General features: G+C 39.4%; 1 protein-coding gene across 1 annotated transcript; it reads right to left on the reverse strand.

The window, feature by feature from the left end:
• Positions 1-1519: 1519 nt before the first annotated feature.
• On the reverse strand, positions 1520-41154 carry LOC309963810 (FRAS1-related extracellular matrix protein 1-like; the record flags this gene model as incomplete). The annotated part of the gene is made up of 8 exons (XM_082842346.1): positions 1520-1524; positions 5296-5640; positions 26307-26415; positions 26814-27137; positions 31456-31652; positions 33023-33324; positions 36017-36111; positions 40915-41154. The coding sequence occupies 8 exons, from the start codon at positions 41152-41154 to the stop codon at positions 1520-1522; spliced, it is 1617 nt and encodes a 538-aa protein (XP_082698472.1).
• Between the last annotated feature and the right edge of the window lie 30935 nt (positions 41155-72089).

Raw genomic sequence — 72089 nt, forward strand, 5'->3', positions numbered from 1 at the left:
TCATGGGCACACCAAAATCACAACTATCTGCAGAACAGCCATCAGTGAAAAAGGCCAGAACCTACCAGAGGAGAGCTTCTACAACTAAAGATATAAGGAAGGAACAATAACAAGATGGGTAGGAAGGGCAAAGTCACAAAATAGTCAAGTCCCATACCACAGGGTGGGCAATCCACAAACAAGAAAATAATTACAACTGCAGAGTCTCTCAAAGGACTAAGAGGTCCAAGCCCCAGCCCAGGGGTCCTGCACTTGGGAAGGTGAGCCTCCAGGGCATATGGCTTTGAAGGCCAGTGGGGTGACTTTTGGGAGTCCCAGAGGGCTGGGGGAAATAGAGACTTCACTCTTAAAGGGTACATAAAGAATCTCTCATGCTCCAGGACCCAGGGAAGAAGCAGTAATTTGATAGAAGCCTGGGTGAGAATCACTTGCTGATCTAGGAGAATCTTCTGGAGAGACAGGAGGCAACTTCAGCTCACCCTAGGGACATAGACACTGGCAACAGCCATTTTGGGAACTTGTTCTACCACATGGATACTGGCACTGGCAAACGCCATTGTGGAATCTTCTCTTTAGCTTATTAGGGTGAAGACCCAGCCCCGACACAGCCCACAGGCCTGTAGACTCCAGTGCTGGGATGCCTCAGGCCAAGCAACTAACTGGGTGGGGACACAGCTTTACCCACCAGCAGACAGGCTGTCATAAGACCTCCTGCATGAACAGCTGCTTCTGGACGTTGCCCTGTCCACCAGAGAGCTCAGGATCCAGCTGCACCCACCACTGGGCAGGTACCAGCTCCAGAATAGCCTAGGCCCCAGCCCCACTCTCCAGGGAGCCTGCGCTAGCCTCCAGACTAGTTTCATCCACCAAGGGGCAGACACTAGCTGAAAGAAAGCCACAGATAAGCAGCCTGCAGACACGACCTGCCCACTAATAGGCCAGGACCTGCATGGGGACCAACTGGACCATGGTCCCGCCTACTAGTAGACCAACAGAAGCTTTAGGACTCCCTGGACCCTGCACCCAACTGTGTCAGGAAGTAGTCCCACCCACCAGTGATCCAAAACCAGCTCTAGGACCCCTGGGTCCTGCAAGCAGACTTCAGGACCTGGCTCTGCCCACCAGTAGGCCAGCATTAGCCCCAGGACCTGGTTCAACACACCAGTGGGTGGGTAACAGCCCTGGAGTCTCCTGGACCTTGACTCAACCCAACAATGAGCCAGCACTAGCCCCAGTGCCCCCTGGGGTTCTGCAGTCAGCACCACCTTGTGACCCGGTCCCACCAACCAGCAGTCAGCAACCTCCACACAAGGCAGGGCCTGGCAACCAACTGGACAGGGGGCAAATCAACCCTACAAGACTGCCTACATAGTCAGCCCACCACAAGAGAAGGACACAGTCAGTCCTCATTGGGGGAACCCCTAGAGCATATAGCTCAGGTGATGAGAGGGGGATGTGCTGCTGGGACACATAGGATGTCTCCTTCAAAAGGCTACTTCTCCAAGATTGGGAAATGTAACTAACCTACCAGATACATAAAAATAAAAACAGTAACCTAGGCAAAAGAAGGCAACAAAGGAACAAACGTGTTTCTAACAAACAAGATAAAACCCCAGAAGAAGAACTAAGTGAAGCGGAGATAGGCAATCTACCTGAGAAAGAGATAAGGGTAGTGTGATGATAAAGATGATCAAAGAACCCAAGAAAAGAACGGATGCATAGAACAATAAGTTAGAAGCTTTTTAACAAAGAGTTAGAAAATATGAAGAACAACCAAACAGAAATGAAGAATACAATAACTGAAATGAAAAATACAGTACAAGGACTCAACAGTAGACTAAATGATACAGAGGAAATGACCAGGAAGCTGGAAGACAGAGTAGTGGAAATCACTGATGCTGAACAGACAAAAGAAAAAAGAATGAAAAGAAATGAGGACAGCTTAAGAGACTTCTGGGACAACCTCAAGCACACTAATATTCACATTATAAGGGTCCCAGAAGGAAAAGAAACAGAGAACCTATCAACATATTTGCAGACATAATAGATGAAAACTTCCCTAACCTGGTAAAGGAAACAGATACCTAAGTGTAGGGAGTACAGAGAGTCCTATACAGGATTAATTCAAAGAGGAACACACCAAGATATACTATAATTAAAATGGCAAAATTGGGACTTCCCTGGTGGTCCAGTGGTAAAGAATCAGCCTTCCAATGCGGGGCATGCGGGTTCGATCCCTGGTCGGGGAACTAACATCCCACACGCCACGGGGCAACCAAGCCCACACACAACAAATACAGAGCCCACGTACCCTCTAGCCCACTCACCACAACTAGAGAGAGAAAACCCACATGCCACAACTAGAGGGAAGCCCGAGCACTACAATGAAGAGACCGCGCGCCATAATGAAAAGATCCAGAGTGCCTCAACAAGGATCCCGTGCGCAGCAACTAAGACCTGACGCAGCCAAAAAAAATAATAATGATAAGGAAAATAAGTAAATAAAATAAATATTTTTTAAAAAATAAAATAAAATAAAATGGCATAATTAAAGATAGAGAGAGAATATTAAAAATGGCAAGGGAAAAGCAACAAGTAACATACAAGGGAACACCCATAAGGCTATCGCCTGAATTTCAACAGAAATTCTACAGGCCAGAGGGAGTGGCACAATATATTTAAAGTGATGCAAAGGAAAAACCTACAACTAAGAATATTCTACCCAGCAAGGCTCATGTTCAGATCTGATGGAGAGATCAATAGCTTTACAGACAAGCAAAAGCTAAAAGAGTTCAGCTTAACAAGAAATGTTGAAGGACTTCTCTAAGAGAAAAAGAAAATACCACAACTAGAAACGTGAAAACTGCAAAAGCAAAATGCTCATCTGTAAAGGCAAACACACAGTATAAAGGTAGTAAATCATCCACACACACAGATAGGAGGAAGATTAAAAGACAAAAGTAGTAAAATCATCTACATCCACAACAAGCAGTTAAGGGATATACAAAAAATTAGATGTAATATATGACATCAAAAACAGTAGCTGTGAGGGGAGGAGAGTACAAGTGCAGGGTTGTTAAAATGTATCTGAAATTAAGAAACTGATGAAAGAAATTGAAAACAACACAAACAGATGGAAAGACATACACTGTTCATGTACTGGAAGAATTAAAATTGTTATAATGACCATACTACCCAAGACAACCTACAGATTCAATGCAATCCCTATTAAAACATCAAGGGCACTTTTCACATAACTAGAACAAATAATTTTAAAATTTGTATGGAAACACAAAAGGCCCTGAAGTGCCAAAGCAATCTTGAGAAAGAAGAACAGAGCTGGGAGGAACTGCACTCCCTGACTTCAGACTGTACCACAAAACTACAATAATCAAAACAGTATGATACTGGCATACAGCAGACACATAGATCAACAGAACAAAATAGAGAACCAGAGATAAACCCATGCATTTATGTTCAATTAATCTATGACAAAGGAGACAAGAACATACAATGGAGAAAAGACAGTCTCTTCAATAAATGGTGCTGGGAAAACTGGACAGCTACATGTAAAAGAATGAAATTAGAACGTTCTCTAACACCATATAAACAAAATAAACTCAAAGTGGATTAAAGACCTAAATGTAAGATCTGAAACCATAAAACTCCTAGAAGAAAACAAAGGCAGAACACACTTTGACATAATTTATAGCGATTTTTTTGGATGTCTCCTAAAGCAAAAGAAACAAAAGCACAAATAAACAAATGGGACCTAGTAAAACTTAAAAGCTTTTGCACATCAACAAAACAAAAAGACAACCTGTTGAATGGGAGAAAATATTGCAAACGATATGACCAATAAGGGGTTAATATCCAAAATATACAAACAGCTCATACAACTCAACAGCAAAAAAACAAACAACCTGATTAAAAAATGGCAGAAGAACTGAGTAACCATTTTTCTAAAGACATACAGATTGCCAACAAGCACATGAAAAGATGCTCAACATCACTAATCATCAGAGAATTGCAAATGAGATATCACTTCACACCTGTCAGAATGGCTATCATTGAAAAGAACATAAATAACAAATATTGGCAAGGATGTGGAGAAAAAGGAACCTTGTACACTGTTGGTGGGAATGTAAATTGGTGAGCCATTGTGGAAAACAGTATGGAGGTTTCTTAAAAGACTAAACATAGAACTACCATATGTCCCAGCAATTCCACTCCTAGATATATGACTGAAAAAAATGAAAACACTAATTTGAAAAGATATATGCACCCCAATGTTCATTGCAGCACTATTTACGATAGCCAATACATGGAAGCAACCCAAGTGTCCATCAACAAATGAATGGACAAAGAAGATGTGGTGTGTATACACACACACACACACACACACACACACACACACACATATATACATACAATGGAATACTACTCAGCCATTAAAAAGAATGAAATTTTGCAACAATGTGGATGGACTTAGAGGGTATTATGCTAAATGAAACGTCAGAGAAAGACAAATAATGTATGATATCACTAACACATGGAATCTAAAAAATACAACAAACTAGTGAATATAACAAAAAAGAAACAGACTCACAGATATAGAGAACAAACTAGTGTCTACCCATGGGGAGAGTGAAGGGGGAGGAGCGATACAGGCATATAGGATTAAGAGGTTCCAACTACTATGTATAAAATAAATAAGCTTCAAGATATGTTGTACAACATGGGGAACATAGCTAATATTTTATAATAACAATAAATGGATTATAACGTTTAAAAATTGTGAATCACTATGTTATACACCTGAAACATAAAATATTGTATATCAACTATATCTCAATTTTTTAATAATTAATTAAAAATAAAATTAAATATGTTTAAAAAAAGAAACAGTCTTAAGTAAAACTGCTTGATACCTATTTTGTCAAGCTCCTGACCTACCTACTTCAAAAAGTAGTTATGAAATTATTCTAACAAAATGTAAATAAATGTTATTCATGAAATTTCTTTACCAATAATGTAGAATAGGTCAAACATATCTCTTCAACCTTATTTGTTCTCTTACCTTGCATAGCAGACTTAATTTTTCATGATGTAATGGTTATCTTGAGGCCCAGCTCTGGAACTTTCTAGATTCCATATGGATAGATCAACTTAACCTAAATCTCAGGCTTCCCATCTACGAAATGGTAATAATAATAACAGAATCTTACCTCATAAACTGGATGTCCCCCTTAGCACAAATTCTGACACAAATGATCTTAACTGCCCAGAACTTACCTATCAGTCCTGGTGCTGGCTTCTTCATGATCTCTCCAGCCTGCGGGGGTTTCGTGATATTAAAGAAGATGTAGTCATCACTGGAGTCCATGTCTGAAGCTCTCAGCTTGGAACCCTGGATCAGTACGGTCTGCCCCTCCTCCAGTTCAATCACAACATTGGTTATGAGGAATGGTGGACTATCATCTTTGGGCAAGATGTTGATGGGAAACTTATGTCGGATGCTGTGTTGGCCGTCGAATATCCTGAAGACCACAAAGTCTTTGGTGGAGTCACTGTCGTCATGATGATATTGAACGACTCCAGCCTGAAGGTCAGCCACGGTGAAGAGAAACCCCTTCCCCCCTGATGGAAAGAACAGAGGTGGAGCAGAATGAAAAAGGTGTGGAGGCAGCAGGTTAGTGAAAGCAGCACTGCAGGAGAGGGTGTGAAAGGGAAAGTGGTGCAGCCAATGCTTCCCTCGCCTGGAAAAACCATAGATTGTTTAGTGGGTTCTGGGGCTCCAAAGACCTGGTTTTGAATACTGGCTGTAATACTTATTAGCTGAGTGGACTTGGGCAGGGTATTTAATTTATTTCAGACTCATCTATAAAACAGAGATAATAATACCTACCTAACATTCCCTCTTAAGGATGAGAGAACTCAAACAACAGTGTACCTACAATAAGTATTCATTGTTCTTCGACTCATTATCATCATCTGACAGCACTTCTTAGAGTCGTGGTCTCGAACTAGCAACATCAGCACCGTCTGGGAAGTCATTATAAATGCAAGTTCTCAGGTCCTACCCCAGACCTACTGAATTAGAAATTCTGCTGGTGGGTCCCAGCAATTTATGTTTTACCAAGCCCTTCAGGAGTCTAATGCATGCTAAAGTTTGAGAATCACTAGCTTAATGAGCAAGAGCTAGAGCTCTGATAGCAAATGGCCTGGGTTCGAATCCCAGCTCGGCCATTTTCCAGACAGACAAGTCAACTTCTCTAAGTCTCAGGTTCCCATTTGTAAAGTGAATGTAATAACAGTTCCTTGCTTCATAAAGCTGATGCGAGATAAAGTATGTAGAATGCTTTGTACGATCTGGCACAAAGTAAATGCTTAATAAATGTTTACACTATTTTCTTCCTCTGAGCCAGAACATCATTGCATTATGGGCTATGACTCTCCACTTCATTTCTATAGTACTGATAAACATTGCTTCACTCTGCACAAACTATTACAATTCTTGATGGCAGGTGTCCTATTTCTTTCCCCACTCCATATGGTTTTATGGATTAAACATGAGTATAATGAACACTATGAGTTACTTGCCCAACAGGAACTTTCTGTTTCTTCCTCAGTACAAGAATCCTAGTTTTATTTAGAATGGTAACATGACTATTTAAAAATACTCAGGTTCCCAGACTCTGTTGCACCTAGGGGGATAGTATGTAACTTGATGAGAGATATAATCAGACTTCATTGTATCAGGCTCCTAGGAAAAGTGTAAAATAGAGCAAACTTAGATGGCCTTATTTTTTTTATTGTTCCTTCTCTTTCTTCCTTCCCCTAACACTGATTAAAAGCCTAGAGGTGTAGGCACCATCCTGTGACCACTGACAGAGCAGAAAAGAGCCGCTGGCATCATGGATACAGAATACCTACCTCTGTGCAACTTGTCACAAGGAGAGAGTGACTCCTGAATTTTTAAGCTGCTGTAGTTGTGTTTTCCTTACATGCAGCTGAACATCCATCCTAACTAATACATCCAGCTTAAGCTAAACTCCCATTGTCTTGGGATTAGGCAAGAGAATTTATCATTTTATTTTTGATTTTATTTTTTTCAGAATTTCCTAATCACAAACAATGATAAATAAGAGCTCTCTTTCTACTTTACAGTTTGGCAAACTAAGAGGATAATAGAATTAAATCCTCTGAGCTCATTACAAGAAATGGACTATATTATCATTAAGTATGGATATTTTTATTAGGGCCATTACCTTGTTAACTACCATCCGTATAACTATAAATTCATTTCTTTTAAACCACAGCAACTGCTACTAATAACATAATAGCATCATTATTACTAACTAATTAAAAAACATAAGTTTTTCTGTTTTTCACTGCATTTCTCTGAAGCAGAGAAATGAAAAATTGTGTCTTTGAACTGGGATAAGATAATCAGTTAAGGAGTATATTTAGAAGGAGCCCTACATGGCTCCAGAAAGCAAATCTGAGATTTAAACAATGACTCAAGTACAAAAGTCCATTCATAAAATGTCATCCATTGATTTGGGCATCCTAATACAAAAGCCAATGGTTTCAAGATCTCTGGATCTGGGGATTATGATAATTCATTTAGAAATGAAGCCCAAGAGATACTACACATATCCTGTTAAATATGATTTGCTTTTGGAGAAAATACCTCTGGGGTTTTTTTCTAAGTTACAAAGTTTGTTCATTCACCTCTCAGAGTAAGCTGTCCATGCTGCAGGCCATCCACAATGACTACCTGGACAGCATGAATGTCATCACTGTCAACAATCTGAAACTGTTCCCAAGTGATGGCCCGAGACTGTCCCTCTAGGAGATTCAGACCTACAAGAGAAAGCACAAAAAGTGTCCTGGAAAGTTCTATGACATGCCAAGATGCCTACTTTAAGACAAGATTAAAGAATTTTCACTCACAAAACTAGGTAAAAACTGTATCTTCAAAAGCTTCTCGAGAAACTGGAATTTAGTGTTTATTTTAAGCAATATTTTTACTATTAGTATTATTGACTCCAACCTGACAACTGGTTCCTTATGACATATCCTTTAGGGGCATGATGGTGCCAAAAATAAATATTAGAAGGAAATAACAGATGTTATGCTCACAGTGGTCTCTAGTTCAAAAAGGTCCACAAGGAATTTTTCAAAGGCTGCATTCACATATTTTAAGTGGGCAAGAGTCAGAAGTGCTTTTACACATAAATTATTAAGAGCATAAGTGTCCCATGGGATAGAGAATTCAAGTGGTTAAATACACAAATACAGAGTTACTGTGCTAGGGAATATTTAATGATGTCAGACAGGAAAGGTCTGACACTTTATAATGAGGGCTGTGTTTTAATCTAGACTCTAATAAGGAAGGAACTTCTGTAACTAAAGAAATTAAAAATAAAACTTTCTCCTTGGACCCAGCACGCTGGAGGGAATATGGGGAGAGAATGCGTGCTGCTCAGAGCAAGAATACAGATTCCAGACTGAACACTGCCGTTAGAGACAGGCAGCATCGTCAACCATTCCCATTACCCAGTAGAGCTGGGGGCCAACAGACTGAAGAGACTCTCGAAAAGGAGCAAAGCCTTTTAAAGAAGCAGGGTGATGAAATTTAAAGACAGTGCACTGGTGGACCCAGTTAATGCTTCCCCTCAAATCTACCCAGCTCCCCTTCCTCCTGATGCTGACCACGTGCCTGCTTTCTAGCTGCAGCAGCTCCAATAGGCTTCCCACAGTCCCCACATTGTAAAGCCCTGGCTGCCACCACTGCCTCATCTTCTGATGTTGTTGCCCTCAACTGCCCACCAGACGAGGTTTTGGCGTGAACTTCCCTGTGACCATGGCCAGGTCCCACACCATGGGACTCAAGGAGTTTGTACAGTGGCTGTTAAGAAGAGCCAGGTAACACAACCTAGGCATGTGGGGAGTTAACATCCAGTGAGGCAAACTGACCAGGGTGAGAGAGGAGATGGAAGGAGCTGACATGTGTTTGTTCACACTTTCTCAACCCCACCCCTGACTCTTCCCACACAGAGTGGGTTCATCTCCTACTGGAGATACCAGCACTATCGATCACATCAGCTTTATTTTCTTGTAAACCTATGACCATCTCAGTCACACCACCTTTTTATTTATGCCCCCAAACCCCCAACTTCCCTTCCCCTTACTCTAGTTTTCAGTAAAGCGTTAGTGCATGTAATCTGCCTAAGGGGCTGTTTGCTATAGTACCTGGGCTAAGACATATGGCATATTGAAAGAAGGAGAGAAAGAAAGAAAGGAAGGAAGGAAAGAAGGAAGGAAGGGAGGGAGGGAGGGAGGGAGGGAGGGAGGGAGGAGGTAGTGGGGGAGAGAGAAATAAGGATGGGTAGAAGGAAGGGAAGCAGGGAAAGAGGGAGAGAGGGAGGACAAGCACATATAAAGAACCTCTGCGACTGGTAATGAGGGTTTTGAAGCCCAAAGTGCACAGTACAGCACAGGACAAGGCATCATGGGATGCAGGAGAGGAGCAAGTGAGAACACTAGAAATTTATATAGCAAGATAGTAATGGTGGTTATGTCTTCGTGGTGAAGTAATGAGTGATTTTATTCACTCATTATTATTATCATTATTTCATTCATTTATTATCAATATTATCATTATTTATTATCAATAATATCAATATTGATAATATCAATATTGATAATTATCAATATTATCATTATTTATTATCATTATTTCATTCATTTATTCATTACTATTAACTCATTATTATTTATCCTACTTATTGTGCTTTCCAAGTTTTCAATGATGAACTTAAGTTCATAATAAATAAAATTTCATTTAAAAAAGAATTCTGGGGGCTTCCCTGGTGGCGCAGTGGTTGAGAGTCCGCCTGTCGATGCAGGGGACGCAGGTTCGTGCCTCAGTCCGGGAGGGTCCCGCATGCCACGGAGCGTCTGGGCCCGTGAGCCATGGCCACTGAGCCTGCGCATCCGGAGCCTGTGCTCCGTAGTGGGAGAGGCCACAGCAGTGAGAGGCCCGCGTACCACAAAAAAAAAAAAAAAAAAAAAGAATTCTGGTGTCCAAACTAGTCAAAACCAGATTTGGAGCTCTTAACAAGCCTGGTTTCACAGATCACACATACACATGCAGACCATTAAGTCTCTACACTCAAGCAATAACGTAATTAATATTTGATTATTACTAAACTTTAGCTCACTAATTCATTCTTTTCTCTCATTATCCCTCAAACAGAGGTAGAGTAGTACGGAGAGGCAGATTATAAATCAAGGATGCCCAACCAATGTTGTCCATCTCTACTGAAACTCACAGACATACAAATATACACACATGGTATGTTACCCATGTGCAAGCACACACACAAGCACAAGAGGTAATCAGTTTAAGCTGCCACCTGAGTATTCAAATCACACAGATATTTTCTGTGTTAACTGAACCTACCAACACTGTTTATAAGTATGTTTTGAATGCTCTTGATGGTATTAAGGGGAAAGGAAAAAAAATCTTCATTTACATTTCACATTTACATTTTATCTAAATATATACATTGCATTTTAAATCTACTCAGGAATGAGAGGCAGTGCAAAGCCTTCTTTTAAAAGAAATAAAGCAGGAGGAGGTCAAGATGGCAGAGTAGGAAGATGCAGAATTCACCTCCTGTCCTCCTCCCACCCCTGTGAATGCATCAAAAATACATCTACATGTGGAGCAATTCTCACTGGAAATGGACTGGAGACTGACAGAAAGACCCTTATGCAACCAAGGCTATAAGAAAGATCCGCATGGAGTTGGGTAGGAAAGGAAGAGAATCAATCAGATTGGGACCTGCATCCCTAGGAGGGGACACAGAAGAGGAGGGGGATTACCAGGGTGGAGATATCCCTGGGGAGTGGCTTGAACCACATACTGGGTCCCCCAGCCCTGGGGTCCAACAGTGGGAGGACGAGTGCCCTTAGAAGGTTTGAAAACCAATAGGACTGACAACAGGGCTGTAAGAAATCTAGACTCTGCTCATGAAGAACACACACATTCTCGCTCACTCCCATGACAAGAGAGAGAAAGCAGATTGAAACTGCCCAGGACTCTGGCTGGTTTCCCACAACTGCCTCAGTGCGTGCCCTGGCCCATGCCAGGCACCCTTTCCAACCCCTCTTGCTCTGAGGCACAGTTCCCCACTAGAATCAGGGCTGCCACAGCTGAGGAGAGTGCACAGTTGCGGGGGAGGGAGCTGGCTTGAGCCCAACCCAGGGTTTCTGCTCCAGTTCCAGGGTGGTGTTGGCCACTGAGCAGAGGAGAAGCTCCCACTCACACCTGGCTCTGGCTCTAGCTCCTCCATCTCCAGCCCCAACCCCTACAAAGTTGATAGCTGCCAGCATGCTCTGGGGAAAGACATGACTTATGTTCACACCAGATCAAGCTCTCCTGTGAAATCCACTGGGAACACACAGACTGTATAGGGATGCTCTCACACAAGGACACACATTCAAGACCAGGATAGGTAACTTTTACCTAATTTTATAGAGACAGAGAAAGTTAACCAAAACAAGAAGACAGGATTTTATTTCAAACGAAAGAAGGAAAAAAACCTGAAAAACCAACCAGTGAAACAGAGGTGAATTAATTACCAGAAAAAGAGTTTAAAGATTAATAATAAGAATGTTAACTGGACTAGGGAATAGATGAACTAGAAAATATGGGAAAAAACAGTCAAAACTGAATATACAATAACTGAAACGAAAAACATACTAGAAATAATTAATGACAGACTACGTGATACAGAGGAACACATAGTGTTCTGGAAGATAGAATAATGGAAAACATCCAATCAGATAAGCAGAAAGAGAAACAAATTTTTAAAAATGAAAACAGTTTAAGGGACGGTTGGAACAACATCAAACATAATAACATTCACATTACATGGGTCCTAGAAGGAGAAGAGAGAAAAAAAAGGGGTCAAAATTTATTTGATGGAATTATAGCTGAAAACTTCCCAAACCTGAAGAAGAAAACAGATATCCAGGTACAGGAAGCACAGAGCATCCCAAACAAGATGAAATCAGAGAACCACACCAAAACATATCATAATTAAAATGGCAAAAGTTAAAGATAAAAGAGAATTCTAAAGGTAGCAAAAGAAAAACAAAGAATCACATACAAGGGAACCCCCATAAGGCTACCAATGGATTTTTCTGAAGAAATTTTGCAGGCCAAAAGGAAGTGGCATGATATATTTAAATTTAAAGTGCTGAAAGGGGAAAAACCTACAACCTAGGATATTCTATCCAGCAAGATTATCATTCAGAATTGAAGGAGGGATAAAGAACTTCTCAGATAAGCAAAAACTAAGAGTACATCAACACTAAACCAATTCTAAAAGAAATGTTAACGGTTCTTCTCTAAGTGGAAAAGAACAGGCTACAACAAGAAGTAAGAATCTGTAGGAAAGGAAAAATCCCACTAGTAAAAGCAAATATATAGTAAAGGAACACAAGCATACCACTAAAGAAAATCATCAAACACAAGGGAAGCAACTAAAAGAAGAACAGAGAGGAACAACAAAAAGTATCAGAAAACAAGTAACGAAGTGGCAATAAGTACATACCTATCAATAATCACTGTAAATGCCAGTGGACTTAATGTTTCAATGAAAAGACACAGGATGGCTGATTGGATTAAAAAAAAAACACACACAGTAAAACCCAAGATCCATCCATGTGCTGCTTACAAGCGGTCCACTTCAGAGCTAAAAACACACAGACTGAAAGTGAGGTGATGGAAAAAAGATCTTCATGGAAATGACAAGAAAGCAGGGGGTAGGCATACCCATATCAGACAAAATAGACTTTGAAACAAAGTCTTACCAAAAGACAAAATGGGCATTATATAATGATAAAGGGATAAACAGAAGAAAAGGATATAACATTTGCTAACAAATATGCCTAATATAGGGGCAACTAAGTATATAAAGCAAATATTAACAGACATCAAGAGAGAAATTGACAATGATACAATAATATTAGGGGAATTTAACACCTCACTTACATCAATGGACAGATCATCCAGACATAAAGTCAACAAGGAAATAATAGTCTTAAAAGACACTTTAGACCAGTTGGACTTAACAGATACCTACAGGATATTTCATCCAAAAACAGCAGGATAGATCACATGGTAGGCTACAAAACAAGTCTCAGAACATTTAAGAGGATAGAAATGATATCAAGCATTTTTCCAACTACAATGGTATGACCAGAAATCAATTGCAGGAAGAAAAATGAGAAAAACACAAACACGTGGAGACTAAAAAACATGCTACTAAAAAAACCAATGGGTCAATGAAGAAATCAAAGAGGAAATCAGGAAATACTTTGAGAGAAATGAAAAAAACAATAAACCCACAACTTTCCAAAATCTGTGTAACACAGAAAAAGCAGTTCTAAGAGGGAAGTTTATAGCAATACAGGCCTACCCTAAGAAACAAGAAAAATCTTAAAAAACGACCTACCCTACTACCTAAAGGAATCAGAAAGAGAAGAACAAAGGAAGCCCAAAGTCAGCAGAAGGAAGAAAATTATAAAGATCAAAGAGGAAATAAATAAAAATAGAGACAAAAAAAAAATAGAAAAAAAATCAATGGAACCAAAATCTGTTTTTTTGAAAGGTTAAACAGAAACAATAATCCTGTGTCCAGGTTCATCAAGAAAAATAGAGAGGACTCAAATAAACAAAGTAAGAAATGAAAGAGGAGAAATAATTGATTTCACAGAGAAAAAAATCATAAGAGAATAATACAAACAGTTATATGCGAACAAATTACACAACCTAGAGAAAAAGGATAAATTTCTAGAAACATACACTCTTCCAAGACTGGATCAGGAAGAAATAGACAATCTGAACAGATTGTACACCAGTAGTGAAACTGAATTAGTAATAAAAAAAATTTTTTTTAAACAATTAAAAAAAACTGCCAGGAAACAAAAGCCCAGGATTGACAGCTTCACTGGGTAATTCTCCCAAATATATATAAAAAAACAGCTAATACCTATCTTTCTCAAACTATTTCTAAAAAATTGAAACAGAGAGAACTCTCCCAAATTAACTCTACAAGGCCACCATGAATCTGATACCAAAACTAGACAAAATTACCAGCCAATATCTCTGATGAATATAGAGGCAAAATTCCTCAACAAAATATTAGCAAACGCAAATCAACAATATATTAAAAGGATCATACAACATTATCAAGTAGAATTTATTTCAGGTAAGCGAGGATGGTTCGAGATCCACAAATCAATCAATACGATACACCACATTAACAAAAGGAAGGTAAAAATCCCATGATCATCCCAATAAGTGCAAAAAAAGGATCTGATAAAATTCAACACCTTTTCATGACGAAAATTCTTATCAAAGTTGGCATAGAGGGAACATATGTCAACATAATAAAGGCCATTTATGACACATCCACAGCTAACATCATACTAAACAGCAAAAAGCTGAAAGGCTTCTTGCTAAACTCAGGAACAAAACAAGGATGACCACTCTCTCTACTTCTATTTAACACAGTAATGAAAGTCCTAGCCACAGCATCCAGACAAGAAAAAGAAATAAAAGGCATCCAACTGGAAGGGAAGAAGTAAAATTGTCACTATGGGGCTTCCCTGGTGGTGCAGTGGTTGAGAGTGTGCCTGCCGATGCAGGGGACACGGGTTCGTGCCCCGGTCCTGGAAGATCCCACATGCCGTGGAGCGGCTGGGCCCGTGAGCCATGGCCGATGAGCCTGCGCCTCTGGAGCCTGTGCTCCGAAACGGGAGAGGCCACGACAGTGAGAGGCCCACGTACCACAAAAAAACAAACAAAAAAACTGTCACTATTTGCAGATGACATGATACTATATATAGAAAACCTTAAAGCCTCCACCAAAAAACTATTAGAACTAATAAGTGAACTCGGTAAAGTTGCAGGATACAAGATTAATATACAGAAATCTGTTGCTTTTCTATAAGCTAATAATAACAATCATAAAGAGAAAACAATCCTTTTTAAAACTGCATCAAAAAGAATAAGATACCTAGGAATAAACGTAACGAAGAAGGTGAAAGACCTGTACTCTGAAAACTATAGAAAGCTGAAAGAAATTGAAGATGATACAAAGAAATGGAAAGATAGCCCATGTTCATGAATTTGAAAAATGAATATTGTTAAAATGTCCATACTACTCAAAGCAATCTACAGATTTAACATAACCCCTATCAAAACACCCATGACATTTTTCACACTAGAACAAATTATCCTAAAATTAACATAAAACCATAAAAGACCCAGAATTGCCAAAGCAATCTTGAGAAAAAAGAACAAAGCTGGAGGTATCATGCTCCCTGACTTCAGACTATACTACAAAGCTATAGTAATCAAAACAGTATGACACTGGCACATAAACAGACACATAGATCAATGGAACAGAATAGGAAGTCCAGAAATAAACCCACACACTTATGGTCAATTAATCCATGACAAAGGAGGTAAGAATATACAATGGAAAAAAGAAGTGGTGCTGGGAAAACTGGACAGCTATATGTAAAAGAATGAAATTAGGACATTCTCTAACACCATACACAAAAATAAACTCAAAATGGATCAAAGACCTAAATTTAAGGCTGGACAATATAAAACTGTTGGAGGAAAACACAGGCAGAATACTCTTTGACATAAATCACAGCAATATCTTCTTTGATCCACCTCCTAGAGTAATGAGAATAAAAACAAAAACAAATGGGACCTAATTAAACTCAAAAGCTTAGGCACAGCAAAGGAAGCCATCAACAAAATGAAAAGACAGCCCATAGAATGGGATAAAATATTTGCAAATGATGCGACTGACAAGGGATTAATCTACAAAATATACAAATAGCTCACATAGCTCTATGTCAAAAAACAAACAACCCAATCAAAAACTGGGCATTAGATCTAAATAGACACCTCTCCAAAGAAGACATAAAGATGGTCAATAGGCACATGAAAATCATCACTAATTATCAGAGAAATGCAAATCAGAACTACAATGATGTATCACTTCACATTGGTCAGAATGGCCGTTATCAAAAAGTTTACAAACAATAAAGGCTAGAGGGGGTGTGGAGAAAAGGGAACCCTCTTGCACTGTTGGTGGGAATGTAAATTGGTACAACCACTATGGAGAACAGTATGGAGGTTCCTTAAACAACTATAAATGGAACTACCATATGATCCAGCAATCCCACACCTGGGCATATATCGAGAGAAAACCATAATCTGAAAAGATACATGCACCCCAATGTTCACTGCAACACTACTTATAATAGCCAAGACATGGAAGTAACCTAAATGTCCACTGACAGAGGAATGGATAAGAAGATGTGGTACGTATATACACTGGATATTACTCAGCCAGAAAAAAGAATGAAATGATGCCATTTGCAGCAACATGGATGGACCTAGATATTACCATACTAAGTGAAGTAAGTCAGACAAAGACAAATATCATGTGATATCACTCATGTGGAATCTAATTTTTAAAAATGATACGAATGAACTTATTTACAAAACAGAAACAGACTTATAGATATTGAAAACAAACTTATGGTTACCAAAGGAGAAAGAAGGGGGGAAAGATTAAATCAGGAACTTGGGATTAACATACACACACTACTATATATAAGATAGATAACCAACAAGGACCTACTATACAGCACAGGGAACTCTTCTCAATATTATGTGTTAACCTATATGAGAAAAGAACCTGAAAAAGAATGAATATATGTATAACTGAGTCATATTGCTGTACACCTGAAACTAACACAACATTGTAAATCAACTATACTGTAATAAATTTTTCTGAAAAAAGAAATGTAAGTAAATAAATAAATAAATAATGAGGATGTGGTAAGACTGCACCACTCTTTTCACATATTTGGTGGTGGTTCTAATACCTGAGGTTCCCCCAAGGAATGTAGTATTGCTTTTGATTTATTATTTTTTTTGGCAAGTGAAATACCACATGCTTCCTTTGGTCTTTTAGACCATAATAGCCTTTATTGTAAGAGTCTGGGAGCTAAAGTGAGGATTCTACTATCTGCTGAGGGTCGCTATTTAAACTACCACACAGAAACTACAAAATAAACCATGAGTGACAATCAGGGTTCCACTGAGACCGCTGAGAGATATCCTGGTTAAAAATCCATTTATCTCCTAAATGCAGACTCTGTGAACTCCCACTACAATGGCATCCTGTGTCCCCAGGTACCAGTGTTGTTGCAAAGTCACTGTTCAATAATTCCTACAGGTTTGAGGTAGTTGCCTAGTCTCAGTGTGCAGTGACCATGAAAAATGTCTACAGGTCCCACTGGGGAAGGGGAGTCCCCTTATATGTTTGTGATATTACTGAAGTGTCTTCCTCAGGTGTGCCTGCCTCCTTTTCAAAGGGCTCTGGGTCTATAAAGTAAGTCAGTCTAGAGAGTGAAGGAACAGTAACAGTTCCCTATACCACTGCCTCAATTCAGGCAAAGTCCTACAGTAAACCAGGACCCTACACGTAAGAGAATGAAATTATAACAATATCTCATGTCATATACAAAAATTAACTCAGAATGGATTAAAGACCTAAATGTAAGACTGGAAACCATAAAGCTCCTAGAAGGAAACATAGCAGAACACTCTTTGACATAAATCATAGCAATATTTTTTTGGATCTTTCTCCTAAGGCAACAGATACAAAAGCAAAAATAAACAAATGATATCTAATCAAACGTAAAAGCTTTTGCACAGCAAAGGAAACCATCAACAAAATGAAAAGACAACTTATTGAATATCCAAATATATAAACAGCTCACACAACTCAACAGCAGAAAACCAAACAATCTGATTTTAAAATGGTCAGAAGGAGGAGCTTCAAGATGGAGGAAGAGTAAGACGTGGAGATCACCTTCCTCCCCACAGATACATCAGAAATACATCTACATGTGGAACAACTCCACAGCACACCTGCTGAAGGCTGGCAGAAGACCTCGGACCTCTCAAAAGGCAGAAACTCCCCACGTACCTGGGTAGGGCAAAAGGAAAACCAGAGACAAAAGAATAGGGACGGGACCCGCACCAGTGGGAGGGAGCTGTGAAGGAGGAAATGTTTCCACACACTAGGAAGCCCCTTCGCGGGTGAAGACTGCGGGTGGCGGAGGGGGGAAGCTTTGGAGCCACGGAGGAGAGCACAGCAACAGGGGTGCGGAGGGCAAAGCGGTGAGATTCCCGCACAGAGGATCGGTGCCGACCAGAACTCACCAGAGAGGCTTGTCTGCTCACCCGCCGGGGCGGGCGGGGCTGGGAACTGAGGCTCGGGCTTCAGTCAGATCCCAGGGAGAGGACTGGAGTTGGCGGCATGAACACAGCCTGAAGGGGCTAGTGCACCACAGCTGGCCGGGAGGGAGTCCGGGAGAAAGTCTGAACCTGCTGAAGAGGCAAGAGACTTTTTCTTGCCTCTTTGTTTCCTGGTGTGCGAGAAGAGGGGATTCAGAGCGCCGCTTAAAAGAGTCCCAGAGACGGGCGCGAGCTGCGGCTAAAAGCGCGGACCCCAGAGACGGGGATGAGACGCTAAGGCTGCTGCTGCCGCCACCAAGAAGCCTGTGTGCCAGCACAGGTCACCCTCCACACCTCTCCTCCTGGGAGCCTGTGCAGCCCGCCACTGCCAGGGTCCCGTGATCCAGGGACAACTTCTCCTGGGAGAACGCACGGCGCACTTCCGGGTGGTGCAACGTCACACCGGCCTCTGCCGCCGCAGGCTCTCCCTGCATCCGTGCCCCTCCCTCCCCGCCGGCCTGAGTGAGCCAGAGCCCCCGAGTCAGCAGCTCCTTTAACCCCTTCCTGTCTGAGCGAAGAACAGGCACCCTCAGGCGACCTACACGCAGAGGCGGGGCCAAATCCAAAGCTGAACCCCAGGAGCTGTGCGAACAAAGAAAAGAAAGGGAAATTTCTCCCAGCAGCCTCAGAAGCAGCAGATGAAATCTCCACAGTCAACTTCATGTACGCTGCATCTGTGGCATACCTGAATAGACAACGAATCATCCCAAATTGAGGAGGTGGACTTTGGGAGCAACAATATATATATATATTTTCCCTTTTTCTATTTTTGTGAGTTTGTGTGTGTATGTTTCTGCGTGTGATTTTGTCTGCATAGCTTTGCTTTTACCATTTGTCCTAGAGTTCTGTTGGTCCTTTTTTTCCCCTTTTTTTTAGTATAGTTTTCAGCGCTTGTTATCATTGGTGGATTTGTTTTTTGGTTTGGTTGCAATCTACCTTCCCTTTTAATACTTAAAAAAATTTTTTTAATAATAACTTTATTTTATTTTTTCTTTCTTTTTTTTATTTTCTTCCCTTTTATTCTGAACCGTGTGGATGACAGGCTCTTGGTGCTCCAGCCAGGCGTCAGGGCTGTGCCTCAGAGAAGGGAGAGCCAAGTTCAGGATATTGGTCCACAAGAGACCTCCTAGCTCCACATAATATCAAACGGCGAAAATCTCCCAGAGATCTCCATCTCAACGCAAAGACCCAGCTCCACTCAACGACCAGCAACCTACAGTGCTGGACACCCTACGCCCAACAACTAGCAAGACAGGAACACAACACACCCCATTAGCAGAGAGGCTGCCTAAAATCATAAAAAGGCCACAGACACCCCAAAACAAACCACCAGACAAGGACCTGCCCACCAGAAAGACAAGATCCAGCCTCATCCACCAGAACACAGGCACTAGTCCCCTCCACCAGGAAGCCTACACAACCCACTAAACCAACCTTAGCTACTGTGGGCAGACACCAAAAACAACAGGAACTACGAACCTGCAGCCTGTGAACAGGAGACCCCAAACACAGTAAGTTAAGCAAAATGAGAAGACAGAGAAACACACAGCAGATGAAGGAGCAAGGTGAAAACCCACCAGACCAAACAAATGAAGAGGAAATAGGCAGTCTACCTGAAAAAGAATTCAGAGTAATGATAGTAAAGATGATCCAAAATACTGGAAATAGAATGGAGAAAATAAAAGAAACGTTTAACAAGGACCTAGAAGAACTAAAGAGCAAACAAATGGTGATGAACAACACAATAAGTGAAATTAAAATTCTCTAGAAGGGATCAATAGCAGAATAACTGAGGCAGAAGAACAGATACGTGACCTAGAAGATAAAATAGTGGAAATAACTACTGCAGAGCACAATAAAAGAATGGAAAGAAGAATGGAAAGAATTGAGGACAGTCTCAAGAGACCTCTGCAACAACATTTAACACACGAACATTTGAATTATAGGGGTTCCAGAGAAGAAGAGAAAAAGAAAGGGACTGAGAAAATATTTGAAGAGATTACAGTTGAAAACTTCCCTAATATGGGAAAGGAAATAGTTAATCAAGCCCAGGAAGCATGGAGAGTCCCATACAGGATAAATCCAAAGAGAAACACACCAAGACTTAAACTAATCAAACTATCAAAAATTAAATACAAAGAAAAAATATTAAAAGCAGCAAGGGAAAAACAACAAATAACACACAAGGGAATCCCCATAAGGTTAACAGCTGATCTTTCAGCAGAAATTCTGCAAGCCAGAAGGGAGTGGCAGGACATATTTAAAGTGATGAAGGGGAAAAACCTAAAACCAAGATTACTCTACCCAACAAGGATCTCTTTACAGACAAGCAAAAGCTAAGAGAATTCAGCACCACCAAACCAGCTTTACAACAAATGCTAAAGGAACTTCTCTAGGCAGGAAACACAAGAGAAGGAAAAGACCTACAATACCAATCCCAAAAAATTAAGAAAATTGTAATAGGAACATACATATCGATAATTACCTTAAATGTAAATGGATTAAATGCTCCAACTAAAGACATTGACTGGCTGAATGGATACACAAACAAGACCCATATATATGCTATCTACAAAAGACCCACTTCAGACCTAGGGACACATACAGGCTGAAAGTAAGGGGATGGAAAAAGATATTCCATGCAAATGGAAATCAAAAGCTGGAGTAGCAATTCTCATATCAGACAAAATAGACTTTAAAACAACGACTATTACAAGAAGTAAAGAAGGACACTACATAATGATCAAGGGATCAATCCAAGAAGAAGAAATAATAATTGTACATATTGATGCACCCAACACAGGAGCACCTCAATACATAAGGCAAATACTAACAGCCATAAAAGGGGAAATGGACAGTAACACAATCATAATACGGGACTTTAACTGCCCACTTTCAGCAATGGACAGATCATTGCTGAAAATAAATAAGGAAACACAAGCTTTAAATGATACATTAAACAAGATGGACTTAGTTGATATTTATAGGACATTCCATCCCAAAACAACAGAATACACTTTCTTCTCAAGTGCTCATGGAACACTCCCCAGGATAGATCATATCTTGGGTCACTAATCAAGCCTTGGTAAATTTAAGAAAACTGAAATGAGACTAGATATCAATTATAGGAAAAACTCTGTAAAAAAAATACAAACACATGGAGGCTAAACAATACACTGCTTAATAACCAGGAGATCACTGAAGAAATCAAAGAGGAAATCCAAAAATACCTAAAAACTAATGACAATGAAAACACGATGACCCAAAACCTATGGGATGCAGCAAAAGCAGTTCTAACAGGGAAGATCATAGCAATACAATCCTACCTTAAGAAACAAGAGACATCTCAAATAAACAATCTAAACTTACACCTAAACCAATTAGAGAAAGAAGAACAAAAAAACCCAAAGTTAGCAGAAGGAAAGAAATCATAAAGATCAGATCAGAAATAAATGAAAAAGAAATGAAGGAAACGATAGCAAAGATCAACAAAACTAAAAGCTGGTTCTTTGAGAAGATAAACAAAATTGATAAACTGTTAGCCAGACTCATCAAGAAAAAAAGGGAGAAGACTCAAAATCAACAAATTAGAAATGAAAAAGGAGAAGTAACAACTGACACTGCAGAAATACAAAGGATCATGAGAGATTACTCCAAGCAACTATATGCCAATAAAATGGACAACCTGGAAAAAATGGACAAATGCTTAGAAGTGTACAACCTTCAGAGACTGAACCAGGAAGAAACAGAAAATATAAACAGACCAATCACAAGTGCTGAAATAGAAACTGTGATTCAAAATCTTCCAACAAACAAAGCCCAGGACCAGATGGCTTCACAGGCGAATTCTATCAAATATTTAGAGAAGAGCTAACAACTATCCTTCTCAAACTCTTCCACAATATAGCAGAGGGAGGAACACTCCCAAACTCATTCTACAAGGCCACCATCACCCTGATACCAAAACCAGACAAAGATGTCACAAAGAAAGAAAAGTACAGGCCAATATCACTGATGAACATAGATGCAAAAATCCTCAACAAAATACTAGCAAATAAAATCCAATAGCACATTAAAAGGATCATACACCATGATCAAGTGGGGTTTATCCCAGGAATGCAAGGATTCTTCAATATACCCCTATCAATCAATGTGATACACCATATTAGCAAATTGACAGAGAAAAAACATCTGATCATCTCAATAGATGCAGAGAAAGCTTTTGACAAAATTCAACACCCATTTATGATAAAAACCCTGCAGAAACTAGGCATAGAGGGAACTTACCTCAACATAATAAAGGCCATATATGACAAACCCACAGCCAACATCATCCTCAATGGTGAAAAACTGAAATCATTTCCACTAAGATCAGGAGCAAGACAAGGTCGCCCACTCTCACCATTATTATTCAAAATAGTTTTGGAAGTTTCAGCCACAGCAATCAGAGAAGAAAAAGAAATAAAAGGAATCCAAATCGGAAAAGAAGAAGTTAAGCTCTCACTGCAGATGACACAATACTATACATAGAGAATCATAAAGATGCTACCAGAAAACTACTAATGCTAATCAATGAATTTGGTAAAGTAGCAGGATACAAAATTAATGCACAGAAATCTCTTGCATTCTTATACACTAATGATGAAAAATCTGAAAGGGAAATTAAGAAAACACTCCCATTTACCATTGCAACAAAAAGAATAAAATATCTAGGAATAAACCTACCTAAGGAGACAACAGACCTGTATGCAGAAAAGTATAAGACACTGATGAAAGAAATTAAAGATGATACCAACAGATGGAGAGATATACCATGTTCTTAGATTGGAAGAATCAACATTGTGAAAATGACTATACTACCCAAAGCAATCTACAGATGCAATGCAATCCCTATCAAACTACCACTGGCATTTTTCACAGAACTAGAACAAAAAATTTCACAATTTGTAATGGAAACACAAAAGACCCCGAATAGCCAAAGCAATCTTGAGAAAGAAAAACTGAGCTGGAGGAATCAGTCTTCCTGACTTCAGACTATACTACAACCCTACCCTAATCAAGACAGTATGGTACTGGCACAAAAACAGAAATATACATCAATGGAACAGGATAGAAAGCCCAGAGATAAACCCACGCACATATGGTCATCTTGTCTTTGATAAAAGAGGCAAGAATATACAGTGGAGAAAAGACAGCCTCTTCAATAAGTGGTGCTGGGAAAACTGGACAGCTACATGAAAAAGAATGAAATTAGAACATTCACTAACACCATACACAAAAATAAGCTCAAAATGGATTAAAGACCTAAATGTAAGGCCAGACAATATGAAACTCTTAGAGGAAAATATAGGCAGAACACTCTGTGACATAAATCACAGCAAGATCCATTTTGACCCACCTCCTAGAGAAATGGAAATAAAAACAAAAATAAACAAATGGGACCTAATGAAACTTAAAACCTTTCCACAGCAAAGGAAACCATAAAAAAGACAATCCTCAGAATGGGAGAAAATATTTGCAAATGAAGCAACTGACAAGGATTAATCTCCAAAATTTACAAGCAGCTCATGCAGCTCAATATCACAAAAACAAACAACCCAATCCAAAAATGGGCAGAAGACCTAAATAGACATTTTTCCAAAGAAGATATACAGATTGCCAACAAACACATGAAAGAATGCTCAACATCATTAATCATTAGAGAAATGCAAATCAAAACTACAATGAGATATCATCTCACACCAGTCAGAATGGCCATCATCCAAAAATTTACAAACAATAAATGGTGGAGAGGGTGTGGAGAAAAGGGAATCCTCCTGCAGTGTTGGTGGGAATGTAAACTGATACAGCCACTATGGAGAACAGTATGGAGGTTCCTTAAAAAACTAAAAACAGAACTACCATACGACCCAGCAATCCCACTACTGGGCATATACCCTGAGAAAACCATAATTCAGAAAGAGTCATGTACCACAATGTTCATTGCAGCTCTATTTACAATAGCCAGGACATGGAAGCAACCTATGTGTCCATCAACAGATGAATGGATAAAGAATATGTGGCACATATATACAATGGAATATTACTCAGCCATCGTACAGAGCGAAGTAAGAAAGAGAAAAACAAATACCATATGCTAACACATATATATGGAATCTAAAAAAAAAAAAAAAAAAAAGGTCATGAAGAACCTAGGGGCAAGATAGGAATAAAGAGGCAGACCTACTAGAGAACGGACTTGAGGATACGGGGTGGGGGAAGGGTAAGCTGGGAGAAAGTGAGAGAGTGGCATGGACATATATACACTACCAAATGTAAAATAGATAGCTAGTGGGAAGCAGCCGCATAGCACAGGGAAATCAGCTCACTGCTTTGTGACCTCCTAGAGGGGTGGGATTGGGAGGGAGGGAGACGCAAGAGGGAAGAGATATGGGGATATATGTATACGTATAACTGATTCACTTTGTTATAAAGCAGAAACTAACACACTATTGTAAAGCAATTATATTCCAATAAAGATGTTAAAAAAAAATGGTCAGAAGACTTGAATTAACATTTTTCCCAAGAAGACATACAGATGGCAATCAGGCACATGAAAAGATGCTCAACATTGCTAGCCATCAGAGAAATGCACATCAAAACCCCAATGATATATCACTTCACACCTGTCAGAATGACTATCATTCAAAAACAATGCAAATAACAAATGTTGGCAAGGATGTGGCGAAAAGAGAACACTCGTACACTGTTGGTGGGAATGTAAATTGGTGCAGCCACTGAGGAAAACAGTATGGTGGTTTCTCAAAACACTAAAAAATAAAACTGCCACATGACCCAGTAATCACACTACTTGGGTATACCTGAATAAAACAAAAATGCTAATTGGAAGAGATACATGTGCCCCAATGTTCATAGCAACATTATTTACAATAGCCACTATATGAAAGCAACCCTAGTGTCCATTAACAGATGAATGGGTAAAGAAGATGTGGTTTATGTATACAATGGAATATTACTCAGCCATAATAAAGAATGAGATTCTGACATTTGCCACAACGTGGTTGGACTTAGAGCATATTGTGCTTAGTGAAATAAGTCACAGAGAGACAAATACTCAATGTTATCACTTATATGTGGAGTCTAAAAAATAAATGAATATGAAAAAAACAGAAACAGACTCACAGATATACAGAACTACGGGTTACCAGTGGGGAAAGGGAAGCAGGGAGGGGCAAGATAGGGAGAGGGGATTAAGAGGTACAAACCACTATGTGTAAAATAAATAAGGTACAAGAATATATTGTACAGCCTAGGGAATACAGCCAATACTTTATAATAACTTTAAATGGAGTATAATATATAAAAATATTGAATCACTATGTTGTACACCTGAAACTAATATAAAATTGTAAGTCAGTTACACAATATAAAAAAATAAAAAATAAAACGAAGAAGTTTAAACTCTTATTTATGCATTTTCATTTCCATGCAACCCAAGTTAACAATAAGACAATGGATTACAGTCTACGCCTTCCTTCGATGCTTCTGAACAATTTTGAGTTGGAGACCTTTTCTCTCCCAGTCCAACTATGCTCAATATCACAAATCGTCACTTTTTTGCCTCAATCAGAGGAAAGGGATCTTTGGCTTATCTCCTCTAAAGGAAAGAACTTAGTTTCAGGACACAAGAATCCTGGATTTAAATTTCTCACCCTGACAGCAGGAAAAACAAAACCAAAAAGATAACTATCTGATACCCTTAACCTGTCTGGTTTCAGTTGCCTCATGTGTAAAATGGGAATAAAGCTACCTTTTTTTCCTGACCCATACACTTTCTTGTCTTCCCTTCAAGGCTATGTTGCTTGACTCCTATATTGCACTTTACCTGTGTTCCAGGACACTCTCGGGGCATTTGTGTCTGCTGTTCTGATGGAGATGTGAACGGTAATAGGTGCACTCCTTTCAAAGAAGAAGTCATATACTTCCAGCTCCACCTGTAAACAAACAATTGCATATGAATCACACATTGACCATTTATAATATAAAATACCATTATTTCTGGGCTATACACCACAGATGGAGGCAAAACTGATTCAGGTTTCTGCTGTTGCCTGATCTCATTTTTGACAACCTAATCTCACTTTTTCAGGCTGTAGGTCTTGTTCCTTAGTTTATCAGTGTTTTTAACTTTTCCTCTCTGTGAAAGAAGTTCTTAACCCCAAATAAGCAAATATGCTAGACATGTTTCCCTGCATTTGCTCAGAAGACTATGTCAGTCCAGCATCAGACCACTAGAGCCTCTCTCAAAGCAGTGGTTCTCCACTGGCGGAGCCTCTTCAATGACTCTATGAATACCAAATAGGCTAGCAGCTTTGTCTCTCTTCCTTCTTACCTCATAATGTCTCCTCTCAGAATGGCTGCTTTTTGGTGGCTGATAGGCAATTTGCATGTCACTTAGGTCTTTCCAGGTGAAGGAAGACACTGGTCTGGTGTGATCCCACAGGTGAGTCACATAGCCTTGGCGCGGGGCTTTAGTAATGTTGAACACCAGCAAGGGTTTGGGGGTCTCATCCTCTTCACAGTCCAGAACTGATGTAGTCAAAGAGGTCAGGATGAACTGATCCACTTCCAGAATAAACATGGCCATGAATGCAGCCCTTGGAATCTGATTAGGGATGCCAGCTCTGATATAGACGGGTAACCACACACTCTCTGACTTTTGAAGGAGAAAGAAAAGATGAAGGGGGAAACAATATAAATGATGCTATAAAATCAGGGTAAATAGTATGATATTTAACACATTCCTATTTCCTTCACGCCAGCCTAAGTATGTGTCTTTTACTGGTGGGGCACACAGAGAACTAATGCTGGGCTCATACCTGAGGAAGCTCAGGGCCAGAGGCAGAAGAATAATGGTATCTGTGCTGGGATCAGTCTCTAGTCCTTGTTTGCGGCAGGAAGGAATAAACAAGTGTTCTCAGGTGTGGAGCAAGTGGGACAGAGTGTTGGTCTAGGGTCATCCTGGACCCTGACCTTTAGGGTGCATCTGTGAGAAGCCAAAGAATCTGAGCAGAAAGAACCTGGAAGTGGAAATCATATCCTAGGAGTGTCGAAAGGAACTGCAATTGACCAATAAGGCTAGAAATGTACTCTCCCAAGATGAGAGGCCTTCGCAATGGGGGATCTCCAGAGGAACCATGAAATTGCCCCGAGACTAAGAAGCAGCTTGAAACATCTGCCAGACTGAGAGAACATGAAGTCATATTCCATCAGTGCCTGGTCCAATAAGACCTCTCTCTCCAAACTTCTCCAAACCACCCACCCCCCAGCCTGGAAATTCAGAAACTAGTCAGCAAGCCTCAAAGAAAGAGAGAAATAGAAGAAGACAACCCCACCCCCTTCTCACTGCGTGATTTATAAAGACAAAGGAGTGATATGCTGAGACAGCACAGAGTTTACACTATTTAGTCTTCACGAGCCATTGAAAAACATTTGAAGATTTATAATTTAAACAAGAATGGGGAAATTACAATATGAAAGGACTGGTGCCGAACAATAAGACCAATTAAACCTAGAGTTAAGCCTAAATAAATGTTATTTGAAACATACTAACAAAATGGATACAAATGTCAAAAGAGTGTACTTGAAATAAAAGATGATGCAAGCAATCGTAAGGTATAAAAACGATAAACTGGAACTAAAGTTGCAGATTATATTAACCAAGCCTGCTGGTGAGTAACTGCAGTGAGAAAGGATCAATCCTCATATAGGAAGGATGCAAAAGACTTCATTTTTTACTTTAAATGTTAAAAATATAGGTTAAAGAATTTTTTAAATTTAGAAATAAATTTTAAAGTGGGATAAAGATTTTTCAAATAAGTAAAGATAAAGTCTGAGAAAATATAAACTAGAATGCAAGATAATTTCTTTTAACTAGCAAGAAAGCAGAAAACAAGATGATAGAAAAAACCCCACAGATATCCATTATTACAGAAATATGGCCTATATTCTCTTGTTCAAGACAAATATTCTGAAATTTAAATATCCAATTATATCTGCCTTACCAGAGAGGCACTTAAAATTATATACAAAGATTAAAAGTAAAAGGATGATCCTAACTTATCATGTAAAGTTTGCAGTTGTAACCAAAAGAATTTCAAAGAGATGATGAATTCAAGGCAAGAAACATTAAAAAGGACAGTGTGGGCAGTTGACAGTGATGAAATGTACAAGACAAAGATTCTTATAAGCATCACTATTTTTAATACTATTCTGGCCAAACCAGTGGAGAAAAGAGTAGAAAAAAGAGGAATAATTATTGAAAAAGAAAGGAAAAAATTATCATCATTAGTGAAAGATGTAATTATGGTCTTTAAATGCCCAAAGAATTGAAAAATTTTTAGAATAATTGAATTCAAGAAAGAAGGCAGACAAAAGAAGATTAGTCTAAGAAATAGCTCTCCTATCTATCATCGGTAACCAATGAGAAGAAATAGTGGAGGAAAAGAAGACTAGTCATAATAATTTTACAAAAACAAACTGTCTAGGACTGGACTTAAGTGTGCACAACTGACATGAAGAAAACTACAAACTTTACAGAAACATATAAAATATCATTTGCCTCGATGAAGTTAGATAACTTTTGTCTGGATGAGACAACTCAATATGGAAATGTTCCAATACTCCAATTCTTCCCAAAATAATTTATAGTTTTAATCCAATCCTGATAAAGATATTTAGGGGCTTTTTTAAAAAACTTACATAAATATTTAATTACTTGCCTAGAACTAAGAATAGGTGAGAATGGATAAGAAAATTTTAAGAGGAAGGACTCATGGCTATGAGGAAGGACTTGCCTGTAAAGTGTTAAAGTCTATAATAGACCTTTTATATTTAGAATAATATGGCACTGGCACAAGAATAGGTGGGCAAATCTAAGGAACAAAAGAGCTAGCCTTGAAATAGACACATAATATCTTTCTATACAATAGAAGACTCATCTCAAAACATGTCCATTATTCAACAAATAGTGTTGAAAATTTTGGCTACCTGGAAAAAACTGTTCTGTGTTTCACAATATGATAAAATTCATTTCAGGCAGAATAAAAAGGCAAATATAAACAGGAAAATGTTTTTAAATCTGTAAGAAATTACGGGTGAACAGTCATTTAGTCACTTGATGAGGAAGGACCATACCAGCATAAAAATTAAAAAATAGCAAGATACAAAACTTCAAATACAGTATAAATTCAGTTCCATAAACTAACTCTGGTGTGCATGCCTCCCCACTCACTCTGTGTGTGTGTTTGTGTATGTGTGTGTAAGGGTGTATATATATAAAAATGGTGGAAATACCCCTAGTTTTGTTTTCTTATTTTTCTTTCTGTGCTTTTAAAAAAAAATCCTCTGCTGTTGAGCATATTACTTTTATATCTGTTTGTGACATGCCAAATTGACTATGGAATAGGTTAATTCTAAATAATACAGGAAGGTTATTTTAAAGGGGAAACTCCTAATAAAACTGATCTGAAAACATAAAACCCTTTATCAATATACAGAGGAAAAAGAAGAAAAATCAATTAGGAAGAAAAATGGCTCTAATTTTTTTTTACAGATACAAAAAAGCATTAAAAGGGAAAGGAGTTTGACCTCAAAACAAACAGAAGACACAGACTAGTCGTTAAGAGACGTAGGGTTTAGTCTTGACTCAGCCAAGCATGTAGAGTCAAGGTTCGCGAGGTTCACGATTTCTCTGGCTACCACTATAAAACAAGGGGCTTGGGCTAAGCCAATCATTTCCAAACCTGGCTGATGATCAGTTTTTTCACTAGCAAAATATGTATAGAGGTTATTACGTGTCCAACTTTGTGCCAAGTGCTTTGTAAGCATTATCTCATTTAATCCTCTCAATAAGAAGTAAGTACGACTATGCCCATTTTAAGATTTTTTAAATGAGGCATAAAGTACAAAGTCACACAGCTAGTTAACATTTGAACCCAGGCAACCTGGGCCGAAAGTCATGCTCTTAACTGTTAATGTTAGACTCAAATCTATTCTTTCAAAGCTCCCCAAGTGATTCACCTGATCAGTTTGACCAGACTACCTCACGGTTTTTCCAAATCTCAATTATAAAATTCTATAATCCTGTTTACTCATTTCCTTATCATTCCGTGTTTTATTAATTCCTGTGGTAATAATGTTCAATATTTGACTGGGTCTGTTAGGAGAAATCCTAGTGAGAAGTCAGCCTGTGAAAGACGGAGGTCTTCCACAAATGTCATCTCAGATCACCTTAAATCAGCACAAAATCTGAGCTGTTTCAGCAGGTACACAGTCACCCCAGCTTCCCAAATAAACAAGTTACAGCATACATGAATTAAGAGAATAGCATGTCAAATCTCTTATACAGGCTGATTTCACTTTCTGTCATCGTTTCCATGGGAAGAGATCAAAGGAAAGAAAGGGCAGGAGAATGTAAAAGAGATTGGAAGATGCAGGAGGTCCTTGGGGGGCTGTCTCCTTGACAACCCAGTCCTCCAACTCAAAGTCTGAAAGAGTGAAAATGATATCATCTGCTACAGCCATAGAAGTAGGACTGAGCTCCCCCTCTCTCCCAGATTCCTGCGGCCTTGCAGAGTGGGTGGGTGGACCCTCTGATTTCCTCTAACAGATGAAAGGAGGTTCTAATAAAGGAGTAAATGAAGCATCAAAGAGTAGGAGTTACAAGCGCAGAAATGGGAATCTGAAGAACACTGAAGGGAACGGGAGAAGAAAGTTAGCATGTAACCTGACCCAGGTCCTTTCTAAGCTGCTTCAGTGATGATAGAGCTACAAGAGAGGCAGAGAAGGGAAACTATGTACTGATATTATATACAAAAGCTACTGTTTCAAGCACGTACTGGCAGAACAAGTCTGCAGTTCGCTGAGCTGTTCTACCCACAACCATACAGGAACCAGCACAAGCGCCCCCGTGGAACTGGCTTTCTTGCTGTGGATCAGCTGGGGACACAGACACATAACCCCACGGACTCTACCTTGTATATGATTTTACTCCTGCTATCTGTGAGGTCCAGTCGGATGGAGATGTAATCAATGTGCGGAGAAGGGGGACTCAGATGTTGATATCGAAGCCCCGACAACAAGAACTCCTCACAGCTCATTTTGAGACTTCCTATTTTCTTCAGTCCCAGGGGACATCTGCCACCAGGACACTTCAGTTCTGTTCCCAGTTCTAGAATGTACAGCAGTGAATTAAGAGAGTCACTTGTACATTAATGATTGTAAAAATTTAAAAACCCATCCTCCCTCCCATGGGTACTCATTCCCTCTCACTACCCAAAGACTACTCACATGTACCCTCCAATCATTCACTGAGTAGGTTGTCATTTTCTTGAAAACCTGTCATTGCCTTTACTGAAAAGAACAGTTGACCAATTATCCAATCAGGTTCTTAACCACCAAAAGTGACCAAGAGAAAAAATATATAAAATGCATTTTCTGGTGCTGGACCATCTTTGACTAATAGGCTCACTGTAGGTCTTCCACTGTCCTGCTCTGGTCTTCCTTTACAGCATCCACTTCCATGGTACCATCATGCCATCTCTGCTAGAATATTCTACTCACTGAAATTCACTCCCCTTAGTGCTTGTCACACACTCAAATCCTGAAAACCTTTTCAGGTCGACTTAATCTTTTTTCTAAACCTTTCTTCAAATATTCATTGACCACCTGAGCCAACCTGCTGTCTCCCACCGAAAACCACAGTCATCTCTCCAAGACATAGTCTTTTGTCTCTGTCCAACTGCCTTTTTCACTCCTGCACAGTATATGATACTCACAGGTCACTTATTTTTCTAGTGGCCTTTTGCACATTTCCCTGATGTACAAAATAGGTATCCTACTTCCTACCCTGTGAAGGCTGTGAAGACCAAATGAGATGACTTATTGTGCATGTTTTCAGCTATAAATTTCTGTCCAAATTCAAGGTATTACTGTGATCATGATTTTCCCTTATATTTTTTGCTCTTCCCACAGTGCCTAGAACACTATTATGCATCTAGGAGGTGCCCAAAATGTGATAATTAAATGAATAACAGAAAGAACGTTATCCATTAACTCTTCCTGATTTAAACCATGGCTGCTGCCCACCAGCTCTACCTCAAACCTGCTCCAAGTCTAGTAATACTTAGTAAATTCACCAGCTACTTTTGCTACCACTGCCATTGCTACCTACTATTAATAATAACAGCTGACAGCTACCGAGCACTTGCTATGAGCCAGACACTGTGTTAAGCACTTTGTATGTGTGTGATCTCATCCCATCTTTATACAATCCTATGGAACAGCCACTATCCTTGTCCGTTTTACAGAGACTTAGACAGGTTAAATAATTCCCCTAAAAGCACACAGGGAATAAATAGCAGAGGCAGTTTTCAAGCCCGGGTTTTTCCAATTCCAAAGTCTACACTCTTAACCACTAACTTACATTTTTCAGCCAGCTACAAATTATATTAAGTAAAAATCTTTGTCATGGTAGAAGATGACCATTTACAGATCTGTCAGCTTTAGTAACATCCAGATAAGTATTAAAACATATCATACGAGACTCAGGGAAAAAACTGTGTGGTTGATCTCCACGAGGTTCTTCCGGCCAGGGCTCCACCACAACCAGCTGGCCATGGGCTGGCAGCCGAGTTCCCACAGGGTCCAGCCTGACTGTACACTCCAGACTAGCCGTCCTCTCATAATCAAATCTGAGCAGGTTTTTATCAATGGCTCGGGACAGGCCATAGAATTCAGACACCTCCAGTACATTGTCACTCATACGGATGATGTTACAGTCTGGTTCCAGGAGATAGACCCGCAGGATAAAGGTTTCCGTGAAGGTGTCTGTCTCAGTCAATCTGTGGACAGAACAGAGCAAAGGCAATATTATTGGTGCCCAGGTACTTCTGATATTGTGTACTAACTTGGCTGGAAGCTTAAAGACTGGCTTTCACACAATCAGTGTGTCACGTAGTGTGGATTTTATTTTATACTCTACTCCCAACCTCTCTCTTCTTTTCCCTTCTTCTCCTTACCTTGGTGACAACTCCTTTTCCTGTTTCTTCCCTTTCCAATGACCCTTCTTTTAACACCTTCTCTCAAATCCATCATCGATACTGGTATTTAAAGACTGCTATGAGCTCAGAGTCCCTTCTCTAGCATGTGTGCAACTTAAGAGTATCCAGCATGTATAATTTATGGATTGACTTTTAATTCAGGGGTGAGGGGGTGAGGGGTTTCTGAAGCACCAAGGCCCTTTTGCTCTTCAGAAATGCCACTACATGAATAGTCATCTACAGTCTAGTTGGGGTGCTCTGCTCAGCGCTTGGCATATAAAGGGTATTCAGTGATTGTTACCTCCATTCCCTTAGTGACTCTGTTTTCTGGATACTTACAGAGACCAGCAGATAGGGGTTGTCACTCTTTACTGAAGGGAGAAAATTAATGGGTGATGGGTGTGTATCAATAATGCAGCTCCTAACTGACGTGTTTTCACGATGGCCCGGGCAGATACTAAACTCTATGAAGAGTATATCATTCAGTCTTCACAGGAATCTAACATAAGTGTGGTTAATCCCATTTTACAGATAAGGAAACAGGCACAGGGAGGTCAAGTAGCTTGCCAAAAGAGCTAGAGACGAGGTAAGAGGGTAATAAACATGCTCCCTGGTTTTCTGCCTCCAACTCCTCTGAATATTCTATTTTAAATCCTCAAGACCAGGGAACCTGACAGGTCCTCTAACTCTGCCCTTCATGTGTGCTCCTCTACCCTCCCCATCCCTCAGAAACTCAAGGAAGAAAGAAATAGGAACAGCTAGAATTCATTAGCTTTTCCAGCCCTTCCCAGCAAGCTCTTTGAAGCTAATTTGTTTTTTAACTTTAAAGTCTTAGGAAACTCAAACAGCCTTGTATGCTGATTGCATAGCTTCCTAAGGTACCCTTTGGTGCCATCGCATTTCCTGAGCACAGCATTCGGTTCACCCCTCTCTTACGGCGCTTGTCATTCTGAATCACAGTTAGCGACCCATCTTTTGCATGAGACCATGAGAACCAGTCTATGTCTCCTCATGTTTTTGTTTCCTATGTCTAGCATGGGCCTAACCTATAGCAGATGATCATAAGTGTTTATAGGATGATTCACTGTGCTACAAAACTCTAGACCCATATTAGTCTAGTACTTAAGGGAAATTCATGCTGCCATATTTTACTCTTAAATACTCTTAAAAGCAACAAAAACCAAGTAAAATCTGTATAAGGCCTACTCCACCTACACTGAATTCTCAGTTGCTTCTATAAAGTGAGCAATACCATAACCATGAGCTTATATTTTTTTAACATCTTTATTAGAGTATAATTGCTTTACAATGGTGTGTTAGTTTCTGCTGTATAACAAAGTGAATCAGCTATACGTTTACATATAGCCCCATATCCCCTCCCTCTTGAGTCTCCCTCCCACCCTCCCTACCCCACCCCTCTAGGTGGTCACAAAGCACCAAGCTGATCTCCCTGTGCTATGTAATTTTAAATTAACTTTTTATTTAGATATAATACACAGACCCTAAAATTTACCTTTTTAAAGTTTATAATTCAGTGGTTTCTAGTATATTCATAAGGTTATGCAACCGTCATGCTCCCTAATTCCAGAACATTTTTATGACCCCCCCCCACCATAAAAATCCACACCCATGAGCATTCACTCCCCATTCACCCCTTCCTCAACAGCTGGCAACCACTAATCCACTTTGTCTTTATGGATTTGCCTTTTCTAGGCATATCATATAAATGAAATTACACAATATGTGACCTTTTGTGTCAGACTTCTTTCACTTAGCGTAATGTTTTCAAGGTTCATCCATGTTGTAGCATGTATCAGTACTTCATTCCTTTTTATGGCTGAATAATATTCCATTGTATGGATATACCACATCACGTTTACACATGCATCAGTTAGATTGTTTCAACTTTTTGGCATTTATGAGACATGCTGCAGTGAACATTTGTGTATAAATTTTTGTGTAAATATATCTTTTATTTCTCTTATGTATATTTAGAAGTAGAATTGCTGGGTCATATGGTCACTTTGTCCAACTCTATAATTGATTTTTTGAACCTTTTTAAAATATAACATGTTGAAAAATAGAAGATATTGCACTTCTAATAAATAAGCAGTTGATAATCAAAAAGAAGAATTTCATTCACTTTTGGAATATATTTTCCTCCTAATTCTCATTAAAAATTTGTAGTTTGTAATCTCCATTTTTTATCATAAGTGGGGAATTGAATGACCAGAGATACCCATACAAGAACTCTAAAGAGAAACAGGAGAGGGCTAATAATTTGCCACAGAAATGCCCCAAGGAAGATGATATAAATAAAAGTAACTGAAAGGTTGCTACAATTCTTGCCTCACCCACTCAGGTCTCCAGTTCCTACTGCGAATTACTTGTTTGAAATCTAGTAACTCCCATCATAATAATATCTATCCAAAGAAAAAGAAGTACACAGAGTGGTTATCTGCTAAGGAATGAACAATGCTTCTATGCTGCTTACCTGTAAAGTCTAAGCTTCACTGTATCTTCATCAAGAATTGGGCAACCGTTGTGAGTATACTTTACTTCATTGGGAAGGAAATGGCAGTCAAAGACCTAGTTCACATGAAGAAATGGATACATATCTGTGAGAAAACTGGTACATTTTTTAATTTTTCCAGCAGTAAAGTACTGCCTGAAGAAATTATGGTCTCTTAGCATTGTGTGTGTGTGTGTGTGTGTGTGTGTGTGTGTGTTTTAACCATCACCACCTCTACCCACCCCCATGCCTATGACCATCCTGCTTATATAGCTGTGTTTTGCTTTGAGAATATCTAAATTATGAAAATCCAAGCAGATCAGGCAGATAAATTAAGCAGTGATTATCTCTAAATAACTATCTTTTTCCAGTGTATAGTACATTTAAAATATGGTTCCATCTTTCAAAATGTTATTTACCAACACCATAGCAACTGAGTCAGAGAGGTCTACCTCTGTGTATGTAGAAACAGGCATGCATTACCCCACATACAAACACGCTGTATTAGCTCTGTATTTTTTTCTTCTCCTTTTATTGCTTTCTTTTCCAAATAGTATATTTAAAAATGAAGCCACTTACTACAGACACTATTGTGGTCGATCAGAGCCAAACACGACCCACAGATGTTTCTCATTTACTTGCAAAAGCCTGCTTTTATTAGTTATGTAATAGCAGAAATGACTGATGAGACAAATAATAATGTCAAGGCAATTTTCTCTATTCAAACAAAATTATAATTAACTGTATCACCTCACTCAGAACTACTAAGGATTGCTAATTGTTATATTCTGGGAGTCATAGTTTTTAAAAGAAGAGTTTTCTCTTCCATTCACACCATGACCCTCATTCTGCCCGATCTGACTTGGTAGAGTTCTAAGAAATACCCTCGAGGTATTCACATATCATCACTGTTGAGTTCATGCTATTTAGCCTGTACCTTGTTACAGCCTCAAACATTTACAAACAACATAATCCTCCCTGAGAAGACTTTCTCACTAATACAAATGATCGTTTCCTACAGACATCTTTGGTTCCTCTTTTTAATTGACAACAAGGAAGGAGATAAAGGAAAGACCTTTCCCATATCATTGACAGATAGTCACTGTAACAAAGAGACAATCTGCTTTGTTAAAAGAAACATCTGTTTTATGTTTCATAATATGTTTTCCTTTTATAAAAGGCGACAACCATAATTCCATAAATTTACTAACTAAAACAAAGGAGAGCTAAATCCTTTTCTAATTACTGTCTAGCTTTGTTTTTTTCCACTTCAATTGCTTTTCAATTACAATTTATAATTAAATTGTCACACATTCCTAACTCATTACTCACTTTAATGACAGCAAACTCGTTCAAACTAGAGATATTTTCTACTTCTGCATTTCCTATTCAAAAGAGCGAGCTCAGTGCTAAACGGGGGTGCTTTTCCACCCAGGAAATTTCTTGCTTTGGGTCAGGGGTGAGAAGTACTGTGAGTGGGTAAGTCTTGTCCTAAAACATGAGGAAAACATATTGCCATCAACCTTCTCTAATTGACTATCTCGAGAAGGTTATCGAGACAGAAGGTACTCGTGTGCACCAAGTGAAATCCCTTTCCAAATAACCAATAGGAAAATGAACCTGTTGGTCCTATGACAAACTTCAGTAATGGAATGAAAACACTGATTGAATAGATGTTAAACAAAACATTTTCTGTACAACTCACATGAAACGGTTCATTACACAGCAGGGTGTTGTTAATACAGTCATCTCGCTAGGAATGGGCCCAAATAAGCCTGCTTTCAACTTACTAGTAAGCTCTATTAAAGAGTAATGTTTAGGATGTGTGTGTGTGTGTGTGTGTGTGTGTGTGTGTCTGTGTGTGCATAATTGGCTTGGCTATGCTTGGCTGTGTTTAATTTCAAAAACTCCATAAGAAATCAATCCCTGGGGAGAACTGCATCGACCTGAATTTAGTACAGCTACATATTGCAAAAAAGCAGTTTTCACTTAGGGATTTTGTTTGTGTTGAAATTATCATAATGAAAAAATAGGATCACCAAGTGGTTTGAGAAACAAAGTTTTCCGGACATACAGATTTCATGATAGTACACAGTTCTCATATTTGACCAAAAGGCAACGAAACTCCACATTTTAATGGACTCCTTTCCACAGAATAACTGTTAGCAGCTATATATCACATATTTACTTTAGATGATATAAATCTGTTTGAGATGTCAGATGTACCTCTGGATAGACATACACTAAACATTATCTTTCAATCAGCACATTAGAGGACCCTTTGGGGATGTTTGGAGCCCTGCCCCTTTGCCTTGCAATGCAGACTTCCCTAAATCAGACAGATACGTTGTTTCTGTTCCACATTGTCTTTCTAGTAATGGATTTTTGCCAGAAAATCAGCGAAAGTTTGAAAATGAGACAACTTAGAGATCTATCACAACACTTGATCCTTGTGACCAAATAAATGTTTTACCTAGTTCTAGTCACGTGGATCCCTTTTTGCTCTCCAGTGCCTCAGAGCTAGCCACATAGTGAAGACTTAAAATATCACTGAAAATGATGATATTTTTCATTACTCTCATAGAAAGTGCTATATGAAGCACTTGAGAAGTCATAGGCTATTTGGGATGGGGAGAGGATATCCCAAGAGGCTGGTTTAAGTAACAGGAGATCCTCCCCAAAATGCTTTCCAAGGAGGGAGAATCTGGTGAATAATAGGCCTTTGGTTTTGCATGCTTGGGGCCAGAGCTTAATACAGCTGGACCAGAGATTACCCCAGTGCGCTACAAGGAGGAATCTTTCCTCTCTTCTTATCTCACAAAATATATTCAGCCTTACTTCTAAATAAATGTTGCACACATTTTTTTAATATATTGATTGGAAGGGTTACCAAATTATCAGTTCATCAGTCTTTATGAGGCATCCACCTTTTTCCATATAGCCCTGGGTCTCTGCTCTATCAGGGATCCCAGACATCTAGGATTCGGGTCCTATTTTGCTGCTCCCCAAAACTCCAAGGATTTGCTTTTGACCCCCGTGCCTGTAGTTAGGGCTCCACGGCCTGCTGCTGAGCCTATTCGTGTCACCTACTCATCGCATTTAGTGCACTGGGGCTCCAGACATGAGCTATCCCAGGCGTCTCCTCTATCCCTAACTTATAGGTGCCAATCAAACACACTTTCCAGCATAAGTTATGTTGGGTGAAAGTGGGGAGATGTTGCACTTACCACACACATGGGAAAACCAGGGTGCCCTGGGTCCATGAGCACATACTAACATTTTTTAGATGCCCATCTGAAGCTCATTGACTGACAAAAGAAAAACTCACAGGAAACCGGAAGGAGACATTTAGTCACAGTCACATGAGCCATACTCCCAATGTGAGAGCCTGCCACAGCATTCTGATGTGTTTCAGAATCAGACTATAACTGTAATGGAAGTAAAGGAAATGTCCAGAGATGTCAACTTGAGCTAGCATCTATCTCAGTCTCTTTAGTTCATCTTTACGACATCTAATACCACTTTTGAATAAGCCAATAGAATAGTTTTTTAGCCAAATAGAGAGGAAGAGGAAGAACATTAATGCTCACAGTTCAGCAAACAGAAATGCTGTATTTTGCTAGGAGCAGCAGCCATACCCAGCACTGAATATTCTGAAAACTGTTTGCCTTGAGAAGAAAGTTAAACCACAGTAGGAACAAGTAATAAGACCAGAAGTAATTTTCTATTGTGTATAAAGATAAGCTCTTTAAGCAAATGTATGATAATACAGACTTTCCTAAACCCAAGGAATTAGAGGGTAACTCCACCCTACAAAAGGATTGAGCACGGAACACCCTTAAATGACAAGGTCTCCATGGTAGTGATTAAAGGGAAAAAAAAATTTTATGAAGACATTTTTGAAGAACAATGAATATTTAAAATGAAGTGTCTTCGTATATCGTTTCCAGATCTCTTCCCTTACTCAAGGGAACGTTCAAGGGATGGTAATAGATTAAAATGTCTTCGTGTTTAACTTTTGCTATTCTGCAGTCACAAATGTGTCCTAAAGATGTCCTGAAACCCTGATATCTTATCCAAAGGCACTCTGGCCATGGGTGAGACAATTTGGGGGCAGGAATAGTCCCATAAAGACTGACCTTATCACACCACACAGGAGACTGCCCACTCCAACCCGTTTTCATTCTCTCTCCCTCTCGTTTACTTCTCTCTCTCTCTCCCCCTCGCTCTGTTTTTTTCTCTCTCTCCCCTAAGATTCTCATAGAGTGGCCATGTACCTAAAATAAGATGTGATTCCCTTACCATTATGCCTTTTCCTGGCTGATTAGCTGTTTTGTAATATTTACACAAGATTTCGTCAATAAGAGAGGATAAATTGGAAAGACTTGTCAATTTGGTGTATTACTAATTTTAAAAATGCATCCATCCATATCTGTTCGAACCATCCTTCCTCCAGAGGGGTTGACATAAATAGGAGTAACTCCTGTTGGTTTCAAGGCTGTAATCCACAGTCACCAAGAACATTCAAAAAACAGGTTTGACCAATCTCAAATCATTACCTCGTATACCTGAAACTAATGTTATATGTCATTATACGTCAAAAAAACTTTTTTTTAACAGGTTTCACCTTGCATAGAAAAAACAGTGCAGTATTATGCCCGCTAACTGCAACTCCACCGTTTCAGATGTGAACACCTTACAACACTCACCTCTGGTAGCTTGAAGGAAGAGCTTGATCTCTCTCTCTCTCTCCCTCTCTCTCTCTCTCTCTCTCTCTCTCTCTCGCTCTCTCTCTCGCTCTCTCTCTCCCCCACCCCCAACATTATCACACACTCTCATTCATACACACTATTAAATAGCAAATCTCAGATATGACCTACCTGTGGAGTGAGTTTCCCAACCCTCTGGGTTATTGGTTCATTCATCACAACCTCCACTTTGCAGGCATCTTTCTCTTTGGGGATGGCGAACTTCAGGTCATCCTGAGACAGGAAGGCGGAGCTGCCCTTCATCACCCTGACCCCTCGGTTAACACGGATGAGGGTGAGGCTGGCCCAGCCTGGGAGCAGCCTGAGCAACAGCAGCAGGGCACCGAGCCCACCCCAGCGTAGAGAGCTCATGCCGACAGGGGCCAACTCGTTTCCATCCACCAGTGAAATCCCTTCAACAAAGGAGGGCTTCTGTGCCTTCTCCGGGGGTGTCAGCTCATAGTCCAAGGGGCAGGGCAAGGGGTCCCGACAATGTGCCCCAAGATCTTAACACGTCCCTTTCATTTCAAACTCAGACAAGGAGGTCTTTCAGGCAGTCCCAGAGCTTTTAATAAAACTCGCTGATCACTCCTGACAACGCCCGGCAAGATTAATGTGCCTCCCAAGTGCTTTTTTAATCCTGCAAATGGGACGAGGAGTTGGAGGAAAGTGAGAGAGAAACAAAAAGGTTTATGTGGCTTATTCAAAAGACCCCCACCGACAAAGGAATCTTTCAATCAGCCTGTAATTTCAGCTAAATTAAAAACAAATAAACTAACTTGACCTCCAGGGGCATCTGAAAGGCAATGCAGCCATTTCATTCCCCGGCGGTAACTCCTGCTTCCGGACTCAACGGGTCCCAACAGGGACGTCAGTTGTGTGGTCCGACAGGAGGCAGCCCGCCTCACGGCCACGGGCAGCGTTTGCTCCTCTGCGTTCAGAGAAAGTTGTTGAACTCTTTGCTTTTGTCTTCTCACTTGATAAATGAGGACTGTAACCTCATTTGTGCAAGAGAGCTGATACAATTACTTGCCCACTGTTTGAAAACATGATTAATTCTAAATCAGTACAACCCACTCAAAAAAAAAAGGCTTAATAATTTGTCACATGGGCACAATTTTGACTTTGCTGGACAATGAAGACGCCTAAGAAACGCTTGAGTGGAAACTGGAGAAAAGATATTTTTTCTAAGTGATCATTTGGGGTTTTGTTTAGGTGTAACAAGGACTAGGAATCCAGTAACGTAGCTTCAACATACACAGCTAATGACACGGCAGATGTACGTGCATTTATACATCATCTGCAATGCTAATTACATAGAAAGTATAGAATTCGCACAAGTGGAGTCTTTTTTTCTATTTTAACCACTTAGAATTTCATGATTATTTCTCTGTGTCCCATAAGAACAGAAATGATTTTATCCAAAGTGCAAGGTATTGAAATATATCTTTAATTCCAAGATATGATTAGGTGAACCAATCATATCCACGATTAGTTATCCATGATAGACCATAATGGTAGTTTATTATGCCCATTGGAAGGTCTTGCATTTTCATGATTTTAATGATTTCTGCACACGGATACTGAAATGTTTGTCAGAAGGTGTAGACAAAAATGCCACTATTGCCCACCTCTAATACATTAAGGGAAGGCTCATTCTCTTGTCCCTGTTTGAAACCTTTCACTTTTGAGACAGTGCGTGACATGTCACCTAACACCTGGGGGCGGGCGGGTGCACACTTCACAGAGCAGCCTGTTTTTTATGGTGTCGGTCCCCAAATAAAACAGTCCCATCCTCCCACTGACCATGTTGCCCACGCTCAGGCTGAATTAGGTTGGCTTGTTTGGGCAAGAATGCAAACCTGCTTGTTGAACTTTCACAACTTGTTTCCATTCACCTTTGGCATCTAAGATCATTCAAAAAAGCAGCGCTTTCACAAAGAAGAGAAGCAACAGGGTGGGTAGGCATCACCCAAAACTGAGAGATAAGAGAAAAAACTTGGCTTTCTGAGATTTCAATGAATTAAATTAACCCATAAAGGCTGCAAGGACTCTATACTCTCAGGCATTCTTCTCATCTCCCTTCTTCTCCTTTGCTGCTTCTTCCTAGAATCCCTGACTTTTTTCATGTTGGGGAGCCTAGGGTCCAGTCCTGGGACCTGTTTTTTGTCTACCCTCACTCCCTAGCGACCTCGTTCTTCCTTTTTTTTCATGGATTTATCTTTATGCTTCTCTCCCTCTTGTTACCCAGACTGAGGAGGCTGCCCTGCACATAAAAAAGAGAGCCACACCTCAGGCTAGCAGAGCTGTGAGCCAGAAGGAGCCTGGGTGTTTGGGACATTTGCAAAGTGAAGTCACCACACCAGCCCACTCTGCCAGAATTTTACATGGCAGAGAATGTAAACTTCTTTCCTGTTTAACCTACTGTTAAACAGGAAAGACGGCATTTTTTTCTACACCTTCTGACAAATATTTCAGTAGCCATGTGCAGAAATCATTAAAATCATGAAAATGCAAGACCTTCCAATGGGCATAATAAACGAGTATAACTTTACACTGTTAATAACTACCTTATTCTTCAATTTTTGTTAATTTTGTTTAGTCACAAATCAGGTAAATATTTTAACTTCTTACCTACAGCATATGGGGAAATAGCTCATTCTCTAATTATAGCATAGTAAGTCCTTAATGAGCAGATAAGGTCAAAGACCAAGATTCTAATGTTCATCTACCAGGAAGAAACAAGAGAGAAAGAAAAGGAAATCTATTTCTGTGGCTTCCCGTGCCACAGTGATGTGGGAAGGGAAGACCTGAATCTGAAGACCTGGATTCTAACCCTGGTTCTTCTGAACATCTGTTTTCTCTTTCAAAAATGGGGCCATCTGTCTTGCCTGTTCCAGTTCCCCCGTGAGGCCAAACGAAATAGTCCATGTGGAAATATTTTCTTAACTACAAAGCCCCATATAAATGTAATGTTATTATTACATTTTATTACATATTATTATATATTATTATATATATTTATTACATATTATTACATTATTACATATTATTATGTAATAATACATATTACATGTCAAAGGAATAAGAGGGTAAAGCTTGTCTCGAGAAAAACAGAATGGCAGGACCTGGTCCTGGATGAAGGGGGCAGAATTAGGTTCAGTAAAAGTCAAAATGTGTTTTAATGACATTCAAAATTTCTCTTTTTCTTCCTCACAGTCTTAAAACAGGAGGTCGAAGTAAGAAACTGAATGCTAATATTTCAGTATTACCTCAACACTGCTGGGAGGTAAACAGTGCAAGAGTAACAATTTCTAAGTTCAAAATCAAACAAAACTCAGCCTTCAATCAACTGGGCTACCAAATTAGGTGCCATAAAGATCAAAAAGAGTATACTTTATTTGTGTTTTATTTACACTCTAATTTTGCGCTTGCATTTTTCTGTTGGTGTTAGGAAATGCCAAGTACGTAGACATTCCATGGAAAATATTGCTCTGATTTTTCACATGAAGAAGGTGGCAGTGGAGGGGAAAGAGAAAAGGATTTGGATGAACAGAGAGGGAAAAGGCCAAACAAAAAAACAAAAACCACACAGAACAACAGCAATGGAAATCAGGATTCTAAGTCAAACAAGATTTCAGATGATGATGGATTTTTTTATCTCCACCAAAGAAGATGACAGAATTGTCTTGTTTCTGGTACAAAATTACAATGTCCAGAGGCAGCCAACATTTACTTGACAACACCCTAGTGGGAAACCTAACACATCTTGAGAACTCTGTTTGCTTAATCCCAACATAGGGCCAAGTCAGATCCTCAGAATCCAGCTGTCTGTAGCTTGCTCTTATCACTGATGTGGGCAGCCACAGCGTCAGCAGAATCAGTGGGAGCTTTGGAAGGGAAGTAGAAAGGTGGCCAGATTCTACAAGGGAGCTTGTAAGCCAACTGACTTTTAGCCACATGGGACTTAATTTGATGCTGCAATAGAAATAAATCCTGTCTGCTTGCTTGTGTGTTTCAGCTGCTTCTCAGCATTTCACAATCCTCACGTCATCCTGCAAATCAGTTATGCTCTTACAGGCCATTTCCCACCCTTGCCTTTTTTCTTCATGTGGAAATCATGTATTCGAAGGATATCTCTACAAGCCAACAAAAAAGTGAAAAGATGTTTTGGAAAGTGGAAAACCATCCTGCTCTGAGTTCTTCCTTATAAAAATTCAAAAAGTGTTCTTTCTTAGTAAATTTCTTTCTTTCTTAGTAAATTCCTGAACAGAAGAAAATGATTCAGTAACATTTCATCTGGTAGAGCTGAGCTGGTTTTCATTTCATAATTATATGTTCAGTTTAACCACAGGAGGATGTATTCTCCATGCTGATATAAACATGGTACTCCGGTCATTTATCTTAGGTAATCTGTGCACAACAGGAAAAGCAGGATCCCAGCTGTCCTCCCAGGCTCTCTCTGCAATGGAACTTCTTGATGGTCAATGTTAACGATGTGCCCTGAAGAGAATCATATTTACTACTGTTCCTCTGTGGAATTTTACAATGGAAGCTACATGACACGAGAGAAGCACCTTCCCCATCCTGCACCCAGCACAGATATCAAGATATCAATAATCAGACTTCCCTGGTGGCGCAGTGGTTAAGAATCCACCCGCCAATGCAGGAGACACGGGTTCAAGCCCTGGTCCGGGAAGACCCCACATGCCACGGAGCAACTAAGCGTGTGCACCACAACTACTGAAGCCCACGTGCCTACAGCCCGCGAACCACAACTCCTGAAGCCCGCGCACCTAGAGCCCGTGCTCCGCAACAAGAGAAGCCACCGCCATGAGAAGCCCACGCACCACAGCAAGAGTAGTCCCCGCTCGCCGCAACTAGAGAACGCCCGCGCACAGCAACAAAGACCCAACGCAGCCAAATATTAATTAATTAATTAATTTTAAAAAAACAAAAGATATCAATAATCTATCCTAACCTTTTGCTGGCTTGCTTTGCTATTTGCAGAACTCCTACTGGTCTGATACTCTTCTCAGCACTCCAGGTAGTTATTACCAATCAACCAAAGATGATGTAAACAATGGAACATTTTATCTTCCCTGTGCTTGAAGCTATTACCTCATGACTCACAGCTTCAGATCCTACAAGTACCCTATAGTCTTTAAGAAAGAAAATAAACTAATAGAGAAGTGGCATTTTGAGTAAAAAAAGAAGTAGCCAACTCAGGATCGACCCATTCCCACCCACTCAAACATAGAGAGATTCTGATATCCTTGACTAGACTGGTAAGAAAGCCCGTGAAGATTTTCTGACTTGTATTCTACATTAAAATCTTTAAAATACCAGTCAGAAGAAACATAGAAGCCATCGTGGAATTACTTATAATGAATTTTTTCAATCATCATGATTTTCACTCAAATTGATTTCCAAAATAATTCATATGAATCAAATGTAAAAGTTTCAGGAATAAACTCATAGCTGCATATAATTATCCACAGAATAACTGAAATGATTCCGAATCATATGTGACATAAATTGATTCACCCAAGAGCAATGAACCGGAAATGAGGAGAACGGTCCCCCAAGGGAACAACTAACTGTCTAAACTCAGAGAAAGTGGCTCTCTTCTTTGTGTAGTAGTTGAGGAAATTAAGACTTAGATTTTACCAAGGACTTCAGATCCACTGCCTCCTCTGACTTTCCTTCCCTGAGAGAGACAGAGAAGTCTAACTGCACCTTGTCATAAGCAACAAGGAGTCAGTCTAAGGCTGGCCCAAGGTCACAGCCGGAGGCAGCACAGCCTGGGAGAAGCAGGTCTCTGGCACCCTGGGGAAGGGCTCTGTCCTCCTCTATGCTGACAGTCTCACTGCAAAAGCAGCCCTGGGAACACACAAATACAAAACAGGTTCTTCTCTTTCAAGAAGCTCATCACCTCTTATGGAGCTTTAATTGTTCAATGCCCCCCACAGGGGTGGAGAATCCGTGGCGATCTTACCCAACACAGGATTTCCGGGGAGAATAGAATCGTGGAGAAGACGACTTCTAAGATTGATTTTCTTCTAAGATTGATTTTCCTCAACAATTTATAGTACAGTTGTCCCTCAGTATCCACAGGGGTTGGTTCCAGTAACCGCCCAACCCTCCACAGATACCAAACGCCACGATGATGCTCAAGTCCTTTATATAAAGTGGCGAAGTGTTTACGTATAACCTATGAACATCTTCCCACACACTTTAAATCATCTCTAGATTACTTATAATACCTAATACAATGTAAATGCTATGTAAATAGTTGTAAATACAAGGGAAATGCTGTGTAAATAGTTGCCAGGCAAATTCAAGTTTTGCTTTTTGGAACTTTCTGGAGTTTTTTTTTTTCAAATATTTTCAATCGTAGTTGGCTGAATCCACGGATGTAGAATGCACAGATATGGAAGGCTGACTGTATCTTCCTTTTCTCATTTTATGTCTACCAGTACTTTTTACTTACTGTATACAGGTACGGGGCTATATTCTTTATATATTTGTTTTCATTTATTTCTCACAACAAACCTATAAAGCAGTTTTGATTATTATTCTGATTTTATAGATAAACAGTGACTTAAGGAAGTGACATCATAATCATAATAAAAACGAACATTTATTAAGTGCTTACTATGGATTAGGCGTTGTTCAAAGGACTTTACATACATTATCTTGTTTAATTCCTATAACGGTTTTAGGAAGTAGACAGTGATTTTACAGATTTTGAAAATGAGGTACAAAGAGGTTTAAGTTACCTGCCTAAAGTCACCAGCTTGACTCCAGCATCTTATAACCCATATTTGCCGACCCCAGGACCTGTGCACTTAACTGCTATATTATACCACTTTGCATTACAACAAAATCATATACTCTTCGCAATTCCTTCACTATCCCTGGAGTCTTTTTCCTACAGTATGCAAACCCTTAACAACTTCCTTTATGGTCCCAGACAGCAACTGATGGCTGTTGCAGGAGTTAAAGTTTCACTGGAGGCGGTCTTCCCTAGTGGCTCAGTGGTTAAGAATCCACCTGCCAATGCAGGGGACATGGATTCGATCCCTGGTCTGGGAAGATCCCACATGCTGCGGAGCAACAAAGCCCGTGAGCCACAAATACTGAGCCTACTCTCTAGAGCCCATGAGCCACAACTACTGAGCCCATGTGCCACAACTACTGAAGCCCACGCACCTAGAGCCCACGCTCCGCAACAAGAGAAGCCACCACAATGAGAAGCCCGCGCAGCGCAGCAAGAGTAGTCCCCGCTCACCGCAACTACAGAAAGCCTGCACACAGCAACAAAGACCCAATGCAGCCAAAAATAAATAAATAAAATAAATTACAAAAATAAATATTTCAGTGGAGGCAATGTTCTCTCAAGGAAGTAGCTGTTACTTTAAGAACATATAATTAATGCAGATACCTTGCCTACCAGCATCTGAGTGTTCCAACTCCTTACACTACAAGCACAGTTTAAAGGTCTCAAAGCAAACAGGCCACTTCAAAATTGCAGTCTATTAAATTAATAAAATACATGTTGATTTTGTTTATAACATTCTGCTTCCTTCACTCTGCAACTTTTTCTAAACTGTAATCTAAATCACAGATGTGTGGTTTACGAGAAAACTCAGAAATCAACTAGTCCGTATCCTTCATTTTATCTATTTACCTGTTTTTTCTGAAAATAACTTCCTTTTATGTGTATAAAAGAAATACATGCTCATTAACTAAAGGATAAAAATATAAAAACATAAAGAAAAGGAAACAATTACACTTTCCCAACACCCAAAGAAAATGCCCTTCGGTTTTCATAAGTAAGTATATGTATCTACAGTTTTTAAACTTAATTAGAACCACACTACAAAAAGAGTAGTGTACCATTCTTTTCCAGTTACATAACATTCTATTCTAACCATTTTCCGTATTATTAAACGTTCCTTGTGATCTTACTTTTCATCTGTGCACTACATCCTCTACATGGACTTCTAGAGTCATTCCATTGTTGTGTTGAACTAGTTACTATGTCAATAGATTGTGATGAAAAAATCCTTCATTAAATCAGCTTATTTTTCTAGTTATTTCCTTCTGATAATTTTTTGGAAGTGGAATCATAAGATCAAAGGGTATAAAACTTATTTTGAGGCTCTCGATGCATGCTACTTGGAAAGATGGTACTAATTGACACCCTAATTTTCACTCTGTGGAGAGAAAGTGTCCCTCAGGCTGTACCATCCAGGGCAAGATTGCAAAGATGAATCTTTGACCACCACACAAACTCATTAGAAGGTCTCCTTTCCTAGATTTTTCAACACTTCAATGTCTGTCTGGCTGATAAAGGCCACATTTTTCAAACTGTGTTTTTTAAAATGCACATGTTGGAGACGTTAAAAAGTTTTCCGCATAAGTCTTCTATATCCAAATATATGTGAAGCACAGAATGCCAAAATCTTCTTTTAAAGATTTACAACGTAATATGAGCTTACTAAAGGCTCTAAGAATTCCTGCAGAAAGAAAACCTTTAAGCCCAAAGTTTGCAAACTTATAGAAAACCATTTTTTTAAATTAAAAAACCCAGAAAGTGCAAAGGTACTCCTGCTTGAGGAAGTTTCTCTGTCACCTCATCCTGAAGACAAACTCTAAATCCAGAGTGCACTATAAACTGATTTTTTTTTAACATCTATAAAGCAGAAACTAAACTGATTTTTAAATGTGGGTTTATGTGGCTACAGGTTTCATTCTATTTTCTTTTGCTGCAGTAATGTCTAGAGAATTTGGAAGATCAGCTAATTAATGCCAGGAGGAGGCCTTGATGTGCTGGTATGGTGTTACAGGCTGAATTTTGTTCCTCCAAAATTCATATATTGAATTCCTAACCCCCAGTACCTGAGAATGTAACTATATTTAGAGATAGAGTCCGTAAGGAGGAAAATTAAAATGAGGTCATTAGGGTGGGCACATCTAAGCACATTGTTATTGCGACTATTAACTACTAATCCTCATCAAACATTTTTCTTTTCCCCTTTCCCATTATATACCTCGTCTTGACCAACTATCCTATCTCCTTAAAATGCTGTCTCTACCCACTCCTTCACCAGCCTTGTATTTCCTAAAAGGACCCTTGATTTTGATTGCCCCCAGTCCACTGAAATAGCTGTCTCAGAGGCTGCCAGTGACCTCCTAACTGTTACAGCAAATTGAAATTTTCTCCAACAATCCTCTCTGATCTCTATAGCGCCCCACAATGCGCTACACCCACACTTTCTGCACAATTTCTTCTCCCCTAGTTTATGGACTCAGTATACTCCCTGCTTCTCCTTCTACCTCACCAATGCTTCTTTCTCTTTTATCTTCTCTTCCTTTTCTTTCCACCCTCTGTTTTCTCCTCTCTTGGTCACATTGTATCATTGAAAATACGACATTTTAAAAAAATCTGACTTCAACTGGCTTCTCACTACATATCCACTCCCATGGTCTTTGGCCATCACCTCTAGGCTCATGTAGCCCCAAATCACAGCCCTCCCTCTCCCGTAACCTCAGTTACACATTCACAGTGACCTGCTTGACACTTCCCACCTGTAAGCCCCTGCTCATGTCTGCCCCCTGCATGTCTTTGCTTCCATCCTTATTAAAATCTTCCTCACATATCAATGCCTTGTGAAATGCCTCCTCCAAGATGCCCTAAGACCTGATCATTCCATTTGGTTTCTGCGATTGCAGAAAAGTCACATTTTACTGAAACCCATCATGGGGCATTTATCATATCCTACATGATGGTGTGACTATGTGTTTTGAAAGCAGGAGGACAGAACTGTCTGTTGCATGTGATACACATTCAACACATGTATCAATAAATGAAATCAGCAATGATAGTTGAACTGTGCTTTTAGCATTCTTGTCAAAACAAGACTATCAACACACATTAACATCTTTGAGCTCTTCTCATTTATACCTGGACATTTCTGTGAGTAACATCTTGAGTGGTGCCCATAGCTCCATTTTTGGCTCCTTCTGGTTAAACAATTTTCCAAATTCCTAAACAAAGATATAGAAACAAGCTTATCTGATTCACAGACAGCAAAAACCCAGGAAGGTTAACTGTTACCACTGAGGGCATAATCAAGATCGACGTCCTGGATAATGGAGGTTGGAATGATGGGCTGAAGCCAGCAAGTTCACTTTCAACAAGCACAAACATATAAATTTACAACCCCAAAAATCAATTGCAAATATATGGGAAAGAGAAGATTTACTTGGGCAGTAATTTATGAAAAAAAAGAAAATTGTCTTCAAACACCTGCAGGAGGAGTGACTTTATTCTGTGGTTCCCGTGTGCAGAAACAGGGAGGATGGGTGAATCTCAGCTTCCCCTCAGAAAGAACTTTCCTTCAGAGCTGTCCAGTAATGGTGAGGGCTGAGGTACAGACACAGGAAGGGGTCTTTGTCTCAGGGAGGGAGTGTGGGTTAGGTGCTTTCTGGGGTCCCTTTTAACTGTGAGACTGGATTTCCCTGTATGGTTGCCCCCTGCCACCTCTCCAGCCTCTTCTCACACGACTCTCCTCCTTGCCACGGACAAGCTAGTCACTCAGGTCTTCGTTCCTTCCTTAAACTCGCGGCACTGCCCATTCTAGGCCTTTACATGTTTCATCCATGTTGTCCCATCTGCCATGAATGCCCTTTTCCCCTCTCCCACCTACCACTCCATTTGGCTAAATTCTACCCATCCTTCAGGTCTCAACCTCCCAGACCAGTTTTAACTGCTTGCATAGAATCCTGCAATACCCCTTACCACATGTTGCACACCTACAGGCATTTAAATGTTTATTTGCAGTCATTTATACATGTCTGCCTTTGACCTTAGTCTGTAAGCTTCTTGAAGATAACAACCATAATTGTTCTGCTCACTCAAACATCCCCAGTCCTGGTCACAGGGCTTGGCACAGAGAAGATCAATACGTTATCAGTTGAGAGACTGACTTACCCCAATGCAAACTTTGGACTTAAAAGAAAAACTGGTAGAAGAGTGAGAGATAGAGAGAGACAGAGACAGAGAGGGAGAGCAAGAGCTCACACCACATGCTTGAATGGCTGTGTCTTTCCACTTGGTGATAGCTCGTAGGCTGACCATGGGGCAATTGCAGAGTTTCAAAATCTCAAACAAATACTTTCCCCTGAGGTTAGGCCACTTGCTACAATGGAGAAAAATCCCAAGAGAAACAAAATGATTCTTCTCCTCAGATGTTTATGTGCAATGGCTATACATGTCTCCAGTTCTGAAGAGTCAGGAAGAAAAGGACAGAATGATATTCACATTGCCTTTGTTTTCTCCTTAACAAATCCCTTTGGTAGTGTGTGAGCTCATGGATTTGTTTCATGCTTCCACTTAATCTGGAAGAAGGAATCAAGGGAGTACAAGGCTGCTGCCCAGAGTTATAGGCAGAGGAAGTGGTGGATGGAGATCTATCCTGCCCAGTCCATGATGTCTGGAAGAAAGTTCTATTTCCCATTTCCCTTTTCTTTTCACCTATAAATTGCCTGGCTCGCCACATGTTTGATTCTTTCCAGCCTTCACACCTGTTAGTCCTCTCCTAAAGCAGAAATATTTATTGAGAACTTATCATATGTCATGCACCATGCTGGGTGCTTTCCAAATGTCTTTTAGCCCTTCCAAACACCTGGTGAGGTGAGTATAAATGTATTTGTTTTACTCCCAAGGAAACTGGTAAGTAATTTGGCCAACATCACAGAACCAAAGAACATCACAGCCTATGGCTGGAACCCAGCTGAAATTTATTCAAAGGCCATTCTTTTTTTCTACTACACCACACTCTGATTCAATATTTGATAGGGCTCTCCTATCAACACTACCTTCTGGTTTCAAAAAAATCACTAATGCCTATTTGACAAACTATTTCATCCTACCATGTTATAACAAAAGAGAAGATTTATATAAAACAGAACTAAAGCACTGCTCTTCTGTTGTTGCTGTGTTGTTTTTATGAGAAGAATCACTTTCACAGAAAAAAAAAAAGGAAATCTAGGCAATGAACAGGATTTGATAGGAAACAACAACTTTTAAACATTTGGATGAATCCTCATCTGGGAATTCTGATCCTTTCTGAAATTATCCTAACTACTTAATGATTTGGGCTTATATCAATAATTTATAAGAAATATATCAATAATTTATTAAGAATTTTTGTGCTAACAAGAAATGTAGACTTTGGAATGAAAATACCATGGCATTGAGTGTGACCCCATGAGGCAAAGCCCTGGTTTATTTATTGTAAGAGAAGGATTCAGGAAGCATCTCTAAGGACTGAGCAGCTGGTAACACTTGATAGGATGCAGAGATGGTATCCCAGGGAAGTGGACTGCACCAATGGAAGGACTTGGAGCTTACTGAGTCCTGGAGTGTCACCTGCCCCCGTCTCTAAGGAAGCCAGATAGGAAGGTTTCAAGGATAAAATTGAGAGTGAAGAGTGACAAACAATCTTGGCAGCCTTTGATGATGCACCAAAGGAGTATTTTGATGCCGTATCAGCAAATCCAGAACTAGGGAGGGATAAAAGGGAAACCAAAGTCTATTTTGCCATCTCCATTAAGCTTACCAATGAGAAGCCAAGAACGTTTTGTCAAAAATATCCTAACTTTGCAAGATCCCTGTACTCTGTCCTCCAGTGAGCACTTTCCCATCCAAACACAGTATCTTCAGACAGCTGGAGGCTATGCTTGTCAGAAAAATACATAGATCACAGCTATATTTTGATATTCTTATCTTGATGGCCAAGTTTTAGAACCCTTTGAAATGTTGCCCCAGTCACTGCAGTAAGAGAAACTCGAGTACAGACAAAAGGCGAGATTTCATTAGGGAGTTGTTTTTTTTTTTTTCCTCCAGCCCCTCAAAGGTCTCTGTTTGAGCCTCTCACCTAGTCGTACAAAAGCTATTAAATCACTTGAATGAAAGGGTCAGGGAGCAAGCTGTGCAAGTATGGAAGCCAGCAAGCCCTGTTCAGACCACCCAGCTCGCCAAAGGGGGAGCAACACCAGATTCAGACAAGATAAGAGGCTGCCATCCCATGTAACCTGGTCCAGGGAAAAAGCCTTTCTAGAGAGTTACAGGATCCCATTGTGTGGAATGACTGTGTGCTCTGAAAGGTGGCATTTGTCTAACTCACTAGATCAGTGGTCTTGGTTCTTTGCGAGAGAAAAAAAAAATTAAAGGGTATTTTTTAAAATTTTTAAGAAAAGCTGTAAGCCAAATCTTTGGGCCTGCTGTCAAAACAAACAGTGAAACTGAGCTATATCCATCGATGTCAGAATGTCAGAGCTAGAAAGATATCAAAACTCACTGAATTCGACCCTTTTGTTATATTAACAGAGGAAGAGAAGGTTAGCAAGAATAGGTGATTCCAAAAGACTACGTATTACATGACTGCATTTATATGAAAAGTCAAGGATAGGTAAATCTATAGAGACAGAAAATAGATTAATTAGGGGTTGCCTAGGGGAGGGGGTGGGGAGGAATGGGGAGTGACTGTTAATATAGGGTTTCTTCCTGGAGTGACAAAAATGTTCAAAACAAATTGTGGTGATGGCTGCACAACTTTGTGAATGTACAAAAACCACTGAATTGTACATTTTATAATGAATTTCATGGTGACTTTCATGGCATAGAAATTATATCTCAATAAAGATGTTGTAAAATGTGAAAAAATAAATAAAAAGAATAGGTGATTCATCCAAGATTGGTTAGCAACACCTAAGATGTGAAACACCAAGAAGACAGAGTCTATCCATATTATACACACTGATCTTTCTAAGTCCTTGGCACTAACACAGAGCCTGCCATGTAGCAGGCACCTACAAATATTTGGAATGAGGAGAGGGAAAAAAAGGAAGGGGCACTGGTGACCACATCCTATTTTGTTTTTACTATAAATATACAAGCCATTCAATGTCATTGGGGATGGGGATGGAAGCTGAGTTCTTACTGTCATATGCTGTCAAACGAGGACCTCAGCATGATGGAGGTATCATTTCCTATTTCTCCCGATCCTTGTGGGTTGGTCCCATCAAAACAAATTTCTAGGAATTAAACTGCTCCTGAACGGTCCCCAGAAATAATCCAGCTCAGTTCAGCCCAACTCAGCCCCAGGAGCACAGTATCCCCTGCAAATTGATAAAGAATTAAGAATACCCTTGGGTTTAAAGTTTCCAAGACAAACATAGTTTATCCATGCAGAGCAGGTCAGACCACATAGCCACATGGAATTGGGGTACCTTTCCCTGACTCCCTTTCTCACTCATGGGAATGGAGAGGCAGGATGGAAAGGGGGAGCAAAGGAAAAAAAAAACAAAAAAAGAGTTTGGTGGGAGAGCTGGTTAAAAGTTCTGGTTTGCCGGCCAAGCATGCCAAACCATGCTTCATGTAACTTATGTTCAACATCAGCTCAAATTCAAGTTTATTATTTAGGTATGAGGTTTAACATTAACCAAGGACGTGACAAGAATTTAATTGCCAAGGACGGACGATGCAGAGCACTGCTCATCCAAGTGTGATCGCGCCTGCATCAGAATCACCTGGGTAAATTCTCGGCTCTACCCAAAATGTAAACTCTTCTGGGGGTGTGGCCTAAGCACCTGCCTTACACCAAGCACCCAAATGGTTCTTAGGTACACTGGGTTATGAGGACCTCGGATGGAGAGAAAGAGGAAAAGTAGTTAACGTTTTCTTAGTGTTATGCTGAAGGCGCTTGTATCACACGAAGGCAGGGGACTAAGAAGCAAATCTTCAAGCTTTAACCGGAGCAGCGTATGGTGGTATCAGTTTTGTGGAGCAGAAACCTGAAAAGCATTTGGATCTCTAGCTCTGGTCTGTGAAACAGTCCTGAAAAGGTTAATCTCTCCAGCAAGATTCCCAGGCCATAAACTCCAACCAGCCCTCGGAAATGCTCTTTTGAAGCTTTCTAATTCACGCCACACAAGAAGACTGCACACAATCGTTTAAAAAAAAAAAAAAAAACAGAAACAAAAATGAAATGCCTTGAAAATTATTTTGGGGATCCAGATGACAACTAAAGGAAACTATTTACTACAGCACCAAAGTCTCTGGACCAAATCCGAGGAATGAGAAGAAAGAGCTTAAAAATCGGTCAGAAACTTCAGAACAATATTATTTCGTTACCTCTCCAACACCAGCTCTCATCCCCATAAAAACAGAAACCATGCTTTAAGAAATACATATCCAAAGATAACTAAACTAAAGCAAAGGTATCCAAAAACCACCTCTTCCAAATTTCTATATCTTTATACCATGAGAATATTATCCATTTTGTTAATTTGGGCATCTTTTCTTTTTGCCATTTCATTTCGCTGAAAAGAAATATTCTGATTTGAGGGGGACAATTACAGAATGGAAAAATGTTTATTTCACTGGTGAGTGCTACTGGGGATGGATTCAGAAGAGAGTTATAAAGTTGCGTTACATAATAAAGAGCCTCCCACTTGGGGCATATGGCTTTTTAACACCGCAATTTGCCACCTTGGGAGTTTACATGAGAATTAAACTTTTGCAAGCAGACTGGAGTGAAGCTACCACACAGATAACCTCTGGGGCATTCTAGCAGAACATTCACAGTCAAGATGAGAGGAAATACATAAAGCAGATACTTACAGGTAGTGGTTTTCCTTGCCAAGCCAAAGAGCTAGAAACCATTGGCGCAGGCAGGCAGGATAAGAGTCACTGACCCGGTAATCTCTGGTTTAAAGGGCTTTGAGAGGAAGGGGGAGGAAAAACAGCCCAGGGAGGGAAAGAGAGCTGAAATTCCAGTCTTTCAGGTCAGCTGAGTTTTAGCTTTCTTTGTACTAAAAATCCATTAACCCACCCAACAAGAAAACAGAAAACTGAAGGTCACATACACACTCCACTGTCTTTGCTGGTCTTCTCCGGGGCTGCAGCTTCTGCGGCTTTGAAAACTTCCCGATTGCCAACCTCAGGGCTCCCTGGGAGAAAGGCATGATCAAGGATGCCTGCAACTGCTTGCAGGGAGCCCGACCTCCCTGGCAGAGAGCCAAGCTCTCCAGTCCCTTCTGCTGGCTGGGTCCGCAGGGACAAAACTGAGCTTTCGTTAATAAGGTTGGTTGCGTCTCTTCCTAGTCTCTCCCCAGCTTCCTTTCTCACTATTAGTTCTGTACTAACTGCTCCGCCACTGGCTGAGCTGAAGCTGCCTCTCCCGCCCTCAGTGCACAGGCACACGCGCTCACAGACACACACATGGGCACACACCCACACCCCATACACACAATCACCCAAACACACCACACATGGGCATCAACACACGTGCACACACACACACCCACATACAAACGAGTTCACGGGCACACGTGTGCACACCCTCACACCCATGTGCGTGCAAACACACATACACGTAGGTGCACACACACATTGCTTATACCCACCCACACTCATACTCACACAAGTTTTTTTCCAGAAACTTCAAACTCTTCCTGAACCTTTCTTGGAACAAATTCCCATCCTGAAAGATTTTTATTCAAATTCAGACAAGATGTCCAGCATTCAGAAGGGAGGAGAGAGGAGACCTGGCCCCTCTGAAATTTGGTCACAGCCTTTAAAGGAAAAGAGGAGATTCTAGGGGGCTGTTTTTCAGTACAACCTTAGTTCTTCAGTTTATAAGGCTTTTAATGTGTCTGGTTCTTTTTTAAAAATCCAGAAAAACTCTATTAATCTCATCTCATTTGCATATACTTTATGACCCCACTGATTCAGCTCTATCACAGGTCAAGACATGTCCTCTCAGCACAGATTCATTCAGTGAAACTGGGCAGGATTCCGTGGGTGGGTGAAAGTCTTGTTACTTAACAACTGCATAATAAAATGCTTTCCTGTATTTCATCTCCACCAGAAAAAATAAAAATAATGGCATAGTATCTGGGCTAACTTTTAAACTGACCATAAATAGAGAAGTAGGAGTATTATCTTGCTTTGGGGAAAATGTTTATATCGAGACACGTCTGGCTATTCTAAACCTTAACCAGAAGTACAAGACACTGTAAATACAATTCAGCCTAGATTGTGGTTTCCCTTAACAAGGTCACCACATACTACCCTCTCTCTTGGAAAAAATGAGAGGAAGAGAAAAGAAAATGGAAAAGAAAGGGAAGCAGATTATGTGAAGAAGGAATAAAGCAAAGAAAAAAATGAAAAAGAATTCAAAAGGAGAGAGAAAACAATTATTTCATTTGAAAACATGCTTTATAGATACTTTAGCAAGGAAAGGTACATATACACTTACTCAAAGTCACAAGAAATTTAAAATCTTCTAGAATCTCTTGATTCATTCCATTTGCTCGAAGAATAATGGGTGAAACCTCTCCAAGAATCACTAGGTTCTTTCTAAGTAAACAAACATGATTTACTAAACACACAAAATATAGTGACAGTGTATGATTCATGTACTGATCTTGAAAAATAAGAAATAAAGCCTTAATGATAACAGGAAACACAGTGTGACAGAAGATCTTTTCTCAGATAAAATTTAAAAATTTCCCAGCTTGTGAGAAGCAAGAAGAACGACAATCCTGCAGCCTGTGGAATAAAAACCACATTCACAGAAAGACAGACAAGATGAAAAGGCAGAGGGCTATGTACCAGATGAAGGAACAAGATAAAACCCCAGAAAAACAACTCAATGAAGTGGAGATAGGCAACCTTCCAGAAAGAGAATTCAGAATAGTGATAGTGAAGATGATCCAGGACCTCAGAAAAAGAATGCAGGCAAGGATTGAGAAGATGCAAGAGATGTTTAACAAAGACCTAGAAGAATTAAAAAACAAACAAACAGAGATGAACAATACAATAACTGAAATGAAAAATACACTAGAAGGAATCAATAGCAGAATAACTGAGGCAGAAGAACGGATAAGTGACCTGGAAGACAGAATGGTGGAATTCACTGCTGCGGAACAGAATAAAGAAAAAAGAATGAAAAGAATGAAGACAGCCTAAGAGACCTCTGGGACAACATTAAATGCAACAACATTCGCATTATAGGAGTCCCAGAAGGAGAAGAAAGAGAGAAAGGACCAGAGAAAATATTTGAAGAGATTATAGTCAAAAACTTCTCTAACATGGGAAAGGAAATAGCCCCCCAAGTCCAGGAAGTGCAGAGAGTCCCAAACAGAATAAACCTGGAGAAACACACCGAGACACATAGTAATCAAACTGGCAAAAATTAAAGACAAAGAAAAATTATTGAAAGCAGCAAGGGAAAAATGACAAATAACATACAAGGGAACTCCCATAAGGATAACAGTTGATTTCTCAGCAGAAACTCTACAAGCCAGAAGGGAATGGCATGGTATACTTAAAGTGATGAAAGGGAAGAACCTACAACCAGATTACTCTACCCGGCAAGGATCTCATTCAGATTTGATGGAGAAATCAAAAGCTTTACAGACAAGCAAAAGCTAAGAAAATTCAGCACCACCAAGCCAGCTCTACAACAAATGCTAAAGGAACTTCTCTAAGTGGGAAACACAAGAAAAGAAAACAACCTACAAAAACAAACCCAAAACACTTAAGAAAATGGTCATACGAACATACATATCGATAATTACCTTAAACGTGAATGGATTAAATGCTCCAACCAAAAGACACAGGCTTGCTGAATGGATACAAAAACAAGACCCATATCTATGCTGTCTACAAGACACCCACTTCATACCTAGGGACACATACAGACTGAAAGTGAGGGGATGGAAAAAGATATTCCATGCAAATGGAAATCAAAAGAAAGCTGGAGTAGCAATACTCATATCAAATAAAATAGACTTTAAAGAATGTTACAAGAGACAAGGAAGGACACTACATAATGATCAAGGGATCAATCCAGGAAGAAGATATAACAATTATAAATATATCTGCACCCAACACAGGACCACCTCAATACATAAGGCAACTGCTAACAGCTCTAAAAGAGGAAATTGACAGTAACACAATAATAGTGGGGGACTTTAACACCTCACTTACACCAATGGACAGATCATCCAAACAGAAAATTAATAAGGAAACACAAGCTTTAAATGACACAACAGACCAGATAGATTTAATTGATATTTATAGGACATTCCATCCCAAAACAGCAGATTATACTTTCTTCTCAGGTGCACACAGAACATTCTCCAGGATAGATCATATCCTGGGTCACAAATCAAGCCTCAGTAAATTTAAGAAAACTGAAATCATATCAAGCATCTTTTCGAACCACAATGCGATGAGATTAGAAATCAATTACAGGGGAAAAAACGTAAAAAGCACAAACACGTGGAGGCTAAACAATACATTACTAAATAACCAAGAGATCACTGAAGAAATCAAAGAGGAAATCAAAAAATACCTAGAGACAAATGACAATGAAAACACCACAATCCAAAACCTATGGGATGCAGCAAAAGCAGTTCTAAGAGGGACGTTTATAGCTATACAGGCCTACCTCAAGAAACAAGAAAAATCTCATATAAACAATCTAATGCTACAACTAAAGGGAATAAAGAAAGAAGAACAAACAAAACCCAAAGTTAGCAGAAGGAACGAAATCATCAAGATCAGAGCAGAAATAAATGAAATAGAAACAAAGAAAACAATAGGAATGATCAATAAAACTAAAAGCTGGTTCTTTGAGAAGATAAACAAAATTGATAAACCATTAGCTAGAATGATCAAGAAAAACAGGGAGAGGACACAAATCAATAAAATTAGAAATGAAAAAGGAGAAGTTACAACAGACACTGTAGAAATACAAAGCATCCTAAGAGACTACTACAGGCAACTCTATGCCAATAAAATGGAAAACCTGGAAGAAATGGACAAATTCTTAGAAAGGTATAACCTTCCAAGACTGAACCAGAAAGAAATAGAAAATATGAACAGACCAATCACAAGTAATGTAATTGAAACTGTGATTAAAAATCTTCCAACAAATGAAAGTCCAAGACCAGATGGCTTCACAGGTGAATTCTGTCAAACATTTAGAGAAGAGCTAACACTCATCCTTCTCAAACTCTTACAAAAATTTGCAGAGGAAGGAACATTCCCAAACTCGTTCTATGAGGCCACCATCACCCTGATACCAAAACCAGACAAAGATACACAAAAAAAGAAAATTACAGACCAATATCAGTGATGAATATAGATGCAAAAATCCTCAACAAAATACTAGCAAACAGAATCCAACAACACATTAAAAGGATCCTACACCATGATTAAGTGGGATTTATCCCAGGGATGCAAGGATTCTTCAATATATGCAAATCAATCAATGTGATACACCATATTAACAAACTGAAGAATAAAAATCATACGATCATCTCAATAGATGCAGAAAAAGCTTTTGACAAAATTCAACACCCATTTATGATAAAAACTCTCCAGAAAGTGGGCATAGAGGAAACCTACCTCAACATAATAAAGGCCATATATGACAAACCCACAGCCAACATCATTCTCAACAGTGAAAAACTGAAAGCATTTCCTCTAAGATCAGGAACAAGACAAGGATGTCCACTCTCACCACTATTATTCAACTTAGTTTTGGAAGTCCTAGCCACGGCAATCAGAGAAGAAAAAGAAATAAAAGGAACACAAATTGGAAAAGAAGAAGTAAAACTGTCACTGTTTGCAGATGACATGATACTATACATAGAGAATCCTAAAGATGCCACCAGAAAACTAATAGAGCTAATCAATAAATTTGGTAAAGTAGCAGGATACAAAATTAATTCACAGAAATCTCTTGCATTCCTATACACTAATGATTAAAAATCTGAAAGAGAAATTAAGGAAACACTCCCATTTACCACTGCAACAAAAAGATTAAAATACATAAGAATAAACCTACCTAAGGAGACAAAAGACCTGAATGCAGAAAACTATCAGACACTGATGAAAGAAATTAAAGATGACACCAACAGATGGAGAGATATACCATGTTCATGGATTGGAAGAATCAATATTGTGAAAATGACTCTACTACCCAAAGCAATCTACAGAATCAATGCAAGCCCTATCAAATACCAATGGCATGTTTTTCAGAACTAGAACAGAAAATCTTAAAATTCATATGGAGACACAAAAGACCCCGTATAGCCAAAGCAGTGTTGAGGGAAAAAACAGAGCTGGAGGAATCAGACTTCCTGAGTTCAGACTATACTACAAAGCTACAGTAATCAAGACAATATGGTACTGGCACAAAAACAGAAATACAGATCAATGGAACAGGATAGAAAGCCCAGAGATAAGCCACGCACCTATGGTCAACTAATCTATGACAAAGGAGGCAAGGATATACAATGGAGAAAAGACAGTGTCTTCAATAAGTGGTGCTGGAAAAACTGGACAGCTACATGTAAAAGAATGAAATTAGAACACTCCCTAACACCACACACAAAAATAAACTCAAAATGGATTAGAGACCTCAATGTAAGACCAGGCACCATAAAACTCTTAGAGGAAAACATAGGAAGAACACTCTTTGACATAAATCACAGCAAGGTATTTTTTGATCCACCTCCTAGAGTAATGGAAATAAAAACAAAAATAAACAAATGGGACCTAATGAAACTTAAAAGCATTTGCACAGCAAAGGAAACCATAAACAAGGTGAAAAGACAACCCTCAGAATAGGAGAAAATATCTGCAAACAAATCAACTGACAAAGGATTAATCTCCAAAATATATAAACAGCTCATGCTGCTCAAACTTAAAAAAAACAAACAACCCAATCCAAAAATGGGCAGAAGACCTAAATAGACATTTCTCCAAAAAGGACATGCAGATGGCCAAGAGGCACATGGAAAGTTGCTCAACATCACTAATTGTTAGAGAAATGCAAATCAAAACTACAATGAGGTATCACCTCACACCAGTTAGAATGGGTATCATCAGAAAATCTACAAACAATAAATACTGGAGAGGGTGTGGAGAAAAGGGAACCCTCTTGCACTGTTGGTGGGATATAAACTGACACAGCCACTATGGACAACAGTATGAAGATTCCTTAAAAAACTAAAAATAGAATTACCATATGACCCAGCAATCCCATTACTGGGCATATACCCTGAGAAAACCAAATTCAAATTCAAAAAGACACATGTACCCCAATATTCACTGCAGCACTATTTACAATAGCCAGGTCATGGAAGCAACCTAAATGCCCATCGACAGACGAATGGATAAAAAAGAGGTGGTACGTATATACAACGGAATATTGCTCAGCCATAAAAATGAATGAAATTGGGTCATTTGTAGAGACGTGGATGCATCTAGAGGCTGTCATACAGAGTGAAGTAAGTCACAAAGAGAAAAACAAATATCGTATATTAACACATATATGTGGAACCTAGAAAATGGTACAGATGAACCAGTTTGCAGAGCAGAAATAGAGACACAGAAGTAGAGAAAATACATATGGACACCAAGGGGGGAAAGCTGTGGGGGGGTGGAGGGGGATGAATTGGGAGATTGGGATGGACATGCATACACTGATGTGTATAAAATGGATGACTAATACGAACCTGCTGTATAAAAAAATAAATTTAATTTAATTTTAAAAATAGAACATGTCATGGGGTAAGGAAGTTAATTATCTAAAGTTCAGCATAGCTTTAATTTCTTTTCTTCCAAGTAAAATTCTATTTTATTTATTTCAAAATTTTATTATAGTATGTTAATTTTTGTTCTATCTATCCTTTTATCTGCAAATAAATATTCTATGTCTAGAATAAAGCTAAAAAAAATAAATTTCCCAGCTTGTGAATATCTCACCTGAAAAGAAACGAAGATGATTCTAGATGCTATTAGTTGAGACACAAAACTCTTTTTTTTTTTTTTTTTTTTGCTGTACTTGGGCCTCTCACTGTTGTGGTCTCTCCCGTTGCCGAGCACAGGCTCCGGACGCGCAGGCTCAGTGGCCATGGCTCACGGGCCCAGCCGCTCTGCGGTATGTGGGATCTTCCCGGACCGGGGCATGAAACTGTGTCCCCTGCATCGGCAGGAAGCCCCACAAAACTCTTTTGATAAAGGAATGATAGGGCTTCCCTGGTGGCGCAGTGGTTGAGAGTCCGCCTGCCGATGCAGGGGACACAGGTTCGTGCCCCGGTCTGGGAAGATCCCACATGCCGTGAGAGGCTGGGCCCGTGAGCCATGGCCGCTGAGCCTGCGCATCCGGAGCCTGTGCTCCGCAACGGGAGAGGCCACAACAGTGAGAGGCCCGCATACCGAAAAAAAACAAAAAACAAAAAACAACAACAACAAAAGGAATGATGCGTTGATGTGCTTCTTCTAACATCTGGGCTAAATAAAGTTTATGGATTCATCTAGAAACAGAAATAAATGTTTCATGCCACTTCTATGGGGAAAAATAACTTCAGCATTCTAAGCAAAAAAAACCCCCAAAACTTAAATTGCAACATGTTTCAAAATATCTGCAAGAAATGTAATTTTCATTAAGTTAATTATATACATGATGCTTGGCCTAACTTTGTGCTGAACATATTCTAGAATAAACAGAGCTAGACTTAGGTTAGCCCAAATATCTTGAAATCTGAAGTGCCTGCGTATATAAATACAGTCTTTCTCTTATATCTTCCACAGATGGATAGGGGCTGTTGAAATAATACAATTATCAACTTTACTAAAGTAATCTTTAAACAAGTTGAAATGCAAAGCCAGAATATTTTAAAAGAGCTAGCCATAGAAACAACAAAGAATTCTTTCCCTAAAAGCATGTGCTGTTGAACTTAGTGCTGAAATGAAACACATTTTAAAGAAATCATTCTATTTCTAACCTTAGGGTTGACATGATATGAAAAATATAAAATGTCATGTGTTGGAGATGACCATACCTTTTTGGATTGTAAACATGAATGATTTTGTTGAACTGCTGTAGAATACAGCATTCTGTAAGGAGCACAGCCAACACCTTCACCAACAGCCCATATAAAAATATTAGGACTGGGTCTATTAAATGTTGTTGATGGCACCAAGCACAGAGGTGTTATCCAACACATTGTGAAGATGGTTTCCTACTGAATCTATAAAATCCGATGGCTATGGGAAGCAATGCTGAAACTAAAAAGACTATTGGCCGGGAGCGGAAGGGCTCACACTTTAAATAGATCAACTTAAAACAAATAAGTAAACACTGTAAAACAACTATACTCCAATAAAAGTTTTTTTTTTAAAGTCAGTGAAATTAAAGTAAGATCAACACCCCTGTGTACCAGAAAAGAACAGAAACACAACCCAGCGAGTGTGTTTAGAGACAGAGACTTGCAGACCTCAAAGTTCAGGGTGACTAGGGGATAATAGGGAATGAAACAAACCCCAGCAAGGAAGGAAGAAGAGCCATGCACTCTGCTTGAAATTTGAGAAGTATAGACCAAGATCACTTTTTTAAACATAAGTGCAAAATTCTAAATAACACATTTGCAAATCTAATCTACCTATGTGTTGTTAAATATATTGTACCCAAATAGGGTTTATTTCAGGATTGCAAGGACGGTTCAAAAATAAAAACATCTAGCAGTTTAATATATTGAAGGAGATAAAAAGCCATCTGATCATCTTAATAAATGCAGAAAAGTGGTATTCAGTAAAAGTCAACACTGATTCACTAAACACACAAACCAAAAAACACTATTAGCCAGCTAAGAATAGAATGGAAATCTTTTTACCAAATCAAAGGCCTCTATCAGAAATTTCATCCTTAATGGCAAATTTTTAGTAACCACTAAAGAGGGAAGAGGACAAAAATGCCTGCTATAATGCCCACAGTTCAATATTGGATAGGAGACCCTAGCCAATACAGTAAGTCAAGAAAAAAAAAAAAAAATGAGGCATGAGGATTGGAAAGGAAGAAAATAAACCTTACATTTCTAAAACTTTTTCTTAAAAAAGACTTTTTTAAAAATCTAAAAGATATTTATAAAAGATTTCTAAAAGAATCTCCTTATAAAATATATTAAAGAAATCTTCTGAATGAGGGTACTGGAAGAGAGTATCCTGACAAGAGAGACACTGAAAGGACAGCCTTTTCCAAATACACACATGTACACACTCAGCAGTACAGCTGTTAATAAAAAGAAATCCTTCTCCTAGCACTTTGTTTTATGTCTGGAGCCAGTGGTCCAGCTGGAGATCTGAAAGAATGAAAGATTCAGGTTCTTTCATTTTATGAGGACTAATACTCAGATTACATGTGCTTCATGGAATCTATTTGAGAAAATGTTTCCCATCCTCCATATTCAAGGCTATTGCTTGTGGAAATGGAAACTTTAGACTAAAAATTTTACTCATCGCATTATCATTTCCACATTTGTCCACTAAATTGAGACAGGAATCACAATAAACTGACTCATTTCATTCCAGTGTGCTGCATTTTTCTCATTAAGAATTAACTTGAACACAGCTTCAAATGCTAGCATTAAAGTAAACAGACATCAGGGAACTATATTCAATATCCTGTGATAAACCATAATGGAAAAGAATATTTAAAAAGAATGTATATATGTGTATAACTGAGTCACTTTGCTGTACAGCAGAGATTGGCAGAACATTGTAAATCAAATATACTTTAATAAATAAGAAAAAAAGTAAACAGACATTAGGATTACCACACATACATTAAAAACATGAAAAAATCATCAAGAATCCTTTTTATCTCCACCTTTTACAGCAAAGGGGGAAATGCACCAAAAGCAGCATAAACAATTTAATTTTAAGATGTTTTACATTTCACTATCTTTGTGAGATTTGGGAGTGATTCGCTCTTTACAAGCTTAGCACCAAGAACAATTTTATATTTCCAAGCATAACTCAAGCAGTTGGGAGTCTCTGCTTACTGATTCTGAAAAAAAGTCTAACTCCACTGTCTCAAAAGACAATGTATTTTGTAACATAAAAAGTCAAAATAGGGCTTCCCTGGTGGCGCAGTGGTTGAGAGTCCGCCTGCCGATGCAGGGGACACGGGTTCGTGCCCCGGTCCGGGAAGGTCCCACATGCCACAGAGCGGCTGGGCCCGTGAGCCATGGCCGCTGAGCCTCCGCGTCCAGAGCCTGTGCTCCACAATGGGAGAGGCACAACAGTGAGAGGCCCGCATACTGCAAAAAAAAAAAAAAAAAAAGAAAAGAAAAAGTCAAAATAAAAACAGTTATTACATTTAAAAAATTCATGGCAGCTTAGTCTAAGCGGGGTACACTTAAAGTACCAGAACACACCCACAGGCAAAAGATGATTTTCTCATCGTAGGAGTAAACGGCACAAATCTACTAACTAAATCCAAGACTTGTTTAGAAAGATGAGGCTAACGTCACACAAATATGTCTCACAGAAACCAGAACATGCTGATCTGTTAAATTCTCTTCAACAAGAGTTACTGTACCTTGGTATAAGGTAGGCCGCGTGCTAATCTTGGGAGGAACAGAGATGAGTAGGAACAGAGATGAGTAGCGCCTGCTCTCAAAAACCTTACAATGCAGTTGGAAAAACAAAACTATATAGAGATGTTATATACTGAGATATGATTAAGGATCACTAATAATTATTGAACATGTATCTCTAATGTACATTTTTACTTACATGCATTTATTAATTCATTTAATCTAGACAATTCTCTAATACCTTGAATGGATCTAGGGGCTCAACAGGACAAGGTAGAGTGGGGAAAGATTTTCCGAATGGGAACAGGGAATAGGGATGGGGAAGCAGCTGGGCAGGACAGTCAGGCACCATGAGAGACATCCATTTCAATCTTTGAGGCAATAGGAGCCCTTTCTTATTGAAATATTTCTGACATATAATGCAGCGTAAATTGAAGGTGTAAAACATGTTAATTTGTTAGACTTATATATTGTAATATGATTGCTATTGTAGTGATACTTAGCACCGCTATCACTTCATATAATTACCTTTTCCTTTTAGTGGTTGGAATAATTAAGTTCTAGTCTCTTAGCAAGTTTGATGGTTATAATACAAAATTATTTTCTCTTTTGACTACATTGTACATTAGATCTCTAGGGCTTAAAAAAGAAGTGAGTAATCAAGCCATGAAAAGACAGGGAAGAAATTTAAGTTCATGATTCTAAGTGAAAGAAACCATTCTGAAAGGCTACATACTGTATCATTCTGACTGCAGGACTTCTGCAAAAGGCCAAATTATGGAGACAATAAAAAATAAGGGGATAGGGAAAAAGGAGGGATAAATAAGTAGAACACAGAAAATTTTTCAGGCAACAAAACTACTCTGCATGGTAGATAGATGTCTTTATAAATTTGTCCAAACCCATAGAACATACAACACCAAGAGTGAACCTTGTGGGACTTCCCTGGTGGTCCAGTGATAAAGAATCCATCTTCCAATGCAGGGGATACAGGTTCGATCCCTGGTAAGGGAACTAAGATCCCACATGCCGCAGTGCAACTAAGCCTGCACGCCGCAACTACTGAGCTTGTGTGCCTCAATAAGAGAGCCCGAGTTCTGCAAACTACAGAGCCCATGCACTCTGGAACCTATGCACCCAACTAGAGAAGTAGTCCGCGCGCCACAACAAAAGATCCCTCATGCCTCAACGAAGATCTCACATGCTGCAACTAAGACCTGATGCAGCCAAAAGTAAATAAAATAAATAAATAAATAATAAATAAATCTTAAAAAAAAAAAGAGTGAAACTTAACATAGACTATAGACTCTGGGTGAATCTGATACCACTCTGGTGAGGGATATTTATAATGGGGGAGGCTATGCATGTGTTGGGGCAGTAGGTATAAGGAAAATCGCTGTACCTTCCACTCAATTTTGTTGTGAACCTAAAACTTCTTTAAAAAATAAAATCTAATAAGCATATTTTTAAAATTCAAAAGTGTCGGAAAAAAAAATGGTACCTCTGGTCACAATCCCTAGAGAATCTCTCAAGGAGGAAAGAAAGTCTTTAAGAATTACACATGGAGAAATTGGAACCCTTATGCACTGTTGACGGGATTGTAAAATGATGCAACCACTACAGAAAACAGCATGGAGGTTCTTCAAAAAAGTTAATCAGGGCTTCCCTGGTGGCGCAGTGGTTGAGAGTCCACCTGCCGATGCAGGGGACACGGGTTTGTGCCCTGGTCTGGGAAGATCCCACATGCCGCAGAGCGGCTGGGCCCATGAACCATGGCCGCTGAGCCTGCGCATCCGGAGCCTGTGGTCCGCAACGGGAGAGGCCACAATAGTGAGAGGCCCGTGTACCGCAAAAAACAAAAACAAAAACAAAAAAGTTAGTCATAGAGTTAACACATGGTCCAGCAATCCCACCTCTAGATATATACCCCCCCCAAAAAAATGAAAGCAGGATCTCTAAGAGATATTTGCACACGTGTATTCATACCAGTACTATTCACAGTTGCCAAGAAGTGGAAACAACCAAAATGACCATCCATATATAGTAACGTACATTCACCTTAAGTATAGAGCATGATGAATTTACATGCTCACATTCACTCATGTAACTACCACCCAGATCAAGTCAGAGAACATTTTCAGCACTCTCAATGGTTCCCTCATTTCCCTGTCCAGTCAACACCCTCCTCCCCAACTCAGAGGTGTCCACTATTCTGGCCTCAATCACTATAGATGAGTTTTGCCATTTCTTGAACTTTGTATACATGGAATCATACAGTGTATGTTATCTTGTGTCTGTTTTCTTTCACTCAGCGTAAGTACTGTGACATTCATCCATGTTTTTCACCAATAGTTTCTCTTTTTTTATTACAGTATATTATAGCATTGTATGAATATTCAACAATTTATTTATTTCTCTTTTTTGGGCTGTTTCCAGGCTGGGACCATTACGAATAAAGTTGCTGTGAACATTCTTGTACCTGTTTTTAGGTGGACCTATGTACTAATTTCTCTTGGGTATATTTCAGGTCTGAAATTGCTATTTCATAAAGTAATGTATATTTTAGCTACAGTATTTTAAGCAGAATTTTAAATAATAATATTAACTTCCAAGTCCAGTCAAACCTAACCTGACTTTAAATTCTGTGGATTCCGAACAATGCTATTCACTCCATAAAAATTTGTTCAGAGTCCGCTACATATCAGGAACATAGCAGTGAAAGAGGCGGATGTGAACCCTGCCTTCATGAAGCTCACCATCTCGTGGGTGGTGAACAGTGAACTAGAAATTAGAACATGATGGGTATTATGAAGGGGGAAGTGCAAGGCACTATGGGAGCATACAAACAAGGGGTCTGACTGGTCTGAAGCCGGGGGCATTTCCCTGCTTCTACTAAAAGAGTTCCAACAGAGTTAAGAATGAGTTGTGATATAAGTGCTAAATCAGGTGTCAGAAGATCAGGTTCTATTGTAGTTTTCCCATCAGGAAGCTGTGTGATTTGAGGCAAATCTCTTACCTTCCTGGGTCTCACTCACAATAATAATACCATTTTACATTTGTATCAAAGTAAATTGTTCCTCTTAAATTGTTTGGATAAATAAGTCTATAATCTAGTCACCAGTTATACAAAAAGCCACTAGAGAAATAAGTCAGAGAAGTACTGATAGTTCTCTGACAATAAAAAGATAGTTTTAATCCCTTTATATACAAGTGAAGTACAGAAAACTCAGTTCCCTGAAAACAAATTAGCATGTTTAGCTATAAGAATAACTGTTAAGGGTTAGCTAACACTACAGTGGTAATCATTTCACAAAATACAAATGTACCAAGTCAACCCATTGTACACAAACTTACAGTGTTATAACTCAATTACTTCTCAATTTTTAAAAAGAATAATTGTTAAATTCATAGGAGATTATCATTAACGGGTCTTTAAACAGCAGCCTAGAAAAATGTTTTTGATTACTAAATCAGATTCAGGTATCATGCTAATAGGATTTACCCTCATCACAACACAGGATGAATGTTTGTTTTTAAGTACCTTTTAAACTAGCAGTCTCAAAAGTAGCCAGGAGGGCTCCCCTGGTGGCGCAGTGGTTGAGAGTCCGCCTGCCGATGCAGGGGACATGAGTTTGTGCCCCAGTCCGGGAAGATCCCACATGCCGCGGAGTGGCTGGGCCCGTGAGCCATGGCCGCTGAGCCTGCGCGTCTGGAGCCTGTGCTCCGCAATGGGAGAGGCCACAACAGTGAGAGGCCCGCGTAAAAAAAAAAATTAAAAAAAAAAAAAAAAAGTAGCCAGGAATACCTGGAGGTTCCCAAGATCATTTCTGGGCCTCTATGACATCAAAATTATTTTTATAATATTAAGATAATCTCTTCCTTATTCATCCACATTCTCTCATGAGTATAAAACATAGTTTTCCAGAGGCTATGTGATGTTGCAAGAGATTGAATGCAGAAGCAGCTGTGAAAATCCAGCTGTTTTGCATTGTCAGATATTAAAGTGATTTGCAAAAATGTAAAACACCACCACTGTTTCAGGGTTTTTTGCTTTCAAAAGTATAGTTATTTTCCACCAAAATATTTATTTATGTTAACATATAATAAATTTATTGTTCCTTTGAAATTAATAGGTATTTAAATATTTCTCAGTTTTAATTTCTAATATACTAAATATAGGTATAACTCAAATAAATGAAAGCTCTTTAGGACCTTCAATAATTTTTTTTAATATTTATTTATTTTGGCTGCCCCAGGTCACCTGGGAATCTTTGTCGCAGCATGCAGAATCTTTTAGTTGTAGCATGCGGACTCTTAGTTGCAGCATGCATGTGGGATCTAGTTCCCTGACCAGGGATCGAACCCGGGCCCCCTGCATTGGGAGTGTGGAGTCTTACCCACTGGACCACGAGGGAAGTCCCAGGACCTTCAATAATTTCTTGAGTGTGTAAAGCAACCCTGAGACCAAAAAGTTTGAGAACTATTGATCTAGGCCAATGTCTTGCAAACATTCCCAATCTCCTTACGTAACAAGTCCTGGATCAACAGCCTGGCTTTAGCTGTGATTACGTTAGCCAAGATTGAATCAAAGAAAATAGGGCTTCTGCAAAGCAAGGAATAAATTAAAGAATATAGAGTTTATACTTTCTCCTCAAAGAATATTGGGCATATATTTTTTCCTGTCTCCATAAATAGTGTTATGGTTCATGATTCCACATTTACATTCATGATTTTATTTAATCCTCAAAACTTTGAGGTTAATAGAGAAGGCATTATCCTTCCAATTTTACTGATGATGAAACTGACCTAGAGAAATTCATGATGGATCC

Source organism: Leucopleurus acutus (assembly GCF_964270905.1).
Source record: "Leucopleurus acutus genome assembly, chromosome: 7".
NCBI lineage: Eukaryota > Metazoa > Chordata > Mammalia > Artiodactyla > Delphinidae > Leucopleurus > Leucopleurus acutus.